Source organism: Carassius auratus, chromosome 34, assembly GCF_003368295.1.
Source record: "Carassius auratus strain Wakin chromosome 34, ASM336829v1, whole genome shotgun sequence".
Taxonomy (NCBI): domain Eukaryota; kingdom Metazoa; phylum Chordata; class Actinopteri; order Cypriniformes; family Cyprinidae; genus Carassius; species Carassius auratus.
The window spans coordinates 24,329,918-24,402,006 of record NC_039276.1 but is presented as its reverse complement, the minus strand read 5'-3'; the positions used below and the strand labels follow the sequence as shown (position 1 = coordinate 24,402,006).

Below are 72,089 nucleotides of genomic sequence, written 5' to 3'. Positions count from 1 at the left end.
TACACTAAAATTCAAAATTTGTATATTTATTTTACAAAGAAGAAGATATGTAAACTTTTATTTAACAGAGATGCATTAAATTGATCAAAAGTGACAGTAAAGGCATTTATGATGTAACTGAGGATTTATTTTTCAAATAAATGTGGTTCTTTTGAACTAGCTTTTCATCTTTTTAAACGAATTTTCAATTTAAAGTATTGAATAGTACTGACCAAATTTAGACACATGAAAGTTTTATTTCTGTCACACTTTTTTTTTCATAATGATAATCATGGATTATCATACTTTGGTCAGCTGGAGGATAGATTGTAATTCCACTTGTCTAAAAAAAATGGAGGGGACACAGGCTTGACACTTGTGCTGAAAGTAGAATTTCAGCAGTTGCTCTTAGCAGGCAGCAGCTAATAGCACAGAACGAAAAGAGGGGATCCAGAAGTTCACATTTGAATGCAATCAAAGTGTTTTTTCTGAGAATGATGACTCAAACTCGCTCCACTGCCTCTCCCACTTAAGAAATCCATCATATTAAGTTTTATCAGTGACACTTCATTTGCCGAAGTCATAAAATCAAAGATGTGTGTTAACCATTGATCATTACCATCAATCAATGGCTTTTATTAATTAAAACGGGACATGAACTGGCCCTCTGTGGGTCAGAGAAGGAATTGCTGCTTTGAGACACAAAAGCAGCAGGCTATTTTAGCAGGTGTCACTGAAATAGATGATCTCACTAAATAGGGACTTCATTAGCACTCTACCAAGAAAGCAGGGGGAGGTGCACGGTGTAAACTTAATCTTAAATGGAATGGATGTGTTTTAAGTGTCCACACCTTGCCAATCTGTCTGAATCACTGGAGGCTGGATAACCTTTGGTCCTGTTAAAGCTTAATGATGTGTCTGCTGCAGCACAGAGTGCCCACCTCCCGATAATTAGCACATGTACAAGAAAAAAGAACTGCTTCGGTTTCGAACTGAAATGGATTTGAAATCATTGCTGAGTTATTGTGCAATAAGTGCATGGAGAGAGGACAACTGTTCATAGTCATGCAGAACATTGCAAACTGAAATTCACCTTATCTGAAGCACGGGTATAGCCGTGGGTACTATGATAACTTTTCACTGATAGAATTGAAAGTGTAAAAAAAAAAATGAAAGTAACAGTTACTAGGTTACAAGTCAGATCTCATTAGTAATTGTTTATTTATTTATTTTTTAATACACTGAAACTCATTAATCTTTTTGAATCTTTTATAAATAAATAAAAACTGAAAAAAACATCTGTAGAAAACCATCTGTTTGTGCTGTGCTTCATCTCATGCATTAGCATTGTTGCTAGTAGCACTGTAACATTTCATAGATATAATTTTGGAATCGGTTACAGTGAGGCAAAGTATAACTGACATGCCCATATTGCAGAAGAGCGGAAAGGTACCTAAAAATTAGGAGTTAAAGTTAATCTGTTGAATGCAGAGTATTTCACGCTATCAACATGTTGATTAGCATAGGCTCCCTGGGGAGAATACTGGTAGATTCTTTCTCACACCTAAAACTCAAGGTGTTTCTGGCGTTGAAATGTGTGTAGAAGCCCCACTAAGTTTTCTCAAGTTCTCTACTGCAACGAGCATAATTAGATTGATTCGTTTGGCTACTCAGACGAAATTGAGCACCTCGCCTTCAGCCGGCAGTAGCCAGTGGTTCCGCACCTGAAATGACGTTCTTTTGAAGTACAGTGAGAATGAGACCCATTAAAATGCATTTAACCTCGCCTGGAATTCTCAAAAGATCCTTTCCTCCTCTTTCCCGGGCCTCCCAGATCCACCGAGGTTGATGTACACCGCTCAGAGGAAGGTGGGTGGTCTTATGCTCACTTAATCACTCCATTCACAAATCACACAAACTCATATTGCGGTGTGCAAAATGTTCATGCTTGGAGTCTACTACAAAATTGCCACTTGGCTAGAAATGAAAAACGACCTGGTGTCTCCGAGGTGATTTATATGGCACTGATGGCTCCACGTGCAGCAGCGAGAGTGTGGGGGAGGATCCACCAGCTGCTGATAGATCACGTGACCGGCCCTCATTTCTGTCTCTAAGAGATGGCACCTGATAAATTACTGTTATGCAATTTTATACCACACACTGGGAGAGTGACTGCCCTTCACATGAATTTAAAGTGCTTCACCTCCTCTACTGAGTTGAACTGAAGTGAAAAGGAGCACATTGCAGTCAATTTTCATGAACTGCCTTCAGAATTGTAGCGCAGCGGCATGCCTGTCATGTGGTGGTGTGTGAGACTGAAAATAATACGTGTTCTTGTGGATGGATGTTCAAAACTAGAACAGTTCCTCCACGGCTCAGACAAACTCATGCAGCATTTATTTGGAAAGGATTGTCTACTGCACTGTTGTGATTGCTCTGTCTGCTAGATTAGGACGAAGAGCTTTCCTGTATTACAGCAGATACAATATTTATCTCACCACCAGTGACCTCCTGTTTATTTATACAGCCATCGAACAAGTGAACAGCTGCTGTTGTGGCAAGTTCTGTCATTGTTCGTAACTTGGGGGTAGCTTGGTTTTAAAAAGTAGTTGGCGACAGTTGTGAGGTGGGACAGATGTTGTGACATCACAACAGTTTAGCTCATGAATATTCATTAGATCATGCACAATTTAATAGTTAAGGGTTATATCTTAGTGTTTGAATAAACAAAAAGTATATGTGATATAATGATTTTGAGATCTGTAGTAGGTCTATGGTCTTGTAGCAGAGAATTTTCTTTTTCAGGTCAAAACTGTATTGTAAACAATGATGTTTTATTTATGATACAATGTACAGGCAGGCAGGCAGACAGAAAGACAGACAGACAGACAGACAGATAGACAGACAGACAGATAGACAGACAGACAGACAGACAGACAGACAGACAGACAGACAGACAGACAGACAGACAGACAGACAGATAGATAGATAGATAGATAGATAGATAGATAGATAGATAGATAGATAGATAGATAGATAGATTTATTATTCATAAATATATCAGTGTTATTTCTAAAAAAATTACTAACTTTAACATATAGAAACTTACTGTAAAATGTTACCAAAATTTCAGTAGCACATTCAGTTATTATTTTTATTATTCTTTTACGCTTTTTTCTGATGTAAAGTTACAGAGTGATTTAAGGAAGCAATTGTTCTTGCTGACTTAATTTTATTTTTATTATTCTTAAAAATATATTTAAATATTCATGAAATCTTTCTGCAGCTGTGTGAGATTGTGGTCTAGTGGTAATGTTTTTGCCTTGAGAAAGAGGAGATATGAGTTCTAATTAACCCTAGAGTTATCAACACTGCAGTACATTGGTATGTTGGGAGCGGGGACACATTTTTTTGCATTTTGTTTTGTGGTTTCTTTGTAACAAATTGAGAGCTGGAGAAGCGAGCTATTTCCACTGCTTTAGATGCATCCCTGCTGCAAGCTATTTCATAAAGCGGTGGGGACAAAATCGGCAGTGGCAAAAAGTATGATGCCTTTGGTTACTGCAGGGAGAGAGACGGGCTCGAATCTGCATGAGCCTGGGCTAGATGGGATCAATAAAAGAGCAATGAGCATTCATAGTACACTGGCTTTCTCAACAGTTTTTCAGATTTTCCTGAAGGAAATGTCATTTGGGAGACAGTACATTGATGCCAGGTTATTGAATGGCGAAGAAAGTAAAAATAGATCATTTTAATGAAAAAGAAGATGGAGACAATGCAAGGCACAGACATTAAGTATTTCATCAGGCTGTTTTATATCTGCAGGGAGTGTAGTGGATCAGACTGCTTTACAGTCTGCATGACATCTTAACTGTGATCATACAGTAGGGTATCTGGCTCTTTACCCCCTGGGAACCAGCTGGTAGAAGAGCATGTTCTCTGTTGTCTAGTGAAACTAGTGATCTGGCGAACATCACTCTTGCTGAGTCAAGATAATAGGTTAATGGAGCAAAATAATTCATGCACTTCAGATTACGACTCAATCCGTTTGTACTTGAGGAAAGGCCTGATGCTGTTATGTTTGTGTGCTTTAATATTGGATCTTGCTGGAAGAATTATTCACATTTTTACTTGGTTTATCAATATCTCAGAATGTGTAAAACACTTCACTTGGCACGAGTGAACAGATTGGTGTTGTAGCTCATCTTTGTTGTGAGGCATAGATCGGTGAGATCTATAAGGCCCAGTGCATTTCAAATCAACTAGCGTGCTGATTTAACCCTGGTGGTCTCTGGGTAAAATGCCCTATTGTTTGGAACTCAAATAACAAGACGGCAAGAAAAGCAGTTGAAAATCAATATAAAACAAAAACGGCCTCTTAGAAGCCTGAAAGTATGTCCAGGAGCTACCTCACTTCCAGTTCACTCTGCTACAGCATTGCCTGTCTGTTCTCACTTGTTATTTGCTCTGACTATCTTTCTTTCCCCCCTCCCTCAGTCCTGAGGGCCCAGGGGCCCAAGTGGTCCAATCTTGATTTGGAATGCACTCTTATTTGTAAAGATTCCTGACAGCTTCACGCGTCTTGCCAGCAAAGTGCTAGAAATGAAGCGCGCTGATGATGTACAAAGACAGTCTTTCACGGGCCCTCAGTCTTTGTTTCCGTCACTCGTTCTCTCTCCCTATCTCTCCTGACACTTTTGCATGCACTCAGTCTTACCTGTCAGCTCACAGCATAAAAGTTGTTCTCATCACTGTAGTCGGCCACACCGAAGATGCAGCATCTGCACTCTTGGTGAAGGAACGCTGATTGATGTTCCACAGTAGCACCATCATTTCCTATTTAGCTCTATACCTGCCTCTGTGTAACCCCTGCATATATTACACACACTGCACTGGAGCAGCATATCTGACTTTTCACTATATGGGTTTTTCGCTGTATGTAACCACACATGATTATATAGATTTTCTCGAAAAGTTTCCCTTTTAAATATCAATGGAGTTTTCTCCTGGGGCTCCGGGTCCTCCGAATGACACAAAAACACAGTGATATAACTTGGAATGTTGGATGTGTTAAAGCCTAACTAATGCTCTATAGGCATACTTTTTTTCTTTTGCTTTGACATTATATTTCAAGTTTTACCCTTATTTTACCAGAAGAGCTGCGGATATGTACACTAACTTTTTTAAAACAGTTTTACTTAGCAAGGACACGTTAAATTGAAAAGTGAAAGTAAAAAAAAAAAAAAAATCAAATTCTAATAAATGAAGTACTTTTGAACTGTATATTCATCAAAGAATCTTGATAAAATTGTTAATGGTTTTGACAAAAATGCTAATCAGCACAACTGTTTTCAACATTAAAAATAAAATGAACTGTTTCTTGAACAACAAATACTCATATTAGAATGATCTCTGAAGGACACTGAAGACTGGAGTAATGATGCTGAAAATTGTTGGCATTACAGAAAGAAATGCTGTGTTTTTTAATCATATAAATGCAGCTCTGGTGAGCAAAAGAGACTTTTAAAAAAGCGTTAAATAAAATTGTACTGATCCCAAAAATGGTGGTGCACTTTAAAAGGCATTTTGTCCACCTCATGTGCTGGAAGACTAACGAGTTCTAGTAGTATGAAAGGACTTTTCTAGTCAGCCTTTGCTGTATTTAAGATTAGTGTTTTTTGCTGGGATTCCTGTTCGATGTGGATTAGGAGCTACAAGTATCCTGTTTATGAAGGGATTTGAAGAATTAGGGATGAAACAGAATGGTATACATGCAATGCAAATGTGCCCATTTCCCTCTCTAGCACGAATACATATGTAAATGAATTCAGTTTTGTAGAAACCACTTGTTATAACTATTTGCATGATAAAAATTTTGCTTGTGATACTTGCCACATTTCAAAAGAAGGTTAAAAAAGGGTTTTACAGTACTGCTTTTAAAAAGCAGCTGTTATTCAGTTGTCTTCTCATAAAGGTTTCATTTGCAGTAAGACGTACCACAACAATGCGCAGCCACAAATGGAGATTATTGATTCAGTCAATTGCCATAAAATTACATCCATTTCCTGCCTATTCAGCAGTCAGCAGCATAGAGTGTGGTGAATGAAATATCCACACAAGCGCATTACTGAGCCAAAATCCGAGAGGAAAAAAGAGCACATCAGGCCATCAAGAAGAGAATAATCTAATATCTGCCTGCAATTGAAAACTCCTCCATTCAGCGAAATGTCCCTGTTTAAATTTGAGGCCTGACTAGATAGATTAACAGAGCATATTATTGTGGTAATTTGTGTGGCGAATAAAAGCTTTACCTAGAGCTATTATCAAGACAAATAGGAAGGCGGATGCATTTTGCTGGAGAGGAATTGAGTCCAGCTTTGTTGATGGCCGATGATATTTTCTCTATGTAAATATGTATTATGGAGAGGTATGTAGGCCTACTCTGTGTCATTTCAACAGCATGGTGACTGGAGTGTGTAATTACTTTGTTTTAAGATAGGAGCTACATAAGTGTATCAAGCTATTATTTTTCATTATCCCTTCCTTTATTATTCTGTTTTTATGATGGTTAACCACGGGCACAATATTTTAGTGCTTGAAGGCGAGGGAGACGAGGAATATGTTCACTCTAGCATTATCACCATAAAGCTCCATTTGCTTTCATGAGATCCAGCGTGACAACACGGGGCCGGACGCAGGTCGTTATAATTGTATGATACATAGATGACTACACTCAAGCTGAGAATTGCCAGCAACAGCAAAGCTGGAGAGCATGACACCCACTAGAATGAGATCATTAAATGAGATGTATTCTGGGAGAGGAACCATCTGTCTAGTGCACACTGGCTGGCTGTTTCTTCCTCCATTAACAGGGATGGGTCAGTGCCACCTCACAAGTCTGCGGCCAATGATTGTGTGGCCTGGGCGTGCCTTTGGCACAGCTGAATTACTTGTAGATGTTCAGTTTGAGATTGTTGTTTCTTTTCATACTTCCAAATACTTCCAAAATGTCCCACAATTTATTGTCTTCTTTTAAAGAGAAGATATTCTATGCTTTCTCCCCCTTTTTTCTGTGAAGTGAATTTTGTAATAATAGTCAAGGTACTAAATAGTTATATTTTAGTGCTTACCACATAACCATTTTTCCCTCTGATTAAACACTATTTTATTTTATTTTATTTTATTTTATTTTTTTGCTGTTGTACCTTTAAAGGGTTAGTTTACCCCAAAATTATGTTAGTTTACTCGCCTAAGTCATTCCAAACTTGTATGACTTTTTATTTTATATTTTACATTTGTATGGAAAAAAAAATGTTTATCAGTTGAGTTCAGTTTTTTTTTTTTGACCCACTTTATATTAAGTGTCCTTACCTACTATGTACTTACATGTTAATTAATAATTTAGTACAATGTACTTATTGTGTACATACATGTTTTTACATTGTACTTATATTTGAAAAAAAAAAACTACATGTAATTACATCTGTATTTAATTTCTGTAATTACATTTATAATTACAATGTTGACCCAAACTTTACACCTTAACCCACCCTTAAATTTACCCATACCTCCAACCCTCTCCCTAACCTTACCCCATCCCACCTCAATAGCAGCAAAAGTGTTTTACAATACAATATGAACAGAATAAGTACATTGTAATTATTTTTTTATGTAAGTACATAGTAGTTAAGGCCACCTAATATAAAGTTGGACCTTTTTTTTCTTTTTTCTTTTTTTTAATCTGTGTACTCCTAATAGCAATGTACCAAGCATTTAACAAACCATGCCACAAACAGTGCCAAACCATGATTACTGAACCATGAAAATTCAGATATTTTTTTTTTTTTTTGTGTGTGTGTAGTAAATGAAACCAAGAAACCTTCTTTTGGCAAGCGTTTCTTTGCCCATGTCTAGACTGGAGATGGATTCTCACAATCAAACATTTTCATTGTTGCTAGATGAATTGTAAGATGAAACTCTTTGACCACGGAATATCATGTTCAGTCTGGCAGAAGAAACGTGGGTCCTTGAGTTAATGTGGGACACTAGGCATTGATCAGTCTGTCTGAGCCAGGGACTGCAGCCCAAGCACTGCCTATCACTTTAGGTATTGGTTGCATCAGGGAGAGATAGTAAGTATCTTCCTGTTTTCTTCCAGGTTGTCTTGCATTGATTTCTTTTTTCTCTCCTCCTCTTGATTTTTACGTGGGATTGAAGGCTGATGCCTCCTTTCTGTGTTTGAATGTGATATCTCATGCTCTCTGAGTACAAAGGGCTTAAGAGGGGGATGCTCTCCAGTAGGATCAGGGTCATCTTTAAACAGTCACCTTCACTGCAGCATTTGGCTGTATTGTTTATATCCGCACATACCCTCCATACACGACCACTGGCATTGATCTGCTGTCAATACCAAAGAAGGCACTCAGTCCTGAACACACTGCCATCTGATTCCCGTTGTGTTTCTCTCTCCATCTCACCCATTACTGCACCATCAGTCTCCTGTGACCTCTGCTTATGTCACTGACTTTTTTAATCATCTACTGAGCCCAAATCCTAGATGCTGTATTGAAAACCATGAGAAGAGCTGCATGTGCACTTAATGAAATGACATTTTAAGTGGATAATCCACAAAATCATATTCCAGTTGCAAAACTGTAACCCCTCTGTGGATATTTGTATAATCAATCTTCCTGAGCTTGAAGTGGGAAAATATTATTTACATTCTTTATACAATTATTTATAGTTGATTTTGAAAGCGACAACATTGTAAACCAAGAAGTTATTTCTACTTTCAACAACACCTTGTAAATGCAACCAACAAATGCACTGAACAGCGCTGTCATCGGAAATCACCCTTTACAGATGAAAGGACAGTATGATAAAGATATCGCATTCCTCAGTGGTCATTCAAACATGGTCATTCATATTGTAAATATGAGATTGAGCTAAAGAATGAATGCTGTATCAGCTGCATCACACTCACTCAGTACATCTTTCTACATGATACACTGCTTTTAATACACTAATAGAATAAATTTCAATGGAGCCACTCAACATTCCTTTGTTACTAGTTTTAAAGTGATGTTATTGAATCAGCAATGGAGGATTGTGCTAAGCTGTGATTTGAATCTGTGGCAGAAGGAAGTAGTTCTGCAAAAAAGGATTTTTAAAAACACTCTATTGTTGTTTCTTATGTATTTACATACTTGTGCCGTTGAATTCTTAACCAGGATCTTTCAGTATACAACAATGTGCAAATCCAGCATAGAACTGGGCCTTGTGTATAAGACATCAAGGGCCATGCAAATCATACATTTCATACATATATTTTTTGAAACAGTGGCAATGTTTGACATGAGAATCCAACTCTTTAAAAGTGTAAAGAGTTTAATCACAGTTTTCAGTTCGGTTTGGTTCTGATCAGTTTGTATTATTTATTTATTTTTACAATTTAAAATGCACTTTTTAAAACAAATTAACAACAAAAAACGCTTTATACACCTCTGTACAATGGAAAAAGATGTGGATTATTATATGTCTACTTAAAATTTATTTTGAGAGAATTATTGAGTGTTATAATCACATAATGTCTTTTTCATTTTTACTGGAAGCTGAAGGGCACCCTTGTGCAGAAACTCCACATATACATCACAGAAGTAATAGAACTGATGATGCTACAGTATGCACCTACTTTAGAGTTAAATCTCTGGCTTGTGTGACTAACAGTCTTTGTCTAGTAGGAGCAAGAGGGCAGACTGTCTTGTCAAGCAAGAACAGAGCAGAGTGCTGACAGTTTCTGAGACCTGGCAGTATCTAAGAATAAATACCGGTTCTGAACAAAGTAGCCCAGAATTGCTGGTATTATGTTCCTGTGAGTACCGTCCCACTTCATGCATCGGCTCTTCATCAGTAGCAAAGTATATGTTTTTGTTGGATAATTTATCATGCATACTGTATGCCCCAAGTCCCCCATCAGAGTAGCAGTACCAATTGAGATAATTTAGTGATGATGACTTCATTAAAGTGATGTTAATTGTCATATGAACAGATACAATGACAATTATGAAATGGATTTGATGTGCCACGCTCGCAAGTGGGTATTTTTCCAGATCTCTTGGGATGTCAGGTAATTGCTGCTTTACTTAGCTGCCTGGTGTAATCGGTGCCACAGCTCACAGTTTATTCATAAAGGGTTGATTTGCTGATGAGCTTAGTGAGTGCAGCTATTTTTGTACTGACACAGGTCTCCACAATCACCATTTGGTATGTTAGAACTAGTCAGCTGGACAAACCATTTCCGTATTTTTAGCATGTTTTCCTGTACAACTATCTAATCAGAATATAAGGTGTTACAGCGTTGAATAATCAGCCTTGTTTAGATATTTATGTTTACTGAAAAACACAATAAAAAAGCCTAGATAATAGATTGTTGTTTTTTTTTTTTTGCAGTTTATGGATCCACAGCTTCACCGTATTTATTTCCTTCTGATGAACAGAAGTGAAAGATCATAATATAAATGCTATTTGAAATGGGTTGTGAAATTATATGTGCCACTGTAGTGCACACAGTTGATCATCTTGCATATTGAATTCTTCAAGTGCTTTTACTCTCCAGTCAATTCGTTTTATTGACTCGCACATATGTGCTATATTCAAAGCTTGTGGTGTTTCATTTAAAAGCAGACACACAGAGATTCAAGAGATATGCAGTTAAAGCTCTTTCATCTTTAATATAGATATTTTCTCACTTACTATCACTTGATACAATACATTCCTCTCTGTCAAATCCTGTTCTGGGATTCGAATACCACGCCAATCTAACTTAGTGTGCTGCTTGGGTTAATACACGACAACTATAGCCTATTCACAAAGCTCCTTTATTTGCATATTTACAGAATTTCTGCACTCTTGATAACAGACTCTTTGTTAGCTGTCAGGACTATAGAAAGATTATTATTAGATTATGTAAAGATGCTTTTTAACCAATGCAATTTACAGTACACTTGATAGGGAGCAGAGCCGCTGGTGTAATATGGGGTTAAGTGCATTGCTCACAGGCACAATGGTTATACAGAAACTCAACCATTCCATAGATCTCATATCACTTTCTATTCAGTTTCTATTTAATCTGCGTTTCCAGCTCTGATCTTTAACACACTTCATTCCCATTCATTAAAGAGATTTCTATTGTCATTACCCTATAGCACTGACCCAGGATATTGTACACTTAGCAAGCCGATATAAGGTTGTTTTTTATTTCTTGTAGGGTGCATAATATATCTGTACCATACTGATTATCGATCCTGTATTTACCCCCTTTTTTTACACTTAGATTACGTTTGCTGTTGTTGAACACTGACTTCAAGGAACAAGTCATGCAAAAGTGAAAATTCAGTCATCTTTTACATATAGTAAAGGTAAAAAAATTATTCTGCAGTAGATGAGTATATTATGACAGATTTTTGAGTGAAGAGAATCCTTAATAACATTACACTGTAAAAATGTATATGATCAGTGAATCATGGCAGCTTATATTTTTACATTAACCGATCAAAATAAGTTAAGCAATTTCAGCTTTTTTTTTTAAAATTCATTTCTATTTTTTAAGTCATTTTAATATAATTAAAGTTGAAATGACTTAAAGTTGAAATGACACAACCTAGTTGATTATACTTAAATTTAAGGCTGAACTTAAGACTTTAACTTTATCACTTTGAAATAAGTGATTTATTTTATTAATTTCCTAACAGTATCAGATGTAATCTTTAACAAATCTCAAAATCAGTAATGTTATGATGTCTAAATTCACCTGGAGCCTTTAAAATAGTTTGTCAAAATTAGTTTTTTTCATTTAGGACTAAGTGGTATCAAATTTTGACATTTGGTATTTGTTGGTTTTCAAGCATAGTTAATTATTGGTTTATAAATCACCGAAGCACTGAAATATAAAGCACATTATTGGTTTATAAATCACTAAAGCACTGAATTAGGGCAATTTAGGGGAAGTCATGGCCTAATGGTTAGAGAGTTGGACTCCCAATCGAAGGGTTGTGAGTTCGAGTCCTGGGCTGGCAGGAATTGTGGGTGGGGGGAGTGCATGTACAGTTCTCTCTCCACCTTCAATACATGACTTAGGTGCCCTTGAGCAAGGCACTGAACCCCCAACTGCTCCCCGGGCGCCGCAGCATAAATGGCTGCCACTGCTCTGGGTGTGTGTTCACAGTGTGTGTGTGTGTTCACTGCTCTGTGTGTGTGCACTTCGTTGGGTTAAATGCAGAGCATGAATTCTGAGTATGGGTCACCATACTTGGCTGAATGTCATGTCACGTCACTTTCATTATTTATTTATTGAAACAGGTGCCAATCCTTTGAATGGATACTATAACAGTCTTGTTGGCAATGGATGAATACTAACCATGATTATATATAGGCTACATTAAGTAGATCTTACGATCTGAAAGGCATTTACAGACAGCACAGGTCCTCTGCTCCAACAGCAGACACACAGGAGCCCAGCAATTACAGCAAAGAGCACTTTCACAACAAAAAGTATGTTTGGACATCAAAACTAAACACAACTCTCCAATCAACTGATTGGAGATTATCCATTATAATCTAAGAAGAAAGACATAGCACCTTGAGAAGGACATTGCAGTAAAATGAAGTTAAATCTGTCAGCAGTGTATATGTCACTGATGGATCCTTGCAAATCCTCTTAGTGTTTGTTGAAAGCTCTTTAGTGGACTGATTTTAGCTGTTTTGCCCAGGGGATGTTATTGCAATGTACATTTCTGTGGTCAGTATGTTTGTTTTTGGGAGGTGCAAATATTCCATCACACACAGCTGTGCATGAACACCTCCAAAAGCTCCAGCTGGGAGGATCAGCACTCCCTTCAGTGGTAGATGGATGAGATGAACTAAGATAGGGCAGAGCTCCGGGGGAGATGCTATCATATAGTCCCTGTTGTTGCAGAAACAATAAAAATCCCAGCTGCCTCAGAGGAAAAGGACGCTTTTAAGCCTGGACTCATGGTAAGAAGCCTGACTAACAGCGAGTAAACTGTTAAAGGCTAAATCCCAGTGGATATGAGCAGGTTCACTTACGAGTACAGATGTTATTAATTGGCAACATTTGAAAGGAGTTGAGTCTTTGAGTAAGTTTGACTTGCACTGTGATGGTACATTTCAGATTTGTTATGGTTTGTTAAAATAGAAACATTTGACTTATTTCACTCTGCCATGGATAATTTAGATTAGAAACATGCTACTAAATCCACCAAATAATGTGACAATGTTCCGTAAACAGAACGCATAATAGTCTTTTAGATTTGTGTTGGGTTACTTACATTTGTTTCATTACAAAAATCCCTCTTAAAATGATTTCTGGGAGTATTCACTGAATCCTGCGCATGTAATGAATGATTTGGTGCGATTTAAATTTAAACCACTTGAAAGGATTTAGGTTTTTTTTCTAGAAGAACATGGCAGCTGGCATGTTTCCTGTGAAGGCTTTGCTCATGGTGTATGGATATTCAACAATGACAGAATAGTGCTTGCAGAACAAAACCCATCCCTAGAGGACAAGGAGGTGTTGAGGTGTCTCCACACCAGTTTCACCTCTATAATTACTGACAAAACCTCAGAGGACTTGGAAATGGAAATAGATGGAAAAGGTGATTAAAAATACAAGCAATTTAAATACACCTAGACATCTTCATAGGCGACCTTGCTTGCCTGATTGAGGGAGGAATAAGGGAAAATAAGGGAAAAGTAATTACATTTATAATTACACTGTTGACCCTTACTTTACACCTTAACCCACCCTTAAACTTACCCATACCTCCAACCCTATCCCTAACCTTACCCCTATCCCACCTCAATAGCAGCAAAAGTGTTTTACAATACAATATGAACACAATAAGTACATTGTACTTATCTTTTTATTTAAGTACATAGTAGTTAAGGCCAGCTAATATAAAGTGAGATCAACTTTTTATTTTATTTGTAATATCTATATATTTATTATAGTATAATTTAAATATACTTAAACTTAAGGTAAGAGCTTAATTAAAAATTTATTCTAAAAAGCATTTTTATTATAATTTAAATATACTTTACTTTTTTTTTTTTTGCGAGACATTCATTAAAACTTATTGATTTGAAAGACTGTTTGCCTGTGTGTTGCCATGAATGTGAAATGGCTTTTAGACAATCAATATTGTTGATTAATTTTTTGGTGTCTCCCCAGCTCACTTTATTATGCTTCTGCGTCACAATTGATTTGTTTTTCTTGTTCAAGTAGCAAACCATTAATCTGTTACCCTGACATACAAACTCTGAATATTGATAGATATTATATATCTGCTTTCCCCCCCTTCTGATGAACATTCTTGCAGTGATGAATTTGATATTTTAAAACAACTTATAAATCACTTTCATTCACCTTATCAAAACTGCATCACCCTTTCACTGTAATTTATGTGCAGAACTGGCCTGTGTTCATTTTATTTTTTTCTTTCTAAAAAAAATTCTGAGCTCATCAGTGTCACTGCCTGTTAAGAGGATGGCTCTGCTTCCTCTAGATTCAGAAGTGAGGCTGATTCAGATTGAGGTGATGTATTTTTAACATACATGTTTGCTCTCCTCAGAGACTCTGAATGGAGGCACAATATGTATGCTAATGCAGCTTGTCTACTATAAAAGGGATAATATCACTTTGAATATAAAAGAGATGGCAAGAAGACGAAGAGGAAAAAAGGAATTCCACTGCAGGAATTCTGTTTGTACGGTATTTACTTATGCATTTTCCAGTTTATTTATGTCTTTCAACCACTGTTGTTATACATTCATAGTGTAATCTATATCTGAATCACAGAAATCTATTATTATGTAATTTGTTATATAGTGTGTTTGACACCAGTATTGGGAGTAACCAAATAAAGTGCCAGTGATACTTACTGTAACTGCATATTTAGTAACATGCCAGTAGCTCAGCTGTTTTGAAAATATGACATTCCCAGTAACAAGCTTTGTTTCTTTTTTTTTCAAGCAATGCTACATTAAAGTTACAAAATGCAAAATCACTGCTTTTGTTACATTGTTTTGTTTACACAGCTTTACAGTCGAGTGGACTGAAATAAATAAATCAAATGAACTGTTTTAAAATGCACACTATCTCTATCTTTCATATCTGCTGTCAGTTCTGATGTGTTTGGATATACTGGACCTTCCATTTCCATTGGGAAGAATTAACAAGAAGCAATATCAGACAGTCTATCTTTCACTTTTAAAAAGTAAAGTCATTTAACAACATCACAGCACACATTTAAATATTTCGATTTGCGTAATGCGTAATTTGCGTAAACAATACTTTTTCACATACTCTCAAATAGCAGGCAGTATGCTAGTAATTCTGAAGGTGGCAGTTGACATCACCCATGTCAGTAGAGGGCTTCTTGCATGCAAATCAACTTGTGTTGAAAAGAATAGAAATGTAGAGACCGCTTCAATATCAGGGAGTGTGTGAAACTACTCATTCTTTATGCTATCATGCCTGAATCACTCCATCGCCAGAAAAGATCCCCAGTGCTGTGAAGTGTCATTTACAGATTTCTAGCATGCAGGAGGGGTATGCGCTTTGTACAGCCACTACAGAGTATTTTTAGAATCCACCTTTGTAGTTGCCGTGGAAGCTGGGCTAATAAACTGCTCGTCTCTGAGGCCCATCAACTTTTTTTTGCTCAAAAGTGAAGCAAGAGCGGCTTTGGTTTTGCTAGATTAGCACCCATAGGAATATAAGCCCCTGATATCAAGTCAGGCAGAGACGACTGTGTCCAGATCGATAATTTTCTAAAGGGTAAAGTGATTACTGTGTGGTTATTGAATTTTAGGTACAACTGCAACACAGAAGTCCATTTACACTCCGACTGTAAAACTGGGTTAGAAATGACAATTTTCCAAAATGACTTTACCTCAGATGCGGACCCATTCATTTAACTAATTCATTTGTTTCAGTGATTTTCGCTTTAGCTACCGTCACAGATATTTTCACAACTCTTAATATGGCTATGGACGTACGTGGCATCAAAGCCGTTTCCCTTTGAACTCTGTTTCTCAGGGTATCATCAAAGGTTCAGCTGACCTTCCATAAGCGGCTCTATTAAGAGAACATCAGAGTGGTTTTACAGGCTGTCTCGACCCATTATGTCAGGCTTGCATGATAGCATTAGGGCAACAACATGACAGACATGTTCAAATAAACTTAAATACGTCAGATTGTGACACGAGTTAAACAAGTTTCAAATGTTCCCTTGTGCTACAAATTAACGACTTAATTAATTTGGGAGCAGGCTACGGTTCAGAACGTCACAGCCTGATGTCCATATGGCACACTGAGAGGAAACCTTCAGTTCTTATCTGCCACATGGTATAAAACACATTCTGCAATCCAAATGTGCCAGAAAATAAGTTATAGCTTTGCTTTTCAAAGTCATTATTGCATAATTCATTTCAACTAATAGTACACCTATAAAGCAGCTACAGTTTTTTTTTAGTTGCTCTTGCACTAAGATCTTTATACCCCAGCACCTTGAGAGACTTTCTGCAAATATGTCTGAGATTAAGTGGGGCAGAATCTTCCAGCTGGTCAGACCCTCTGACATTGTCTGTTCTTCTGTCAGCTGGGTGAAGTCTGAGTAGTTTTCCCTAAGCAGCAGTCGGCTCATTGCTCCATATGTACTCTTGAGCTCAGAGCTTTAAATCTGTTGGAGCTGTGTTTTTGTTGCCAAAAAGTTCCCTTGTTTAACAAAGCTCTCTGTGTGTTATCCTTTCAGATTCACTTCTCTCCCTTTGCCAACATGAGCAACTGTAGCGAAACAACATGGCGTAGCTGCTGTTCAGTTTGAAGGGAGAACATACCCCACGGTTACACAGTTTTAGCTCATTTTTAGTCTAGAATTAAAATGTCGCATAGTTGCATATGCTCTACATTGCACTCTGTACACTGCAAACCATAAATATTACAGAAGTATATGCACGGGGATGTGCTTGAAACCTGCACACAGTAGTGGTGTTTCATTCATGAATAAATACTACTGTACTTTTATACTACTACAATGCATGCATTCTACTTTTGTTACATCGCAACATTATGAGTTACTTTAGTTAAGAATTAAACAGTTAAGTGAATGATTCTGTGATTTGATGCAAAATTGCGGCATTAAAATAACTTCATAAATTACATATCGCCACCTACTGGTATACTGGTTTAATCTGCAGAAAGGATTAGTGAATGCATCAGAACTAATCATTTTAGTGAACTGATTCAGGAGAACTGATTTATCAAGGAATGTAAATCACAACTCCACTGGAATACAACACTTATTTTATGTGCATTAGCTTTATTTAAAAATGTACGCAGGGTTTGTAATAAAAATCTTTTAGTGAATTATAAACAGCATTATGGTTGCAAGCTATAAATAGAATATAAGGACACTGTATTTAGAATGTAAGTTTAATCCACATTCACAATCCACATTCCATTCAGGTCTATTGGAATCCAGAATATGAACCTCTCAGCAGAAATCCTGTTCTTCTAACAGCACTTCAGTTGAAAGTTTTCTGTCATGCTGGCAAAAACTTTCCTACTACGTCTGAACCACGCAGGGAAAGATGACAGCAGATCTGTTTAATTGCTATGTTTACAATTTCTGGAACTGCTGTGCTAACACATAAGAGAAATGAAAGTTATTGCATGCATGGCTGCATATTATAGAAGAATAATGGGGTTTTGTAATTTTCTGGTTTATGAAATGTCATGCATGTTGGGTGGGAGGCAGCGCCGAGGCAATCGCACAGGTAGCAATCAGTCAAAGCTAATTTTGTGTTTGTGCACTCAGCTCATTGTTCAGATCTGAATGCCATTATTATAAAGAACAAAGCCTGTCCTTTCCAACAACTGCGCTTTATCATCAGACCATGAAACAGCACTGTAGTTACAAGATTTGCCACTGTAGCTGTGTCTTTGTTGAGGAGTAACTGAGAGAAATGACTTTGGGTTGGGTCTGTATGTGTAGTAGATGTTAAAAAACAAAAAAGACAACACCTTTTACTGCCTTTTCTTGATAATGAACAGGCACGTCCTGCTTTCCAAGATACAGTCATCTTAAGTCTGCTGATTGCAGAATATATCAACATTGTTTTCTGAAAAGAATGGAACCACCCACACGTAAGTTATTTCTAAAGCCTTTACTGGTTTTGCATTGTCTTGAACTGCAGAGGTTGGTGGGCAGCTCAATGAGTATTGACAGAAAGACAGATGGAAACAGGGGGCCAATCTGCCTTATGTGCATGCCCTTAACTGAATACCACTGTATGCTGCATGACCACACTGATGTCACCAATGAAGTGGGGCTTTTCACTTGCAACAAATCTCCCTGACATCTGACAGCTCATACTATAGCAGTTCCGAGGAAAACTTTCTTCCTCCTCTTCCCTACTGTTGCAGTTATTACCCAATGATATGTCTCTACATAGAATTAGATGATACTTTAAGGTAAAGCGGTTCATGCAACATTGTTTCCATTAGTTTACTAATAACAGTCTTCTTGTGTTTGCAGTTATCGGCTGGTTAAGGGGAAGAGATGCTTCTTTATCGGAAATGCATTTGATGTTTTCTCTCAGCGAAATGGTCCACCACACTCATTATAAACCAAATGATTCAGTGGTCAATAAATGCATTTAGATAAATAATGAATGATGATTTGTTTAAGCAATTTAAAGCCCATCTCAAAATCATCCATCTTTTGCAAATCTGTAAAGTTTTCTTTTTTTGTTTTTACGGATGCAGGTATTGCTGAATTGAATTAAAAACGGAATGCTTTTACTTTGCTGGAAATATAATCAGTTCTTGTACAGCATGAGTTTGTGTGTGAGATCAATTTTGAGTTTTTTGTGTGTAAGATCAATTGTTTTATTTGTAAACCTTTTGACCCAGTTGTCTGCTGTCCACATGTAGAAATAAAAATATATATGTTTGAATTTATATATATGTATGTATGTGTGTATATATATATATATATATATATATATATATATATATATATATATATATATATATATATATATATATATATATATATAATAGTTTAGTAAAAAAACAATTAGTGGCATTCTAAAGTATTTAATTTGTGGTCAAAATTCCAACAAAACCGCCAACATGATATCTGCAGTGTTTCATAATCTGCAAGTTATCTAGGACCAATTTCTTTAATGATATCTAGACTCCCTCTTTATGAACAAATCATTTTGCAGAATAGGCTCAAACACTTATGAAATGAATAACAGCATTTGTTCTCCCATTTGAAATCAGCCCCTGATGGTTCATTTTAATTGGCAGTTGGTCACATTGCTTTCCAAGATATCTGTCTTCCATTCCGCTCAATTATGCTGCAGTCTCAAACATGCCAAGACGTCTTCCTGTGGCCACTGCGGTAGTTTTCATTAGTATAATCCATGAACAACATATTTCCTATCATTTTAATTTGTAGAATTATTGCAAAGTTACCAGTTACAATGTCTCTTAACATATTGAAAGACACATTTGTACACATTTGTACATGTGCGCACCCACTCGTCTTGCCCCTTACATCTGACTCTCTTACTGTATGCAATTTAGAATTGATTCAGAAACTGTGTTGCTTGGTTACGAGGCATTATTGCTCTTCTAAAATTGGGGGTGGGAAGGGAACTCTCTCTCTGGCATGTTTCATGCAGCCACATGCTCTGTAGAAGCTGGTACGGTTCTCTCTTTCTTTCTTTTTCTGTTTAGAGCTGCAGTCAGTGTAGTCCTTAGGTATGCAATGCATCCAGAGATCTCTGACACAGGATTCCCAATACTCAAGCTCCACTCTGTTTTGAAGCTTGTTTTTTCAGTCTTCATTAAAATAAAATGAGTTAAAAATTCCTGTTTGATCTTTCTTCGGTTAGCATCTTTTTACATTTTCTTCATAAAGAAGTCATGAATCTTCAGTTCTGTCATTTCAGCATGTAAATAACTATTATAGTAGTTGCTTTATGGATTTCTACACTTCCTCATTAGGAAAAACCCAAAATGCATGTAAACTGCACCACCTGGGACTGTTGATTTGCAGGTATCTGTGTCCGTAGAACATATAAATCTTTTTTTTTTAAGCTCTCGAACACATTAACCTGATAAAAGATGGATGATAATGGATGTAACACATACCGAAGCCTCTATCTCAGCACCTCAGCCTTCCTTTACCTGCTCCTGACTGCTGCCTCAGCTCCTTCCTAAGAAAGAACATGCTCACGAGCGAGAGGGAGAGAGAGAGCACTAATGAGGGAGAGAGAGGGGGTGTGTGAGAAAAAGATGCTGAATCCTGGTTGGCTAGAGAGAGTAGAGGCTGACTCAGTGGATATGGAAGAGCAGCATGTGACAGATGCAATTCTCATCCCAGTCCTCACCATCAGACCAGAGGCTTGTTCACCATTGGCCCCGTTCATTGGAGCGGCAACGCACGGCACACTTTAACACCATGCTCTCCTTTGCCAGACCCAGTGGAGCTTTCTCACTAGCGCGTATCAGTTGCACAACGAGCAGGAGACTCAGCCCAGACACACTTCAGCCCAGCGCAGAGAGCCGAGACTGAGGAAGACGAAAAAGAGCAGCTCTGCCTTACTGTCTTTCCCGTTGTACGGAAAAGGAGAGAGCTGGATAACGCATTGCTGGAGGCTACTACAAAAAGCAGAGGCACGTCAGAAAAATCCCACAAAGTGACTGTAACAGACTGATGTTCGAGGATCCGAGAGGATGAGGGAACACGCTCTCTCCGTTCCTGACTGAGGGAAAAAAGTGAGCTTGTGCCTTTCATCTGAAAGAGAGAAACAAAAGAAAAGGCTTGTTGGGTGGACTTGTTTCACTCTCTCTTGGCTGGACTCTGTGCATGGAAGCTTCGGGTCCCCCATGGCGTGTTACTATATTGTCATCAGCTCCACACATCTCAGCAATGGACACTTTCGAAACATCAAGGGAGTTTTCCGAGGTCCCCTCAGCAAGAACGGCAACAAAAACTTGGTAACTACCCTGTCTTCCTTACTGATGTGTGTTTGCTCATGTGCCTAGGAAGTGTTTGCATCAGATTTGAAGCTAGAAAATGTTGCTTCTTGAAAAAAACTAAGTAACAAAGTACTGTGAAAAAACTTCACGTCAAACAGACGAGTATAATTAATTAATATTATGATAACTATAGTAAAACCAATCTGTAAAAAGGGCTAACCTGCAGTTGTTATATTTCAGTTAAATCATGTATTTAGGTTGATAGAGTGATGTTAAATGGTTTTGACTTGAATAAGACCATTTAATTTAGATGTTACCATTTTTTTCATTTTAGATGAAATTGTATTTTTAATGATGGGTTATAAGGAAGTTATAAGAAATCGCCTTGTAACATGAACATCAAAGTGAAACTGGCAAAGCAATAATCCCTCTGGAAAAGTGTTGCAAAATGACTTCACGTTCAGTACTTCCTGTTTATGAGGAAAGTTGCTGATGGAGAAAGTGAGTTCGGCTCTGACCATAACTAAATACCTAACAGATGGATAGGGATCAAATTAATCTCTACTCACAGTCACAGCCTGGGATTTAGTCTAACCGTACTTTTCAGGTTTTACCCTTGAAATAATCCTCCTGATTTTGCTCTCACAAACTGCCTCTATTTCCGCACTAACTCTGCTGTAAATCCGCCATATCTAGGGCAGCTCAAAGGGGAATTTTAAAACAAAATCAGCGTTAGTAAAATATTATTTTTCATAATTACTCTGTGAGCAGTTTGAAGATTGTTTTTCAATTCTTTGGCGAGTTAAGCAGGATTATAAATACAAAGTAATACGATGAATGATTCAGCTGTACAGTGTAATTTAATTAAAGTGCTCTGCTCCTGAATGGAAGCATCTTTCAAAGCTTTTAAATGTGTAAGTGAAATTTCATACTCTCTTTCACTGCTTCCTTCTCAAGCTTGCCCGTGTCATCTCTGTCAGTTGGGGGAACAGAGATGTCTTGACAGCAGCCTCCTCCTTTCAAAAGAATCAAAAATGATTGGAGATGAAATATTGAAGCTCTTGGCTTGGGATCAAGCGCCAAGGCTGCTCATCTGCCTCCCCCTCCAGCTGAAAGGTTAATACTTAGGGAACGTTTGGGTGGCTTAACTGTGAATGCAGCAACAGATTGTTTTGTCGAGCACGGACGAAAAGTAGGTTTCAGTGGCCGTTGTCAGCTTGATCTCAATTATCAGATTTGACACATCTCCCACTCTGTTGCAGGGAGAATCTGGTGTCAGTGAATGTAAAATTACAGCTGAGCATTGTGTACATCACTGCCACCACTGTAACAGTAAAGTTTGTTCATTACTCCCGCCGCTGTATAAAGCAGCTGTAAGTCTCATATACTCTTGCACACACACTCTCAGATGTAAGGGAATGAAAGGCAGCCTAAGAAAGCTGTGCTTATCCCAGCGCTGGTGCAGTGCCATCTGGCTCCTTTTCCTGGTGCAGTGATATTTTAGTCCAGAAGAAAAGCTTTGTGCTGTAAAACATTTGTTCAGCGTGGCTCAGATGCAGAGGAAAGGAGAGGGGGAAGGATAATAACAATGTAACTGTGAAAGTGAGAGTGCTCCCATAGTCACTCTTATAATATGATGGACTTTTCTGCTATGAAATACATTGCCACTCGGTGAAATCTATCTTTGTAATTAGAGGGACTTGCTCTCTTGGGTTTCTCCAACCCGATCTCACGGCAATTCATACATTTTTCACAAGGGGGCTTATTCGTACGAATTCGTACGACCACACTCATACAAATTCATACGATTGTTGCCAAATCGTACGTATTTTACGAGTTGCACAATTTGTATGAATTTGTACGAATGACCTAAACCTAACCCCGCCCCTAAACCTAACCGTCACTGGGGTCATATAAAATCGTACGAGTGAGGTCGTACAAATTCGTACGAATAAGTCACCTCGTAAAATACGTACAAATTGGTCGTGAGATAGTGTTGGCTTCTCACCACATCAGAAGGCTTGGTTTAAGTGAAAGCGTCGACCTGTTGATAATGCTCAGAGGAAAATGAAAACAAGACAAGTTGTGCATAGCTTGCGTATTTAATGACTCATAACAGCGACTTTGACACAGAGTACATTGTACTTGCGATAGTTGTGGAGAAGAGATTAGACCATTGCATAAAACAGAACATTTAACAATGCCTGGAAACTTACCGTTAAACAAATTATAAATTAAATGACAATTTTGTTAAAACTTTTTTTATTATTATTATTAATATTATTATTAATAACATTATATTTTGTTTCATTTTACATCACTTTTTGGAATTTGTTAAATTATAGAAGAGCAGAAAAGGAATCTTTATATCATATACTGTATCCTGTCTATAGTTCCTTAAATTAGAAGACTCCAACAATACCCTCTTTTATGCCTTTTATTTTCTTATGGTTAGGTTTGTTGCTTTGCTTTGTTTTGTTTAGTTTAGTTTATTTTCCAGGTGGAATAAGGCAGAAAAAAACATCATACTATGCTGCTAAACTGAACGAGTAGCTAGTTGAAGCTGTCCCGTGTCAGTGGACTCTTACAAAGTCAGACACTGAGTGGAATATTGCCCCTTTCATGAATATGCATATAAATGGGGTTATTTCAACGCTGGTATTGATTTCCTCACAGTCGCTGCTAAGTCAGCCCATATCCCCGCTGAGCTGTGATGTGAGCATCCCTTTCTACTCAGTGATGCCCCATTCAGACACTGCTGTGCTCTGGGAAAGGATCCTTACAATGAACATCTATACAGTATGTATGGCCATAATGCCTCTATTGGCAGATGCATGGCAGTGTGAACAGGTGTTATAATCAGCTCTTGTGCTGATTGCACAGGGGTTGTGGGCGATTGTGTAGATTGGATGTTGCTAACGTCATTTGCATAATTGTCCAGCACAAAAAGCACAAAATTCTGTGAAGTCCTAATCACCATCGCCTGTGTGCAAAGGCTGAGGCAGCAGCAAACTAGTTAATCGCAGAGAGCGAGCGAGAGAGAAAGAGATTAAAACAGTGGGAGGAAAGGGATTGAAAAAGGGCAAAATGTTATTATGTTCCTCTTACCCTTTGTCTTTCCCTGCTGGGAAAACTGCTCTGACAATTTGCATTGTGGGTACACAATGCGTATGTGTGTGCAGACGTGCTCTGAGTTCCTTCCTAATTGAGAATTACAGCAGAAATCCGGCTCTAGAAGTGACCAGGCCCCCATGCACAAGCTCTGCTGCGCGATAATTAATGTAGTGGCGCAGACGATTAGCCTCTGCAACCTTTTACCACATTTTACTGCGTGGCCCCATCCAGGTGCGAGGGAGAAATGAGCGTTTAGATATCACACCATGCAGCATGCATTATTTACAGACAGGTAGAACCCAGGGCTTGTCATCACTGCTGAACGCAGACAGATGTAGTTAACTTTACACACGCCCGAGACAAATGTGTGGCACACTCATTCGGCTGATTAAAATTCACTCCATTCATGGCCTTCTGTTACTCATAAACGCCAGGTTCATTTAAATACCCTGAACGTGGCGTTTTGCCTGCTAGTGCTGCATCAATTTCATTTCACAGTGCTGTTAACTTTATAACAATGGAATCGTTCTCTCTGAAGCTCGCAGACGCTGTGTTTGTTTCTTTGTGAGTGTGTGTCTGTGTGTGTTTGGGAGGTATTCTCTGTGACAAATCAAATATCTTGCCCTGGTTGTGTTGTTCTCTTCCTCTCTGCACAAAAGAGGCACGGCGCAGATTCCAGGGGCCCTTATAAAAGTGCTAATCCCATGTTTTCTACTGATGGTGAACCTATTTTCACACTGATTCACAGAAAATACCCTATTGAATAAACTGTGTACTTAGAAGGCACAAAGGCACAGTGGGGTTTGACTGTAGGCTTGCTGCTGAGCAATAATAGCACAATTACACTGTAGCATGGCAGCTTTACCCTTTCTCCTTCCTGGATACGTTTCACCTGAAGTTCAGAGATGAAACGTTCTTGGCCATCCTATGCCATCAACCCATTGTTGTTCTCTTACCCTCATAAATATTTAAGTCATTGGTCACAAGGATCTATAATTTACCTGATGTTTCAGTGCAGAATAACGGTGAGACCGATCTACTGCTCTGATGTGCCAGTCTTTATATAATCGCTTGAACTTTGCAAGGCTTTTTTTGTACATGTCGGGAGGGTTTTGCACTCGTAAGCAGTGGAGTAAAAATACCCTTCCAGCCCTGAGCTGTGGCCTTGCTCAGCTGAAGGGCAGCATATAGAGAAGCTTCCTAACAGCGTCTCTGCCTCTTAATGGACGGATACTGCTGTACCATAGACTGTGACATATCCACTCACACCCTGAAAGCACACAATAGTTCACCCAGAAGTGTTCAGTATTTACTATACTCACCTGAATGTTGATGCAAGCCTGGACAGTATGCTGTTATTTTTTTCAGTAGAACGCAAAATGTATGTAGTTTTTCATAATATATAGACATTTCATAGTGACCACTAGCTTTAAAAAGCATAGGAAGATTTTGAAGGTTTAACTTTTTAACGTTTATGCATTTGGCAGACACTTTTATACTTTTACATGCATTGTACATATACTGCCATATACGAAATGGTACTTTCTAAATACTTTTTTATGCTAAATACTTTTTAATAAATTAATCAAATGTGATATTACAGACATAATACTAAAAAATTATTTATTTAGCAAAGAAAAATGCATCACGGTTTCCACAAAAATGTTAATCAGTTCTGTGGTCATATTAGGAAGGTTTCTGAAGGATTATGTGACACTGATGACTGAGTAATGGCTGCTAAAAATTCAGCTTTGATATCATAGGAATAAATTCCAGTTTAAAATATATTTCACTAGAAAACCGTTATTTTAAATTTCATTTTGAGTTCTTCTTTCAAAGTCTTATTGCTATATAATCTAGTCTTCTGCTACATGATAGCTTTATGTCAGCAGTTGACTAAAATGTAAGTCAGTATTAATTGATTCATTTATTATCATCGCAGCATCTCTGGTTTTATTTAATTATATTTGGGCATATGATCAATGCTGTTTGTCGTTAAGGATATGAAAATGTTTTTTTTTTTTTTTTTTTTTTTTTAATAATGTCATGATGACGTTGAATATAAGCAAAAATACTTATTTTCTGTTAAAATTAAATTAAATTAAATTAAATTAAATTAAATTAAATTAAATTAAATTAAATTAAATTAAATTAAATTAAATTAAATTAAATTAAATTAAATTAAATATGTTTGGAATGGTATGAGGTTGAGTAAATGATGACAATTTTCAAATTTATGTAAATTGTCCCTTTAACACTTTATGTGTTTGTAAGTTTATGATAAATAATAGTAATGCAGAGTAACATATGCAGTACAATGGATGCAGTAGGTATGGGAAAGCACAGGTGCAGGGCTGGAAAGAGATCCCTGTGTTTGTGCCAGTAATTGAACGAGTCCCCATCGTTGTACCACAATATGACTGCTGAGAGCCTTTTAATGTTCCCCATTCCTTTGAGTGATATTAGAATGCAGAGCATCCCAGCTGCCTCGTCTTACTTGATAGAAGTGAAGTGCTTCTTTTTCTCTATTTCAAAAACAAGCCAAAACAAAATCCACAGCAGACCAAGCAAGCTTGTAAAAACTGAATAACCCAGCGTCAGACCCTCACTGCTGCCCACCTCCTGCTTTACCGGAGCCGATTGCAGAGAGACGACCGCCGTTAGGCAGAGTTTGCGATTGAGCACAGATGGAGAAGCAGGGAAAGAGGTGCAGAGAGGGGCTGTGTGGAGTCTTCCAGGTGACCACAGTATTTCTGATGAGTTCTGAGTTAAGTGTGTATGAGTTAACTTTATCTCCTACCTCTCTCTATCTCTCCCTTCCTCTGTCTAGTATTCAGATACTTCAGCAAGCAATGATATTATTAGAGTGCTGCATACTAGACCTTTTGTCTTTGACTCAAGTCAATTAACTTCTGCTCTCCTCTCATACTGCTCTTTCATTCTCTCACTCTACCTTAACACATTTTTTATCTTCCTTCTAAATCCAACCTGATCTAATTACTATTCATAAGTATTCATACTTAGAGTGTTTTCTAGCGGACATAAATTTTTTTGTACATTTGGAGCAACACTAAAATGTGTCCTATTCAGGTATTGACAGCATCTCATAGTTTGTGGAAATTATAAGTTAATTTGAATATATATATATTTTTTTATAAATGAGATGTCTACAAATGCAAACGAAAAAATTAAATACTAAACATTTAACACAATTTTCGTATTGTCTCCCATTCCTAATATGGCATTTAATGTTTAATTCCAACCGATTTCTAACCACTGTGCCTGCACTTAATGTGACATGTTAAGATGGTAATGTTATACTGTAACATTAAACGCTGTTCCAAATGTGCTTCAGATTTTTAGCTTTGAGCTTGAATTGAGCTTTTATTATAATTATTATAAATACATTTGCCATTATTATGCAAAATTTCTTGCACAGAAAAGTGAAAATTCCAGCTTAATACAGTTTTTTTTTTCATCTGTATCTGTCCCCTTGCAAAAGCTAGGACATAACTATTTTATAACTGTATGGAATTTTTATGTTTAAAATAAATCGATACACTGATATTGTACATTTCTATGTATATCCAACGAGTAAATAAACATAGACTACCATTTACAAATCAGAAATTGGTACGATTTTTTTTTTTTTTTTTTATAAGAAATATCTTGTGCTTGCATTTAGTCTGCATATATTTAATAAAAAAAAGAAAAATAATAATTTCCTATTTGAATACATATATTTTTTAAATGCTGAATTTTCAGTATCATTACTCCAGTCTTCAGTGTCTCTTGCTCCTTCAGAAATCATTCTAATATGTTGATTTGATGCTTAAGAAACATTTCTAATTATCATTGTGGAAAACTTAATGCTGCTGCTTAATATTTTTGTGTGAAAACTGAACAGGATTCAAGATGTTGAAGTTGAAAACAACAGTAATAATTTGAAAAATTAACCTTTTGTAACAATGTAAATGTTTTTACTGGAAAATGGCTTGGGTCGCCATTAAAGGCAGCGTATAAGTAAACAGGGAATGAGATCACCCTTTTAATAAATCACACATAGGCTCCTTCTGTCAAAAACTACCTAATTAAAGAGAAAGAGAGTACAAGGGCTGTGATGTTTCAGGCAGGTATATCCGAAATTGTAGACACCACAATAATAAAAAAAAGCACGTACCAAAGTGTCTGCAGCAGATAATGCCACAGATGATCCAAATGGTCTAAAAACTGAATGATTCAGTGCCATGAATTTAATAATCCGTGGTAAAATCCAGAAACTAGATGTTATCCAGTACAGACCATCTGAGACAGACAGAAAATCTGAGTGGGTCCTGTCCATGCTGCTGAATCATAAATGTCCCAGAGATGCCAGAGTGATGGTTCTCTAGTTACAATTTACAGTAAATATAGCAGGGACACATTTATAGCACATTTCATTGTCAGCAAGCAGCGTGGTGTGCTGTTGTTATAAATTTAAGTGAATAAAACTTTTATCTTAAACTTGCAGTACACTGCATTTTTTTTTTTTTTTTCAAATATTGTGCAGTTTCTGATCAAATACAATCTGCATTATTGTAGGCCAAAGGGTGCTATGTTAGTATCCTTTTATTATTCTTTTTGTACAAATTATTCTAAAATTATACTGAAACTTGAATACAAAGTTTAAAATAAATAAATAAAACTATAATAATGCTGATGCTTCTGCCTGGAAAGTATGCAGGTGTTTCTAAGAGTGCATTTCCTGTCTAACAATGGAACATTTTCTTCCTCTCCTCCAAAGAGTTAAAAACGGTTTAAAGTCTCTATTTGTGGTTGTTAATTATTCAAGTGTCTTCACCTTCGTCTCTTGGCAAAAAGGAGTCAGGTGGCAGTGGCTGTGCTGTCTCCTGCCAGCCGCCTCTTACTCTGCATCATTTAGATCCGGCAGGTGGAGTCAGGGTCAGACACTGCCACTTGAGCTTCATATCAGACTGATTTATGTTTAAATCTACAAAATAACTGAAGGAAATAGATCCATCAGAACTACCCAATCACCGTAAACATTTACTACAACAGTTCATATTTTACTGGCTACAGTATAGAAACCTTTTTTTTCCCCCTGATTGATACATTCATTTAGCCATTGAATATTGAACTGCAACGTGTGTGCATGACTCTTATTGTGTACTTATGTCTGTGCATTGTTTTCTCATTTCTCTTGTGTGCATTTGTGCTGGTCAGTGTGTTTGTGTGTTTTAAACACATTTAAAATATCTCGCCATGCTTTGCTGGAAGACTGAGCTCTGCACATGAGCAGTTTCTAATGATAAGAATGTGAACTCATTGATGGCGTTCTACTGTGTGCTTAAAGATCATGACATCATGATGAGACATCAGAGAAAAAAAAAAAACTCCCAGAAATTCAGCCTTGGCCTGTCCAATTTGGGCAATGTTATTTTCTACTGAAGCTTCCCCGTCACATTACACAGTGTTCCAAATTATTATGCAAGTGACATATCAATAGGATTTCGGTACAACAATGAGTCAGATTTTTGTTTGTGGTGTTTTTCACATCATTACAGGTAACTGGTATCAATCTCAGACTGGTTTGGTCAATAGTTTGCCAGGTCTTTTTAGGTAAATGGAAACCCTACTTAAAGACACACACACACACACACACACACACACACACACACATATATATATATATATATATATATATATATATATATATATATATATATATATATATATATATATATATAAACTTTTTTCTGTACTTTTGAGAAATGTTATATTTACTTAGTATTAAAAAAGTATTAATAAAAGGAATCAAATGATCTTACCGACCCCAAACCTCTGAATGATAGTGCACCTTATTAAGTTATAAAAATTAATAATGTTTGCAATCTTTTCATGGTTAGATCATTTAGGATCTCTTCCGCTGATCAAGTCTTCTCATTCCGCAGAAACTACTGTATGATCTGGACTTCTGAGTAGAGAAAACCTTCAGCCTTTCATGTGGTAGCCATGGTGATTATTGACATTTAAATCCCTGTTTCAAAGCTTTAATAAACACCAAAGCAGATAACAAAACGATCCTTTTTGAAGTTCGGTTCAGAAAACCGGTTGAATTGGGACCTTAGGATATAAACGTCATTGTTGGCTGTCAGCCGTTTAAAGTCTGTGGTGTCTCACTTCATATACTGCACGTGCCCACGATCACAGCAATTTCACGGCATTGTGCCCCCGCGCTCTGGTGCGAAACCGCTTGTCTTGCGGTGTGCATGGTGGGATGAAAATTTAACAAACAAATAGACACACAGTGCCAAATAAGAGAGTGTTGTGACAAGGTTTCAGCCATAAACTCCATAGCATTCTAAATCTGATTGAAAAGAATAGCTGTTATTGTGTACAGGCCTGTTTTTTTTATCATGTCACAAAGGCTGAGAGACAGTCTGAAAGATAAAGTTTTAATATGTGCATATTTCACACCGCAGAGGCACACATTGCATCAGGCACAGTTGAAAGGTCTCTCTGATTTGGGACGCTGAAGTACTGCAGAATCTCATTTAGCCTCTGAGGCTGACCAAAGGACATGGTGCAGTCTATGGTGTGCATTCTATCCCATAATCCCGCTCTCCCTCCTGATGGCATTCTACATGTAGGACAGTCCCCTCTGAATGACCCCTGTACCCTCTCCTTTCTAATGACATCAACAATCTCACTCTAAACTTCTTCTCATGCATGTTTATTGTAGACGACGCTATCAACACCGATCCTGTAATCAATATCATACAGACTCTCTATTCCGATCCCCGAGTGAGGCTTTGAATCTGAAGACAGATGTATCTGAGAGACAATAAATAAGATTGAAGAGCTGTATTTGTGAATGAGATAATCACTGTGCTAGAAGAGACTGCTGACAACAACAAACCCTTGCATATTTCAGATCTGACCATTAATTCAGTATCTCATGTTGACATACATTATTCCCCTAAAGCAAATTGCACGTCTGACTGAAAAACAGGTCCCTTAAAAGTGCCCGTTTGATGCATTAGCGCGAGAGGCTTCTTTATTTTGCGTAACACCCTCATTTAGTTCTTTCTTAAGCTTTACACAAAGGATTCTGAAGATCGTGTAGAGCTTCAAATTCTCTAAACCTGCTGGTGATTTGTAAGGCTCGTACCTCCATACCTTCATTAGAATTCTCCCATAGAAAAAGCATTGATTTTTTTTTGGTCGGGCAGCCCAGCAGAGCCTCAGAATTTATCTTCCTCTGCCTCTTATTTAATCTCTGCTTGAAACAACAGCAGCGGTAATGGCAGTGGAAGGATCCCTGGAATGTGCATGGTCAGCGTGAAGAGAGATAGAGTTGGTGCTAGCTGTGTAAATTAAAGCAGCAGAGCTCAAAGAGACAGCTTTATGGAGCAGGTTCTGTGCATGTGTGTGTGTGTGTGTGTGTGTGTGTTTGTGTGTTTCGATATCTATGTGTGGTGCTGCAGTTTAGAGCATAAATGTCATTTCAAGCACTTATCCTCTTTACTAAAATGATTCCACCTGTGTGAAAACATTATCTCCCTCATAATTTCCCATTTCCTCTTCTATTCCGGATGAATAGTGAATTTGACCCTGTTTCTATACCTGCAGCCTCTTTCACCTTAATACATATTCAGAACTGATTTAAATGCATTTTTAGGTCCTGCAACTTTCAGTATCCAGCTCATGAATTGACTGCATTACCGCAGCGCTGGGTTTGCAAGATCAGACCACCTTGAGTTTGCTTTAATAGGATAGTTCATCATTTAGTCACCCTCACATTATTTACTTTGCTCTCTGGAACATGAAAGAAGTTATTTCAAAACATTTCTCAGCTGTTTTTGTCCTTTTAATAAAAGTCAAAAGGGTTCAAAAGCTCCATAAAGGACATAAAGGTTGCATGAAATGAATCTACTCTACTCCAAATCCTCTGACGTATACTTGGCATACTGCCAGGAAAACTTTGTATACTTGTATAGACTTTGTATACTGTCAGGAAAAATGTACTTGTGCAAAAATTTTACCTTTAGAGCTACAACAAGTTGTCACTGGGGCCCTTAAAGGGACAACTTTACACCTCAGCTACCCCTTAAATATTGCATAGTAGTACCATAGATGAATTAAGTGAAAGTTCAAACTATGAGCCTGTTAAGAATAAATACAGTATTTGGGGTAGGGGCTAAATGAAGGAAGGGTTTTTTTTGTGTGTGTGTGTGTATGGTGAACAGATCTTCATTCAAACTCTGATTAAAAAATATATATATATATATATATATATATATATATATATATATATATATATATATATATATATATATATATATATATATATATATATATATATATATATATATCAACACATGAATTAACACAAATATGGCATTGGCATTTGATTTTGAGGGGATTCCATTTCTGTTCATTACACATTGAGCTTGCTGCTTCTGAAGATTTGGAATATACCGTATCAGTCAAGTTATGGATTAAATTCCCTCTACTGTCCTTTTTGAACCCACTGACTTTCATTGTATAGACAAAATCAGTTATTCAAAAATATCTTTATTTGTAGTTTTGCAGGAGAAGGTAGTCAACATGAGGGTGAGCAAATGATTAAAGAGTTTACATAATTGGGTGAACTATCCTTTTAATAATTTTCTAAACTGATTTAAAATGCACTCTTGATTCTTATTGTCCTGCTCATAAATGGAGTGCTTAACCGCAGTGCTGGGTTTGAAAGTGCAGACCACCTTGAGATGTGTTGGGATACTTTCAATACTTTGTGTTGGGATACTTGTTTCCATGCTGCAGTGTTTATCTTTGTAGTGGCTATGCTCAAAAGCTCCGCTACGCTTGTAGAGTAGTGGACTAAAATTACAGAAGGGGAGGGAGCCGGCTAGGACCCAGGGGAAGGGTCGGGTTCAGCTCAAGGCCTGGGCAGGTGCCAGGAGTTGGCTCAAGTTATCGCAGTAACAGCAGAGAGCTCAGACTCGCAGAAGACAGGAGCATTTCTGCGACCCCAAAGTCTTTCTTCCCAGTTCTCCTTCAATTCCAAACCCCGCTTCATTAAAACAATCCTATTGGGAGGCAGGAGAATGTATGTTCCCAGCAGTATGTTGGCTGTCATTGTCTACATAATGAGTGGCTTTGCAGGGCATCTTTGTGTGTTTTGTAAAGTCTTTGCTGGAGGCTGTATCTTTGTTGGACTACCCACGCAGCTAGCCGCCCTCTCCACCCACTCCCCTCCTCTCATCTGCCAGAGTGCCCACATATCAGGTCACTTTCTTGTTTAATGAAATTCATTAGCCAGAGCGTCTTAAAAGCTGGAAGACTAATTAAGCTTCCTTTTGAAATGCATGACAGAGGGAACATGCATTGGGATTCTACATCGCTGCCAGAGGCATGATTCCCTGCTCTATGCAAGTCAACAATGGACCCTGCTGAGACAAAAGGGTCATTTTTGAAAACAAGAGGAAACAAAACATTGTTTTATATATATTATTAAACAAACAATTATTGACTATGAAGCTTTGAAGGGATTTTCACCTCTTCATTGTGGTCCAGAGGTATTGTGTCATCCATTGTGCTTGCACAATACTTTTGTAAATATTGGCGCGTTTGCCTGAACACTCTGCTCCTGTGGTCTTGCTTTAAATGGCACACTGACTACAGCTGTCACCACAAAGTGGGGCGATGCTCGCCCTCATATTGCTCACTATACAGCCTCGATTGTTTGCCTCAAAATAACCTGAGCACAAGTTGCTGCAGTTTAATGGAGGTGTGCAATCTTTCAGTATCTTGCTGTGAGGTGTACAAGCTCTTCGATTGGCCAAATTTATCTCAGGTTCAGGGGCACTTAAGGGCCCTATTTGTGAGGTTCAGATAGCATCTCTTCACCACTGTAGAGGTGTATCTGCAGTGTACATTTATAAGCCTGGTATCTCTGTGTGTTGAATAATTAATGTGTGGTCAGTGTTTCTCTAGCACTTACAGCCGTACCCTGTAAAAACTGATTTGATTTGCCATTCTGGATTGTTCCAATCACAGCCTCAGAGAGCCAATCACGCACTGACTCTGACATATGCGATGTGGAGCTAATGTTAGAACCATTCTGGCGCCTGTCCAGGTAGTGCTTGGTTATTGTATCGGGGCTGAGTGCGCTCGTCGCTAATGCAATTCATCTTTGAAGAGCAGTAGTAATAAACAGAGGCATTGAGGCTATGAACTGACTTAAAACCCACGCACATAAAAATAGAGCTGGGGTAATAAAGGGGACTGTTGAACAGGTTGTGGTATTATGAGACTGTGTGCTCCTGAATTGCAATCGACCAACTGAAATTTTGGAAAAAAAGTAAAAAAAAAAAAAAACATTTCACCATAATCTTGAAATGCATACAGTATGTGGTGCACTTAATTAATTGTGTAAATGTGTGTGTATATGTGTGTGTGAAAGAGAAAATTGAATATTAAAGTAATGCATTAAAGATAATATACACAATACATTTATGTGTCCCTCCTTTTCTTTGAATAAAGCAAAAATCTGTATTATAGTGAGGCACTTACAATGGAAGTGAATGAGCCCAATCTGAAAATGTTACTCTCTGTAGACACACTTATACTTAATAACTGTTTCTTTGTGAAGTTATCTTCCATTTTACAAACTTTATTTGTTGCCATGACGACATGACTCCTAATACAACCATGTTATAGCTCAAATAATACACAAGATTTAATAGAATAATTAATGTTAGTGTTTAATTAAATTATAAGCTTCGCTTTTAAATCCGTTCATTTCTATTTTAATTGTCTGACTGTAACCTCAATTTTGCATTTTTTAATCATGAGTTTTTGTGTTATTATTTTCAGATTAATATATTTTCTGTTCATAAATGCTGCCACAAATGCTGTCCAGCTGAGCTGAGCTCAACTTGCACTGAACCAGACATTTCTTAATGCTAATCGTTTACATATATGCCCCCATTTTACCATTTTCCATCTTTATCTATATATGTGATTATATATACAGATTTATATTGAGTAAGAATTGAAATGGCAAGCTGTCATTCAGCAGATGCTTTTGTAACAGTGACAGTCTTCCTGGAGCAACAAAGGTGTTAGATACACACATATGCGTATATTTATTAATCTTGCTGGAGGGTTAATATAAACCTGTCTCTGTTTTTAGATTTTTATTAATATATATATATATATATATATATATATATATATATATAATCATGTGGACTATTGGCTGCCCCCATAATGTTAGTGATTTCAGGTTTTCCTGCCCTTGTGGGGACATTTGGTCCCAAAAGCAAAGACAAAACCTGACCCCAATCTAAATTATCATTAACATTTATGTTCATTGACAAAACAAACAGAGGAGTTATAATTAATATGCATGTAATTATACAATTCCTGTGGATTGTACTTATGAATTATAGGGAGGATGAGTAATTAGCTATGCTAAAGGGTTAAGGTGTTGAATCCAGGATCAAACATCCCATAATTGACTTATCAGTCCTCAACCTGTCAAATAATCTGTTTGCCATCAAATGGGTTCTCTGTCAGTCTCTCTCCTGCTTTTTCATGATACGATCACACCCTGTGCACATCGGCAGTTCGGAGACATTTCTCTCACGTTGCTGATGCCAGATAGATATCCACCAGAGCAGTGCCCTCTAACTTAATGTCTTTCTCCTCTCAGATGTCATAGGCTAATCAAAGCCCTTATTTCCATCAGATCGGGCCTATTGAATTTGTTTCCACGTCCAGGGGTGCAGCACATGAACCTGAGTCAGCCTCCGCCACACGCTCAGCTAATTAATGCAGAACGTGTTTGTCCCTGACAGCGTGATCTATTATTGATCAAAGCGCTTATTACTGTTGATTTTGGGTCTTGTGACATTTGCAACCACAGTTATTTTTCTCTGCTGAAATTGGTGGCATTTGTGCTCTGATTTAAAAGGGAAAGACACGTGGCTGATGACTGATTAAGAGGGCTACTCAATAACAAGCATCTGATTCTCTCAGTAGCGAATTCTAAGTGGAGAACAGTGCAAAACCTTTATACCAATGCATTTTGCAGGCTAGTTTACTTATAAATGACATGTCTGTCATTATTTACCCTCATGCTGTTCCAAACCCATATGAAAAATATGCTGCCCATTCTTTTCAATATAATGAAAGTACATTAAAGTCGGCATGAAATCAAATACAGCCTATATATTTCCTAAATGCATCAGTAATAAACGAATCACTTGTGCAGGGGTGTTTTTTTTTTTTTCTTCTTTTTTTTTTTTGCATTCACAATTTAGAATCAAAATGTCAACCAACCTGTTGTTAACTGGCTGTAACATCAGATGCATGTTCATATATGGAAGGAAAAATGTGTCACTCTTTCCATTTCATCACAATTTTAAGGAACCCACATTTATGATGCTTAAAGTCTTCTGAAGCCAAACAATCACTTTATGCATAGTCATTATTGACTGAAATCTGAACATCTACCTGCTCTCCTTTTACTTCTCCTTTAAGAAAGACGTAGCCAATGATCATTCATTTGTCAGATCTATTCAGTGAGTTGATTAATCCAATTCACAAAACTGGTATGAATGGTTAATTCACTGATACAATGATGATCTCACTGACTCAATGTTCTGATCAAAGCAGTGAATAACCACTGGAGTGAAAGATTATCACAAAATAATGGTGTTAATTTCAGCCTTCATATAGCACTCAAATCGTCTGCAGAGCTTTAATGCTACTTTTATGGTGTTTTATCCATCTCTTGTACCGGTACAAACCCCTATTCATTGTTAATGCACACGAAAAAGAACAACAAGTACATCATTCACAATTTCTATTTTTGCATTTCACACGAGGAAAAAAATAATAATTTGGGTTTGGAGCAACATGAGGATGAGTAAATTATGACAATTTTCAATTTTTCTGAGCTACATCTTTAACTAATTGGATTACTAATTCAATATCTCTACACAAGTATCTCGCATCACTCTTTTGAGGTTATTTCCAGGCAGACATTTTTGTGGGCTTCTTGTTTGCTGCCAACCCTTCGATCAGGCATGTAGTGAAATAAAATTGCAGAGTGCAATATCTGCAGCTGTTGTTCAGCTAGTGTCAGCTGAAGGTCTGATATGGAAGAGAAATGGCTTTCCCAAGATCCAGCATGAAGCCTGCAACCTATCAATTCACTCCTTTCATTTCACATCCACTGTCCTGTATCTAAATAATGTGTATTATATACTTCCTCATACGTGAGGGGGAACGCAATCCTCCTCCATTTGATAGATTCTCCTGGGTACAATACTAGCCCCTCTTCTACTGTCTGGTAGTACAGAGTGAAAAAGACACAATTTACTGATTAAACTGGACTCGTAAGAGCTAGAAGCCTGTGCAGGCACCTTGGGAATTTAAGATCCACTGAATAAGTGTGAATAATTTGCAGGCAGCCAGAAGAAGAGACAGGGTTCTGTTCAAAAGACAAATGGCTATGTAAGAGGAAGGCTACAATGAGTATTGATTTCTTTTGTGATGGGAATTCATTTTGTCACAACTAGCACCAGATTGGCATATTATCTCCATGCTGGCTGGCTTTCCATTAAAAATCACCTTGTTTGACCTTTGCTCCATTGTTCATCCTCACTAGTGGTTGCCTTTTCTGTCAGGTCTAACAAATCTGATGGAGGTCAAGACTGAATTACTTGCTAGATCAAGGTACATCCATTCATTTACTCATTCAATTCTCATTACTTTATAAATGAGAGATGTTGTTCATGCTGAAATGTGACCCTATGTCAACTCAGCAGAGGGATGACAGATTTCTATAGGCTCAACAGCACTTGGTGGTACGGTGCAGCTCCAGAAGGCAGGAGACACCCTCAGCGTGTGGCTCAGTCGTGGTGCTTTATCATCTCATTTCAGCTGCGTCCCAGCATGCCTCACTGTGTGCATGAAGCAGGCAGTCAGCATATAAGTATCTCAAAAATAATTGCACTAAAATAATCTAAATATAGTATATTTGATTGGCCTAATGTGATCGGACTAATTTTGCAGGCTGAATGAATTATGTGATATGAAATTCAGATTTGAATGACAAAATGCAGGGTTTTTCATGCATTCTGTACACAGAAAGACAGAACATTTGCATAATTGGCCAAATGTTTTTTTGGTCATTGACAATTTGGAAAACTAAAGTTGTTTTGTGAATTACAAAATGTTTTTTTTTTTTGTGCATTTCATTTCATGATTCAACATTAAATTCCTTTTGTCCATGAAATGCACATTCTGTGAATCAGGTATTTTGTCTACATATTCTGTGTTCTAGATAACCTCTTTTGTAAACCAAATGCATGTCATCCACAGAAGGAGCGTTTTGTAAATTAAATGCTTTTTGTGACATTTAAAAATTGTGCAGTTGGTGGACGAACATACATGCTAGGTGCATTTAGTTCAGTTTTCATTTTAGTGTTTTTTTTTTTTTGTGTGTGTTAAGTGCTACTGTAGCTTTACAATTCCAGTGACAAAATGTAACTTTTGACTTGACTGTGAAAAATGCATTAAAGTAAGATGAAGTACTGTTTCTCATAATTAATTCAGTAATTTGAAGTTATCATTCTAATTTGGCCAATGAAATCATGATATTGCATAATGTGATTGAGTCACATAGGCTGTGATTTAATTGAATAAATATAAAATATGTACTGTGTTTCAGAGTGAAGCATGGCACTGTGTTCTTTTACGTGGTAGCAGCCCTTCATCTTTGCAGTATTTCTCACATTTAATTTTCAGTATTTATTTAATAATAATAATAATTAGTAGTAGTAGTAGTAGTAGTGTTATTATTATTATTTTATTATATTTTATAGTCATGATGATGTGCAATCTTTTTCTTTATTTCTTTTTTTCTTTTTGATTGTGCAGTCCTACAAACAAGCAACTTTATTGTAAATTGAATTAATTGCAACTTGATCCCAAACAACCCACCGCCCCGCACCCCCCGCAACTTGATTCTTGTTGAGCAAGCTGTGGAGAGTTCACAACGCAGTGAATTAGAGTGTCTCTATCTCAAAGAAAGGGCTTTGGGGAACATCCCACTCCAACGTCACACACTAGCAGCCCTGGACAGATTAGATATGGCAACCCTACCAAAACTTGCTTTTATCCAATTATCTCTAGTCTGTTGTTTTGCTGCTATCTGGGCCAACAACAGCCACTCTCTGCTCTCCCGTTCAATCAGCTGTCTCTTTATCTGTGGCTCGGAATCTGTTACATTCCATGCATTGCTGGATCTTTGTAGTGTGTCTCAATAGAGACAGGGCAGAGCAACTATGACCATATTAAATATGCCAAAGCTGAAGTATTCGCTCTGATCCTCTCTGCCACATCACAAGACATAAGTACACTCCCTCTCTCTGCTATGGCAACCTCGCATTCAGAGTTCTTTTGATTGCTATCCTTTATAGAATGACGGCGCTTGTAATGCATTCCCTGCTGACTTGCAACGGAGCAGAGTAGGTTAGTTACGAAGGCATTAGTATATTTTTAGTGCTCAGTCCTCCAGCATTTAATCTTTCCTCACTCTTGTGAATGTGCTTCATGCTGTTTGAGGCTCATAATGGAGTGTATTCCTTTTTTTGTTGCTGCATAGGGATATCTGTTGCAAGACATGTATGGGTTGCTTCGCACGGCCGTTTGCATATGTGTGTGCATGTCTCTGTGTCTTGGGTGTGGCTAGTCATTTTTTATGCCTTCATGTCATGTATTCCAATGGGTTTGTTACAGAGACCCTTAACTGGGGGAAGGAGGTGGGGTTTTTGTAGATGGAGGAAAATATGGTTCCAGATGAGCAGAGTTGGAGTGCAGAGGGATTGAGAGAGAGAAATGCAGACACTCAGGGATGAAGACAAGAAGTCATTATCAGTCAGCGTGGAAACAAGCTAAGAGGAACAACTAAATCACACTAACCCACCCGCGCAAGCTAAGGATAATCCTATAAGAATATTAAACAACTAAACAGACAAATGAATAAACAGGTATTTTGGAAATGCATTCGAAAGAATCCACAGATGTAGTTTTTATGTCCCAAATCTATTCCTCTTTTAGTTAAAGGAATAGTTCACCCAAAAATATAATTTACCCCATGATTTACTCACTATAAAGGCATCACAGGTAAATTTGACTTTCTTCTTTATTATTTTTCAATTGTCCAACACTTGACTCTTTAACGCTTCAAGAGCATTTTTATGATGGATGTACACACTTTATTGGACTTCTTTTGGACTATTGAAAAATAACACCAATTCACTGCCATTATAAAGCTTGGAAGAGCCAGGACATTGTTGCATATAACTCCTATAGGATTTATCTAAAAGAAGAAAGCCATACACCTAGGATGACTTGAAGGTGAGTAAATCGTGCTGTATTTTTCTTTTTTGTGTGTTAACTATCCCTTTAAAGTTACTTGGAAGTTAGAAATATGCATTTAGTAGAAAAATGTAGGCACGATTTGTATTCTTAAGAATTTCTAATCTGTTTTTGCTATTAATGCAATTATTTATTGAACATGTGTGTCTTTTATCATGTTTCACGTTGTGCCTAACAGCAATTTTTTTTTTACCTTGGAACTGTAAAAACACTAGAATGTAAGGCCTCTTGGCTCTTACTGTTTTAAATTTTAAATAATTGTTACAGCAGTGACACAGCAGCACAATCAAATCGCTCCACCATCTAATTAAGTCGTCTGACACCATTATAGCTTCAAACCCATGAAAAGAGGTTTGCTCACCAGCATTCTGTGATGTATGGCACTGAGAGATTCCAGATTACATTCAAATGAGGTTAAACTGTAATGCTCCCCTGAGAGGTCTTACAGATATGCTGCTTGTGACATCACAAAATGACCAAGGCTTATTTTTAATATTTAGGCCTACGAATATTAAATACTTTATGCATAGAAATACTTAGATAAATAGACTTCAGGTTTGTAGTAGTGTATTTGCTCATTTACAAGTGAAATTAAAATGTAAACAGTCATAAAAAAATAAATAAAAAAAATAATACGTTTATGAGAAAAACATACTAGTGGCAAAATAATTTCTTGCACATTTTGCAACACGTACAAAGAGAAATTTCCAGTAAGTGGCGTTAAAAGCATGTCCAGTTTTAGTTGAAACAGATAAACATGAATCTGGCAACATTTGATTCACTTGGTTTGTTGTATGTACCACAGCACTTCGAAAACAAAATGTCCAGTGAGTGGTATTAAAGGGTTAATGCTCTCATGTCTGAAAATAATGTGCATCAGTTGTAGGACTGCATTTGTTTTCAAATTAGTTTGGTCATTTCCTACATGTAGTGAGCCATTGACAAGTGATAGATATGGATCTGTGTCCTGGAGAGAACATATTTGTCACCATTGCCTTCCGCTTGCTTTCCTGATAACAACCGCAACCACTCAGCAAAACATTAAAAACATATCCTGGTTCACTCATTATAACACACGAATAAACTGAAATGAAAACTCCCGCTCGACAAATGGAGACATTTCCTTTGTATAAATAAGAGTTATCGTCATGGGGGAAAAAAAGTGTTGGAGGCGAACCATAATATATACATAAAATAATATGACTGTTTATGAATTGTGACATGGTGTAGATTGACTGGTCCCCAGATGGCTTTTTAATTAGTACGTCCTGCTCATTGACACTTTGTGTTTTTAGATGTCTGATCTCACTGCTGCTTTATTATGCAATGTGGCCTTAGCAAAATGTTAAGTATTGGGGGTGGGGGGCATAATATTGTTCCAGACCCAGACCTGAAGCAGAATTAGATAAGCTACACACATACACACACACACACACAATTTGACAGAGTGCAGGAGAGGATGGTCAAAAAAGAAAAAAAAAAAAACAGATTCAAATGGCTTGGAGCGTCTTGTAAAAACCCAATCTTGATATGGCCTCAGCTCACACGAGAGCAGCGCTGCTCAATGATGTAAGCATCAGAGAGGATAAAAAAAAAAATCCATAAAGAAAAATAAGATGCGATTAAGAGAGAATGCTGCTGTTCTAGCCTCTATAGCACATGACTCAGGGGAGTAGATGGGTAATTCCTTTACACTTAGATCTCAAAACCACTTCTTTTACTCGGTATAACAACAACTCCCCCACAAAACGAAATCTCTGTTCCAAAATGCTATCAAAACTGTTGACAGCAGCAACCCAAACAGAGAAGTCCATTGCTGTGTGTAACTCAATGAATAGTCTGTAAAACTGCAATTGCACTGACCTTTCGGTTCTGGCCTGTGGTTTTGTTTTCTGTGTTTGGGATTGCAGTACTGCCATTGGTTAATTTTTCAGCTCGAGATTGCAGACTCTATTTCAAAGTGGCTGCATAAAAAAACCCTCCTTTGATCACTCTGGCTATAAACTATATGGAACTATAAACTACTGTATATTCATTCTCTAGCATATTTTCCATGTAGTGCCTTATTAATATTTAAGCATTAACCAAGAAAGTATTTTTATATAAAGGGTGGTTTGAAAGCAAACGCTCCCTGGCTCAAGCAGAAAGCCCAGTTTACATCTGACACTCTGAATTTATTCTCATGCTTTTGAGACGACCAGTGAGAAATTCATGTTGAATATCATTTGATTCTAAATCTGAACATGCTGTTTCACAGTTGCCGTCAGATCCGTCAAGACCCTCGATTCTAGTAACGTTTCAGCAACAGATGAATAATTAGCTGCTTACATACTGTACCTTTTCACTCCGTCAGACTGTGTACATCATATAAATAAATTCATTGTCATGGTGCCCAGCGTGAAGTGGAACGAACATCTCACCAGTGTCCAATGCCAGTTTTTCCACATGCACTGACAGAAAAGCACATTTTCACTGAATGCTTGCATGTCACTTGAAATGAACTTGCAAAAATAACTGGTTGGACAAACAGACAGTCCTACCCTCAACTAAATGCCATTGGTCGAGCTGTGCATATTCTGTCATCATTTACTCACACTCATGTTGTTTCAAACAAATCAAACAAATTCCTTACAATTCAGTGTGTTTTGGCTCTCATTGTATAGACAAAAACACTGAGACATTTTTCAAAATATCTTCTTTTGTATTCTGTAGAAGAAAGAAAGTCATTCAGATTTGGAATGAGAGGGTGAGTAAATCGTGACAGATGTTTTCTGTGAGCTATCCATTTGTGACCAAAACATTACACAATTTATTGTTAAGAATGAGAAGTAAAATGAGAATTCCTCAAGTACCACTTGATATGCTTGAAATGCCACAATACTTGCCTTTTATATCAATATCAGATACAATTTATTCCTCACTGCAGTTGAATTTAGTTTAACATTAACAGCAGGAAGCATCTGCTACAATGATAAATCACAAGAATCAATGGCTTTCATGAAGTACAAAACCGTTCCTGTACAGGCATGACAAGAAACAACGACGATTGATGTAAAATGAACTTGACATGAGACTGAATAACAGTGAGTATATAAAAGTGTGTCAGATTTGATAGAACAAGATAAAAACGTTCAGAACAGCTATTACGTGCCAGCACACCTGCTTTATTTTTGTGACTATATTGCTATGCACACACTGCTCTCTTTAACTGTGGTGGTGTTTCTCATAAATCCACTTACGATTCTTTCAGCTTCTCACAGCTGTATGAAATTGAGTTTCATTCTCCTAAACCCTCTAAAACAGTTCATTGCCTACACTCCCAGCTCAACCCATTTCTGAGGTCAGTAAAGTTCAAATTAAAAGGAGATTTTGAGAGCTTTCTTTTTTCCCACTGAAACAGCAGAGATGCCTGTATCAGTACCTGTGATTGTTGCAGTCAAAACAGAGTTGACATTTCAAAATGACTGAAACCGATGCAGGCAAAAGGGCCAACACTTTTATGTGCAAAGCCATAGTGTTTTAGACATTTCACAGTCAGTTGTGTTGTGTGCCTTAACTTTGGGCTTAAAGGCTGCTATTGCACTAAGGTCTCCTAACCTTAACACATGTATCCATCATTTGACTTAAAGGGATAGTTCACCCAATGATTATGTCATCTTCTAAGCCTCAATGAGTTTCTTATTTAGCGAAATGCAAAATAATATTTTGAAGAATATTTTAACCATAGGACTCCACCATTTATTACATGAAAACCTAAGCGGTGATATGAATTAGTGTGACTGTCAAATCACAAAGGCTTTAATGAGATAAATACAGTGGGGCTCAAAAGTTTGGGCACCCCTTGCAGAATCTGTGAAAATGCGAGTAATTTTCAAAAAATAAGAGAGATCATACTAAATGCATGTTATTTTTTATTTAGTACTGTCCTGAGTAAGATACTGTACATAAAATATATTAACATTTAGTCCACAAGACAAAAAAAATGCTGAAATTATTAAAATAACTTAGGGACTCAACCAGAACTATTTAAAAAGATTCAAAAATTCACTGATGCTCCAGAAAGAAACAAGATGCATTAAGAGCTGGGGGGTGAAAACTTTTGAACACGATGAAGATGGCCAAATCTGTCTTATTTTGTTGAAATATAATTTTTTTTTTCCATTTAGTTCTGCCCTTTGTAAGCAACAGAAGATACTTGTATGTTTCCCGGTACACAAATTAAGTACAATTCACCTTGATCTTCAAATTCCAAAAGTTTTCACCCCCCCAGCTCTTAATGCATCTTGTTTCCTTCTGGAACATCAGTGAATGTTTGAATCTTTTTAAATAGTTGTGTTCGAGTCCCTCAAATGTCCTCAGTGTGATGAGGTGTATCTCAGAATCATACAGTCAATGCTGGAATGGGTTCAAATATGCAAAGATGCTGGAAAACTGAAGAATCTGCAGGACCTTAAAGATTTTTCTGAAGAACGCTGCTCAGTTTAACTGTTCAGAACAAACGAGGGACTCATGCACAACCATCACAAAACAGAAAGACAGTCGAGGATCATCAGGTAACAGAACAGAGTACTAAGAACCAAGGGTTCCCAAACTTTTGAATGGGGTTATTTTAATAATTTCAGCAATTTTTTTTTGTCTTGTGGACTAAATGTTAATATCTTTTATGTACAATATCTTACTCAGGACAGTACTAAATAAAAAATAACATGCATTTAGTATGATCTCTCTTATTTTTTGAAAATTACTCATATTTTCACAGATTCTGCAAGGGGTGCCCAAACTTTAGAGCCCCACTGTATATGTGTTGGGTTTTTCAGAATGAAGTGCAGCAGTGTCATTATCCAGTGTTTTATGTCTTTTTCCATGGGCTGCAACTGTTGTTTAGTTCGGATTGAGTCAGTGTTGTCAGTGTGAGCAGCATGTGTTATCAGTGATGTACAGATGTACCCCATGTCCTTAGAGACCTCCGGCCCAGATGCTTCATCTTCTTCCCCTGACCTCCTGCATGCAGCTGCCTGATCATGGACTCTTCCAGTGAACATTGCCCCCACTGCTGCTAATAATCCACGACAGGATCCCAAACAACAGATCGTGCACAGCTAGCGCCCAGGCCACAATGTTTATAGCTCCTGACACCTGACTCCCATTGTCCTTGGGACTTATCAGTCAGCGACTATTCTCTTTGTTGTTGTTCGTATAACAATGAGACTCCTGTATCAACCCGTCCCCCGCTACCAAAAAAAAAAAAAAAAAAACATCTCAGATTCCTCTGTGATTAAAAGTCTGCAACCTTAATCAAATTCCCCCCAGCAGTGCTATTTCATTAACTTGATAGAGCTGAATGAGAGGAGTCCGGGTGCTGTGTGTGTAAACTAGGCTGTGAGCGCTCAATCATCATTCAGTCGTGAAATGTGAACATCTCTGTTCACGTGAGAGTGATCACCACTAGATCTACTAGTGGTGTCGTTTATATGTTAGAATTTTAACAAATTTCCAGTGATGGCTTCTCATTCCCAATGATAAATAATTTGTCAGCGTGGCCCAAGATGAAGAAATTATCCAGTGTACCTTTAAATTGTGCTTGAGCTTACTGAGTAGATTCCTCATTGCAGAGGTTTTTTTCCCCACTTTGTCTACTTGTAAATAAGTGCAACAAAGAAGATTGGATGATTTCATTTTTGTTGTTTTCAAGTAAAATATCAGCAAGATAGACAGAACTAAACTTGATGCAAAAAACTTATAGTGTTTGATTTCTTTCCGAAAGCTCAAAAACAAATTTTAAGATAATTATTTTCACTAGCAATTATCTATGCGCATCTGTTTTCCAGTGGCAAATCTTGACATCTTTGGCGTTGCATTATGTTGCCGTAGCTGAGGGTTGGGATGTGGAGCTCAAGCAGGCTTTAGATGAGAGAAGACACACAGAAGACACATTATCACATCTCTGATCACATCTACACACAGTTCAAAAATACCACTCCAAACGCTCTCTTTGCCGCTTTACCTGAATGCAGGTCTTGTGTGGAAAGACGGGGTTCTTTTTCTGTTTCCATGGTTGCTTGTCTTAAACCCGGTTTTGATAAAGCAAACGCTTCCCCAAGAGATGGAGACAGCGAGGATTAAAAGAATGAAAAGGAGCACGAAATTTCTCTCTGAATCCGAACTGCGGATGACAGTGGGTGCCGTAACCATTGTTCCATATGACACTTATTTGATTTACTATCGAGAATTATTCCATCTTCTACGATTTCCATCAAACTGTGCGAAAAGAAAGGCACGCACTTGTTTAATTACCTCTCACTTGCAAACAAAGGCAGATAGCTTGCAATCAGTTATGGTAAAAAGAGAATACACAGGCTTTTGTCAGATTGAGATTTTCCTTGAAGTGTTGAAACACGTGTTCATTCTCAAGTTGCCTGTGAAAGCTGCAGAGAGGAAAATGAGGCTTCCAGCACGGCTAATTGATTCATATGACAATCAGAATAATTCACGTCTGGTTGATTTCTTTCAGAGGTTAGCGTGGCCCTTCGCTAAGATTTGAATGTAGATGATCTACATTGCCCTGGCAAGGGAAATGCAACAGAGGAGCACATGCTGTTACTAACGTGGATTTTGGCTAGCTGTAATAATTATTTGGGTGAGATAATAGTTTCCAGTGCCATTTGAATTATTTATTTATTTATTTATTTATTTATTTTTTCAGTAATTTTGCCCTCAATTATACTCCTGAAGTATAATTTACTTTTTTATAGGACCTTGGTGGGGACTGTCTTTGAGAGAATCTGCCTCGCAGCTGAAAGGCAAGCCAGCCATAATTACTGTACAGCTCTACACTTGCTTACTGATGGGGACAGCTTTTTTATGTAAAGAACAGCAAAATCATCTTTGCTGAAACCATATTTGAAACCGTTTAAAAGATAAATAACCATAAAGAAAATAAATCCTGTGAAAAATATTATAATAACTGATCAAAACAATGAATAATAATAATAATTAGAATTTATTTCAAAATTAATAATATTTTTTCTTTTATTTCCCAATATAAAATTGTCTAAAGATAATATAATTATTATTTTTATTATTATTATTATTATTATTTAAATTGCATTGAACAGTGACTATGATTATTCATTTATCAATATTATGTCATCAGTAACTAGTAATAAATAATATGGACATGGTGTTTTTTATGTTTTTATTTGTCCTTTTTTGTGGTATCTTTGTGGTTCACAAAACAGTTGTAGAATATATTAACCTTTTACATTTTAGCCTTTTTGTTATTCTGTGTACTCTTGCCAGCTACAGAGATAAAATCTCAGTCTTCATGGGGACTACAAAGGTTATGAGTTACCATATAATGCCATCACAGCTAAATCACACCTGTCAAGGCTATGTCACAGTAATTGTTTGCAGAGGCTATCTGAGACACATTCATTACTGGATCACTGATCATTCATCACTGAATAAATCAAACTCTTCTATGGGTAATCCATGTGCTCTGACAGCATGTAATGCAATGCCAATGGCAAAATCTGTTCCACATCTATTCTAAAAAAAAAAAAAAAATATATATATATATATATATATATATATATATATATATATATATATATATATATATATATATATATATATATATATATATATATATATATATATATATATATATATTTATCTTTTAAGATGTCCACTTTTGCTGTAAATATTTATGAATTAATCAAACAGATATTCCTGTGCACATTGCAAAGTGGAGTTAGAATATGAGAACTTTAGTTTATCATGAATCATTAATCGCTAATTTTTTTTATTAGTCATTTTTTCTAATGACCAGTCATGACCTGCATATACTGTATATTTCATACACTGATAATAATAATAATAATAATAATAATAATAATAATAATAACAACAGCAACAACAACAACAACAACAATAATAATAATAATAATATTAATATTATGATAACACCAAAATAACTTTTTTTTTTTCAAGTCAAACATATTTCTCAACATCACTGAACCATCCTAACAGTTACCTACAGTATTTACACTGCTTTATCATACTGTAGGTTGTTAGGAAACTCAGGACTGGACTTTTATACTGTATATAATCTACTTTACAAGCAAGTGTCAGCTATACAAGATTGTTATCAACAAACCCCTCCAATCCATCATCAGTCCTTGCATCCGGGTCCACATCATTTCCTGTGTCTGTGTGTACGCATGCAAACCCTCTTCAGATATTAAATGTGATTCAGAGATAATGATGACAACAGAAAAGTAAGCTCCCATTGATCTCAGCCAACTGATCTTCAAGTTGTTTTGTGTAGTCCTTCTCAGTCCTGCGCTCTTCTGCACCTAGAGCCCTGTTATTATAATCCTGCATACAGCTCTAAAGAGATCTCTGGGGGAAGAGAGTAGAAGTAGGTCATTAGAATTATTTTACCCCACCCCCACCCCCCCACCACCACCATGTTTGTTCTTTTTGGTTTCTGCTCCAGTTCTTCTGGGTCGTGAGGGAAAGAAATTGGGCCTCAGGATATTCAAATGGTAATCACATATCATGTCATCAAAGCCAAAACATTCATTTTGTGTTTTGAAGTTTATTTGTGCCTGTTGTTTGTGCTGTTGCCAGTACTCTCGATTTGACCAACACTTGACTTTTGAATCTAATGGTGTTCCCCATGCTACAGGGAGGATAGATCTGGAGAAAGCTATCCTTTAGCATTGCTGTTCATTTCAATGGCACTTGCCCGGGCAGCATAAGACACCCCTGAAGTACATTATCATTCAAATGTTTGGGGTTGAAAAGATTTGTAAAATTTTTTTTGAAAGAAGTCTTTTATACTCACCAAGGTTGCATGCATTATAGTAAAAGAGTAAAACTGTTAAATATTATTGCAATAATAATAATAATAATAATAATAATAATAAACTGATGGATACGAAATGTTTGAATAGTAGTGTAAGTGATTTGAAATCTGCCATCATGAGCGCTCGGTTTTGTTGCCATAGGTTGTTTTGATCCAATTCAACTCCATCATAAATGCCATGATTGGCAGCATAAAAATATACATAGTCTCAAACCCTTCACTATCCTAAGATTTGTTGTGAAAAGCAACAGACAGGAAAAGATTGTCATTTCCAAAGTCATTTCCATTTCCAAAATCCATTTCACGCTTTTAAGAGCCCTTCATAAAGAAATCAGGCACTAGTACCCAACACCCCCCCACCACACACACACACACATACACACACACACACACACACACACACAAAAAAGTAATAAAAAAAAATAAAGGATGGATACTTCAGAATGGCCATCTATAGATAATATTCTTCCTGTCAGACATTATAGTCACTCAAGTCTACAGTCCGTTTTTTTAATTTATTTTTTTAATTTTTTTTATATTCTGAATAGTTTAATTTTCTTTCTATTCTCTTTCTGGACCTGAAGCTCAGTCTTGCTTCCAGAGTTAACAGACTGAAAGCATTTTCTGAGGACCCTTAAGACCTTTGTGTTTTCCCCTTGGCCTATATGTCATACGTGTGACGTATGTGTCTCCCGGCCCGTTTCTATGTGTCACACTGTGATTAAATGGTTGTTTCAGTGGCTGGGTCATGAGGCCTTTCAACATTATTAAGACAAAAGTGGCTGGCAGGAGCCGGCTGGCGCAATTGGAAGGATTAATTACAGCCTGTCTCATTTCAGCAGAGTCTCTCTTATTATTATCGATTGAGGTGGCGGAGATGAGACTTCGAAGATGTTGCTCATTTGAAGAACGCTGATGCATAGGTAGCACTAGTAGCTATCAAACTGAGGCTACCCATTCATTACAGAGCGGCTGCGGAGCCCAAGCTCAGATTAAACCCAGTCACGTTGTGCTTTAGTGTGGCTCGCATGAATATATGCTACACTAAAAACCATAGCGTGATTTGTGGGATGAAAGGTGGTTGCTTGGCCTCATATGCTCAGATCGTCATCGGCCCGTCACAGAGTGAGAATCGCGGCAGACTCAAAGCTCTCAGGAAAGACATCAAATCGTTCCAATGATTAAAATACTTATTGAAGTAGAGGGAGTTAACAGAAAGTCATATTATGGCTTAGATGTGGTTCAAATACACCTGCAATCACATGCAGTGAAAACCTCACCTGATGTGATTGAAAACAAGATTTATTTTTTATAAATCAATAGTTTTATTTAATACGTTCAGCAAGGATTCATTAAATAGAATAAAAATAAATTGACAGTACAGACATTTGTAATGTTACAAAAGAGTATGTGTGCTGTCCATTTGAACTTCCTATTCATCTATGAAAAGTATATGTGTCAAAAAAAAATCATGCTTTCCACAAAAATATGATGCAACTGTTTTCAACATTGCTAATAGTAGAAAAAAATTATTTGAGCAGCAAATCAGAATATTAAAATGATTTCTGAAGGATCATGTGCCACTGAAGACTGGAGTAACGGTTGCTGAAAATTCAGCTTTGCATGACATGAATGGAATAAATTTTAAAATTATGCTATTTTACAGTATTGCTGTATTTTTGATCAAATTAATGTAGCCTTGTGAAGCAGAACAGTCTTCAAAAATATAATCAAAACATGAACATTTTTTACCAACTCCGAACCTTTAAGTGGTTGTGTATTTGAAAGCAGCATATATACATAAATAATATTTAATTTTGTTATAGTACACCAGAGCCTCCTTTACCGAATGTGAAAAAGGAGTGTAACGTGACAGTCAGTTCCAAAACACAGCCAATGACAGTCCTCTGTATGCATGCAATGAGTCTCTACTCGTGTTTGACGTTTGAGATGATGAGCGGTACTTGAGGCCAGCGATATTTCGCACAGGGAGTTGCCAAAGAAAAACTCCAAAGCTCTTGGCCAACTCACAAACTGCGGTGAATGGGAATGCTAGTTTCTCCAGATATCATAAACCCCCTTGACTGAAACTAACCAATAGTGATTCAGAAAATAAGCAGAGTTTGATTGTGACAGCTTGACATTCAAAGTGTGAAATTCAAACCAACATGTAGTGGGAAAAAAAACACTAATGTAATGGCTTTATTTACAAGCTTGCAGCTTGAAAGCTGCAGAAACACTCAGACCTGTAAGTCCTGCACTTCACACTTCCAGCACACCATCATGCCAATGAGGGAATTAGCAAATTAGTCATCTTTCATCGTCACTGTCATCTGTGGGTTGCTTTTAATCATGTTTGTTCCAGCTCACATTCAATTGCAGTTTATACAAGCGTGCCACTGAATGAAAATGTGCTACAAACTCACAATGCATGTTTTCTGTGATTGTACAACATGATAATTACTCATGTTGATTTTAAGATGAGTGCTATTTCCTTTTTGTTCTGCAGCTAAACATTTGGTTTAATTTTCATTTCATATTGCATTTCAGCTTGAGTGTCAAGCAATAATAATGACAATACCTGCATGTAATTATTTATCAAAATATATGCTTAAGATGAAAATGCATGCTTGAAATGATTATGTATGCATGAGATGACTTCGATTTCCCGGGCATACTGTAAATCAATATTCAGCTTACAAAGGATCAATAAAAGTATTTGAATCATGTCTTTGAGCATGTTTTCTATTTTTGACAGGTTGCATTAATGCTCAGTCTTCTTTCCTCAGAAAAAAACTTTCACAGCACCTGACTACAGCTGCTTAGTTTTCTTTTCTTTTTTGAGACATTTGGGAAAGGCTTATCAAGCTCAGCTTCATCAAGCAGAAAAACGTCCCTCTAATTGCTGCATGCTCCCTGTGATTTATCCAAGCTCCCATGTCGTGTCTCCAAAAAGCCACAAAAAAAAAAAAAAACATTCGCTGTTCCCTTCATAACCTCAGTTGATTGCAGATGATAATTATCACATCTCTCCCTCCATCACAATGGGAGGGCAACGTTAGGAAAATTAGCAGCTGTCAAATGGAGGCACATCTCCTCTGACTGCTTGTCAGCGTAATCCCACACCCTTTATCTTTGTTTTTTGTCTCTTTCTTACTTTTTACCTTGTCAATGCAATTTCCCTGTAGGAATTGCAGCTGCAAGTCAAGGGCATTTGATTGTAGTCTTTACAAAAGAATTCTTCTTTTTACTCCCTGCCCCTAATCCACAGGCACAAAGCAGATGGAAACCACCGTTTGACTCAGCCCTGCGTGTAAGTGTGTGTGTGTGATCTCCCTCTCCTCTCTTGTCTTAATTCAACTACATCCTCTCCCAGTGCCAGCTGGTGAGCTAGCGCTTATAGAAGCAAAATTGCAATGCAGATCATTTTGGTAAAAAACCTTGCATGAGACATTTATGAGAGATCCCTGATGTATAAACCTAGTGTGTGGGCTGAATTTCTCATCTAGCACCTAAATCGGCCTTGTCCCAGTCAACTTATCGTTTACTCAGGTCTTCAGGGATCCTTCTCTCTCCAGGCTTTGTGTCTACAGTCTACACAGCCTCCAATTAAAATCCACTCTCTACCACTACTAGAAGCAAAAAAAATTGCTTGACATGTGTTTGGAAATTGATTGAAAACCAAACTAAAATATGTTTTTTTAAATGCAGTACATGAAAAATGAACTAATGCACAGGGTTGTACAATATGGACTATTGCGCTCAATGAATACAGTGTGCACAGAATGTGATGAAAGGATTTTATTTTGCTGGAACAAATCAAAACATTGTTTTTCAATTATGAAAACTGTAAAAATATATATAAATATATTATAGTTGTCCAGTAGGAACATCTAAACTCTCTTAAAACAAGATGCATTTTTAATAGTTTATTTTCCCTACACCATTAGCATTTAGCTCTAAGTCTTGTTAGATTTGTGATTACGACAAGGAAACTGTCACAGTGTCTGGTCTGTGCATCCCTGGGTGTCCACTAAGCCCCTTTCACACTGCCGTTCCGGCAAATACACGGGTAAAGTGTTCTGGCAATTGTTCCCGGGTTGCTAGATTTTGCACTTTCACACTGCCAGTGATGACCCGGTATATGTGCGTGCTTTCACACATAACCCTTGAAGATCCCGTAATGACACATGACATCAGGGCGTGACGTGTAATGTACGAGTCGACAACGCTAGGCACGTTATACTTTCACTGAAGCAAGCGAACGATCTCAGAGTCAGCATGGAAAGCGAGGAACTAACTGATCTCTGCTTCATTACAGTTTGCACATATTTTTTCTACCTTCAAAACAGCCAGTAAAAGAGTTACGCGATAACGTGCATCATCACTTCGACACGGCATTAGACCTGGCTTTTGTTCACACAGCGTTAGTCCTGGGTTGAACCCGGCAATGTTACTAGGCCCCTGACCCGGGATCAGTCCCGGAATCAATCCCGGGACGTGTTTGCTTTCAGAAGGCGACCTGGCAATGTTCCGGCAATATGCCGGGTCCGACGTGCAGTGTAAAAGGTGACTCACTTCCCCATATAGTCACCCCACTGCAGGTACTACATTTCCCCCAAGTCTTTGTCCTATTCATCACTGTTAATTGCACACCTGTTAATTGCACTCAGTTGTTCTCACTTTCATCGTTTTCACCTGTCCACATACTGTTTGTTTCTATCAGTTTCATGGAGTCCTTGGTTTATGTCAACCATGCTTTTCGTGTTCCCTAGTGTTTGTCATGTTTCTTGTTTTGGACTGCTTTTGTGGATATTGACGTCTTGCCTGTCTGGATTACGATTATTGGATTCTCCAAATAAAACACTTGCAAATTGGATCTCTCTGTTATGTGTACGTTTGTGACAGAAACTGTTTGCCAAAAGATAAGAAAAAAAAATATTAAATGAAAACCTTAATTTGTCTGGTAAAATCATCTTTTGAGCTCAGTATCTGTCTTTAATCTTGAAAAAGTTCAAGAAAAGTTTTAAGAAATTATTGACAGTTTTATTTATTTTTGATAGTTAATCTAATTCTAAAGCTACATCTTAATCTTTCTAATAAAAACAGGAAGAAACATACATACAAAAGTGAAAATAGCACCCTATGTTTGTTTACACATCCACAAAATAATGAGCTTGCAGGTTATGAATATGAATGATATTCAGTGCCATATGTACTGCTATACAGTGTGTGATACTGTACATCCCCTCAGCAATGTTTATTCAGCAGAACGTTAATGCCTGGCTGATATGAAGTGCTTCCCATGACAAAACACAGCTGAAGGCTTTTTCGAAACATGAAGATGATGTACTCTTTTTGCCTTCAACAGAATAAATGCATTGCAAGTTAGTCAAGTTACAATATACAAAGTTCAAGAATCTCTTGCAATTTACTTAAGCCTGGGGAAACAGTCACTTGCTTTACCATCAATTTAAAATGCAACCCAATGTTTCAGCTGACTTTCTAGCTTCTTACATGTATGTATACACACACACACACACACACACACACACACACACACTGTATCATTAAAATCCAATTAAAACCACAACCCACAAATGACAAATCATAAATGCATGTTGATCAAATTTTTATACTGGCATTCAACCAGATTTTTTTTTGTGCGGTTATGTCATTGTCCTAGGAGCAGTGCATCAATATCCTGTGGTTGGTGGAGGATTGTGTTATCTCAAATCTTATCAAATGTGCTTTTCCCTAAACACCCGCAATGCTTTTTGTTAATCCTCATACAATTATGTGTCATAATCAGGTGGTCGTTGGAAGAGCACATTACAGCAGGCGAGAGCTAGAGACAAATGCAGGGGCTCCCATCATGCCCTCTAGAGGAGACTCTTCAGTCAATAATGGAGATAGATTCTGTGTGTGTCAGCAATTTAGAAACAACAGCCATCAGGAATCCCACCAGAAGGGATACAATTAATCACAACAGTCGAGATGTAAGTGTCTGCTCGGAGAGATCTCGCTCTTCTGCAGTCTTCAGTGTAAAATGCCACTGCATTATTGAGCCTGTTGGGTTATTACGCTGCTTCAAAGTCAGTGTGCAGTGAGTTGTGGCCTCATCTCGCATTGCCGTGAAGTGTGGCTTGAACCTTGCATTGTCTTGTCTATAAACTGTAGAAGTGGTAGTGAGTCGTGTGCTATTAGAGGAGTGTGCATTGAAAACAGTACAGTCAATGCTCCATCAAAACTGATCCGCTCGAAGAAGAGTAAAATTACTCTTAAATTAGTGGGAATGGGTGGAAACAAGCGGATCATGTCAAAATACATTTATGCTACAGTTCCACCAGCCAGTCGGTGTTGTGGTTTTCGACTGTTTGCTGTAGCTTCAAGTAGAACACAGTGTGTACGCAGTGTTTATTTTAATTATAATTTTAATTTGAAAAGACATGAATGAGAAAATTTGCTAATCAAGAACTGAATCGTTCTGGGCACTCTGATAATTGACACTGTTTGAACACACAGAACAATGTAATTAGACGCATTAAGAAAATGCAGTGTCATATTTAAAGGAGCCATATGCAGTCATATACAATAGAGTCATATACAATATACAATAGCCATCTTATACAATAAAATTTCTTTCCCACTTACAGTATAATGCTAGTCATGGTTTTGCACACCCAATCATAATTGAGTTTTAAAATTATAAGACTTAAAATTGCTGAACTTACTCTGCTCACATAATAATAATAATAATAATAATAATAATAATAATAATAATAATAATAATAATAATAATAATGTTTTAGTAATTATAATTATAAAATTTAATATTTTATGAACATGTAGTTTATTATTATAATTATTATTACCTTATAATAATAGGATTGTCTTGTTGCACCCATAGTCAAAATTATGTTTTAAAATTATTAGACTGTTAAAATTATTTACTGAATCTGCTGACAGTATTTTTATTTGACATAATCGTGACAAATCACTTGAGGTCAGATTGAATAATTTTTGGTGTTTCTTAGTTTGAAGCAGCTCTCATCTGTGTAATTTGTGACAAAGCCATCACTGCTGGTTATTAAAGAAGAAGTGTAAAGTCTTCACTAGAATAGGATGAAAATATGCATGAGATTTATAACAGATTTGCCGGTGAGCAATATGAGTGAATATTTTCTATTTTCTAATAAATTATGCGAGAATCTGTAAAAAATTAAAATATCCCAGATGAAACTGAATTTTATATTTTCTTGACTAGATATTGTTCTAAGGCTTCTGGTAATGCGCATTAATTAATCAGCATGTTGTTTTTAATTAATGTTATTTGAGACAGGGTTTAATTTACTGTTTAATTCATGAATCACTTGATTTGATTTTGTGAAGGACCATCTTCCTTTTCTCTATTTGCCCCAAAATAAACTCTCTCTCAACCCTCTGCTCAGAAATTGCCCCTTTTCTACTCCACATAAAAGACATCTCCAATAACCCAGGTGTGCTATAAAAAGAGCAATCACAATCTCTCTTATCACCACTCATGTCAATGATATTTTGTCTTTATGTTTCAATAAATTTCTGATGTGAGGTGTCTTTGTGGTTCCCATCCTTGTGGTTGACCTTGTTAGGCAGTCCCATAAATGCATAAAGAGCCACTTGATCTTCAACGCATCGTGTTCTCATGCTTGATCTTCAGTAAAAAAGAGAAACCATGTTAAATATCGCTTCAGATTTTCTAGATGCATTGTGATGCTTCAGAAGTGTGCTATTTATATGAACAGCCCCAGTGTGTCAACCCAATGCAGGATTTGTTTTAAGTCAGGCAGTAATCCACTGTATGTAAATACCCTTGTCCTGTGATGTTCTAATGGAATGCCAGATTGAAGAAGTCTACTGCTACAAATATTAAACAAAAGGCAAATGTTTAGTTTGCAAAATGTTTCTAAATGTGGCCCACATTAATTATTCCTGGATTAGATTTGTTTTGAGACTGCGTTTAAAAGATTGGGGATAATCTTTATTCCCCTATCCAAACCTAGGCTGCTAGAATCATGAGCTGCGACTGGAGTTTAATTTTTGGGCTTATGGCATCGGAGGTGGCAAATGTACCACTAAAAGGTTTGTTTACACCGATTTTATAATGCACAGAGTCTGCAATCACTTACACAGTAATCACAATAGTGTTTAATGTGCTGGAAAGACTCGATTGATTGTTGATTGTTGATTTTTGTGCATAGCCTATACAGAAAACAACAGAAGGATAGACTGGTGCTGTGAGACTGAAGTGCCAGTGCAAAAGCATACTTATAATGCAAGCAGCTGGTGTTTTAATGTAATTCTCTGTTATTAGTTTAGTCACACACACACACAAAAAAAAAAATAATAATTTTACCCACTCAATGTGTTTGATTTATTTACTGTTCACAAGGTGTTGCTATGCAGATTCTAGAGTGTTCTGTGGTAGGTTGCTTTTTATCTTTTTAAAGGGATAGATCACCCAAAAATGAAAATTACTCCTTGAAGCATCATAGGTGTAATCTCTAGCTTCTGCTAACTGTTGTATGTGTTTGTAAAGAAAAATGTTGGCGGATTTCAATATAAGCCAAGAGGAGACTTTGCTAAACAAAGGAAACTTTAATTCCTTTGCTCCTGTAAATAAAAATCTTGCTTCTCGTGAAACTAGCATATTCTCACCGGGCCTTACACTAAGCCTACTCCAACCACCGGAATGCATCTCTTTTGAGCGCCTATGACAGTTAGCAGAAGCTAGAGATTACAGTTTACAAAGTTTTCAATATGGATATTTTTCCTACAAAAACACATCAATTCACTTCAGGAGGCCTTTATTAACCCACTGGAGCAGTGTGGAATACTATTTTAATGATGGATGGATGTGCTTTATTGAGCTTCTTTTGGACTGTTGAAAATTGACACCCATTTACTGCCATTATAAACTATAACTATAAATATAAAGCTGATAGGATTTATCTGAAAGAAGAAAGTCATATACTGTACACCTATAGGATGACCTGAGGGTGAGTAAATCATGTTTTTTTTTTTTTCTTTTTTTTTTTTTTTTTGGGTGAACTATTTCTTTAAATCAGTTACTTAAAAGGTAGATTGGTGTAATTTGAATCTGCAAAAAACAATAAAACATTTAATAATAAATAAATAAAAAAAATAAAAAAACACTAATTACTCCTTGGCTAACTTTTAGCTTGTCAAATAATTCTTAAGACATGGTCTTAACATGCAGGCTAAGATTATGGACCTGGCCCCTGGGTGATCGCTAGACTGTTTGCGTGGACTTTGAACCCATCCTCTAATTTTTATGATATCCTGGTGACTGGGTATGTCTCTGATCCTGTCTTCAGTGTAAGTTTAAAGTATTTTTTCCCTTTTTTATTGTCTGCCAGGCAAAAATGGTAGTCAGATTACTTGTAAAAGTAATAGCACACCTCTTATCAACCCTCTGCATTATTTCAGGCATATATTATGTTCGTAAAAACAGCGAGAGGTGCATTATGTTTTTTTATTTATTTTTTATTTAAGACTAAGTGTTGTTCTTAGTGTGAAACAGTAATAATGATGTTTGCCTTATATATACATTGTAAGGGAAACAGGTCAATTTAGCTCAAAGGGAATCATTTAAGAATTTGAACAGAATCACTGTTTCACGGCTGATCAATGAGACGCCCTGCGATTTACTGAACAAGCTGTTTAACATAAAATCTGCGCTGGATATTAATATCCAAACTATAGTGAAACACTGTCAATTAGCACAGTAACAAGATCGTCAGTTTAAGACATTAACTTGTAAGCACAAAACACAAGATACTTCTCTTTTCAATATAAATAAGGCTTTATTAGATAAATCTAAGACATATAAACTAATCTAACACATAAACGCACGCACTCACACATTCACACAAGTTGCAGGAAGATCGAAAGTTAGGAAAATATGAGTTTAAGAGAATGGAAATATGGAATCCAAAGTTCACAGCAATACGTTAAATTGCATAAACATGAACAACCATCAATCACGTAATTAGCCCTAGCATTGAGTTCCTCAATGAGGTTAAAATTATATTAGATACACCAGTAAAGGTGACAGTCTGGAGGTAAAGTTACTTGCATCTCCTGTGAAGAAGGAGCTTCGGTGAAAGGGCTATCCCTAGGTCGTTGATTGGCTGGAAGTTCAGTCTCTGAAGTGACGTCTTGGGAAGCCTGTGGTTGTTGGGCATTGGCTGAAAGTGCAGAGTCGTGTGGGCTGGTTGAAGTTGAACGGACGTTACAAAACTTAACTCAGAACACAAAACTCTCAAACGGAAAAGAAAAGAAATAAAGTTTGAGAGACTATGTTGTGTTCCTTCTCATCGTGGCATAGTAGCAGCAGGCAGGCACGCTGAGAACAATGATGACTAACCGCATGGCTAGATGCTACAAGCTAAAGCTAGGTAGCAAAGCTACAAGCTAAAAGCTAAGAGCAGGCATGACTAATAGCATGACTGATAGCACGAGCAAGGCTGGAACTAAAAGCCAATATGGCTAATAGCAGCAGCTAGGGACTAAAAGCCCAGATTTCATGGTGTCCAAAGTATTTAAACTTCCCTGTTGGCCACACCTCAAATGCGTTGCATTTCAATTACGAACAACAAATTTGACAATCTCTTCTTCAAATTGAAATTGTAAATAATTGCTCTAGTGGTGTTCATGTTGAAAGCTGTTGTGTGAACAAGTTGGTTGGTCATCTTGCTTGGTTCTTGTGGCACAAGAACTGATTTATGACTTCCTGAGGAATTCGGCTCTCGTGTTTCAATGCATACAGCTTTGATAGACTCTTTAATTTGTCTGGTTCGACAAATTTCTGTTACAATATATATATATATATATATATATATATATATATATATATATATATATATATATATATATATATATCCTCTGATTTTTCCTACGTTCACATGCCCTTAAGAATAACCTCATTCTATTTTGAAATATTGAAAGTAACAAAGAGGTATGAGGGATTTCTCAGCTTGACACAAAGTTGTTGTTAAGTGGCTGCTTTCCCCCATGCAGTGATTAGATCTATCTCCTGTGTAAATGAGTTCACAGCTTCACACCACATCATTTTTTTATGTATGTGTGTGTGTGTGTGTGTGTGTTTCTTTCCACATATTAGCTCTGTTGTTTCATTTTGCTCCCAAACACTTTCAAGTAGAAAAGTTGCTAAAGACATAAATAAATAAAAAACTCCTTAGCCATTTTCTTGAGATGCAGGGGGCTGCTAATAAGTCTATAAAAACATCGGCCTGCTTTGCACCAGCAAAGATGCTCACAGGACGATTTTCCCAAAACCATTTCCTGATACGGAGTCTAACCATTCAGTGAAATTGAGCAAAAGAAAATAAGGGTCACTTTTCCTAGCACATCGAGCTAATCAAGCGATTCTTTTTTCATTACCTGTAAGCTAGCCTCTTATTAAATACAATTACACAGCAATTGTTTCATGCTGCCTCACAGTGGGTGTGAGGGAGAGGGATGTTATTATTTTTTGCATATCACAGACGTGTGATTAGCAGCAGCGTATTCTCACCTAAGATGAGTGAGGGACAGACTATCAGATCATTTGAACGGGCCGGACTTTCCTGTCTCTCAGTCTAATGGGTTTGATGCAGTTGTGAAAAGCTCACAATCATGTCAGTAATAACACCAGACATATGTTTGTTGGCTTTGACTGATGATGACAATCCTATATCATTTATTGGCCATCTCATTCTGGTTGACAAGTTTGATAGTTGACTTAATCATCCTTGGCTGATTTACTACTCCTCCACTGCATGCTGTTCTTCACAGAAGCGGCAGGCTCACGTTTGACTCTACGATGGGTTTTATGGTAAACTGATTCCAATTCAAATGCAAGTGCTTTTCCTTTTCCCTGCGGCCATTTGAATTGGAGACCTTTTGTGTCTTTTTGTCTTGGTTTTTAAATCTGCACGTTTCCATACATCCAGAGCTTTAAAGAAATTAGATTTGAAATACACTCTGCCCCTGGTGAAAGTAAGTATTCCCATCTAAGATTTGTTGTAAATCAATATTTAATAAAGAGTATTAAAGAAAAGGAAGAAAATGAGGATGGCATCATGGGAGCCAAGTTTGGTTTTATTGAGCATCATTTTCAAAGCAGAGAACCACAAATATTCTCCCTCACAAATTATAAATATATATCAACATGACAGCAACATGTGTACTGTATACATAAATTTATCTACCAATATTTGTGTTCATATTTGAGTTTATTTGACCACATCTAGCAAATAAAAGGTTTATTGTGGGGCAAGAGTCTTTCTGTACTAACAGGAAACATAGACATTTCTTCTCACTAATGGTTAAATGTGTACAATTGAAAAATAATTGAAATTCTCATTAATTTGTTTGTCAGAATGTTGTTGTGTCTAAATGCACTAAAAACATGTACTATGTCCCAAGTCAAGGAACTCACGAAGGACATTACATGACAGAGTATCACTCTAAATTATCTGATTTCATCAAACGTTTTTTTTAAATAAGTTGGAAGCTTTATTTCCTAATGGAAATATGCTGTTTCCTTTTGCTCCAGGATTATGCTGGGAAGGAGAAAACCTTGGCCAAAGCCCTGGAGGACCTCAGGGCCAACTTCTACTGTCAGCTGTGTGACAAACAGTATTACAAGCATCAAGAGTTTGACAACCACATCAACTCCTATGACCACGCTCACAAGCAGGTAATGGGCCTGTTGTCTGCCCCTTGAGGCTTCCACTGACGCAATGCATAGCAATAATAGTGTGTTTTAGATGATGGCAAAAAATGGATTGTGTAGCACACATGTACAGCACAAGACAAATGGTTTCCACTTTGACACAGAGTTAGTGGAGTGGTGGTGATATTATAGACTTTTAATTTAGAAGTCCATAGATCAAAGGCAGGCAGGACAATCGGAAGTCCTAGTTCTTTGATGTTGTTTGTTCCTGTTTTTTTTTTTTGTTTTTTTTTTATCCCCTTTTCACAGGACAGCATTAAATCTGTTTCCCAGGAGCATGCTGTATAAACAAGTTAGAGTGCTAGTTTTGTTGACCTGTTCTTGAGCACAGCAAATTCATTAAGCCATAAAGCCAAAATCCATGAACTTTTGCTGAAAATAGCTTAATTCGAGTGCATTTGGTAAGTAACCAGATCCATTTAGGCATTTGAATATTTTACATATTTGTGTATTGTAAGGTGCTAGTTAGCAAACAGATTATAAGAGAACATTAGTCAAAAGTTAACTGGTCAAAAACTTTAGACACAGTTCTTTATTGCATCTATGACAGACAGACAGTTTCTTTAATTCTATTTCACACTCAGTATATGTTGATTTAAGAATCGCCAGCATCTAAAAATAGCAGTGTAACCTTTAATAGCAAGTTAAAGCTTTAAATCCACCACTTGTCCTGCTGTTTGATATAGGCCCTGACCCCTGTGCTCTGACTCACTCAGAAACTAAATGCACTGAGTCTGTGGGCCCTGCTGTGCTGTCAATAACAAATCTCACTGAACTATTGACTGAACACCATCTAGAAACCCTCCACCCATGACCTTACTATTGAGCAGCAACAGGAGTGAAATGAACGCATTATGAAGGGAAAAAGCCATCTCCCCTCACGCTCTAATGTGGGTGCTACACATGCTAGTTTGTGTCATTCACATGGCCTCCTAGCTGCACAGTTCAAACTATTCTACAGCATGGGCACCCGTTACCATTCAGCTTCTCAACGAATGGGGTTGATGGATGAATAGCACAATTTCCAAGCAACCCTCAGGACCTGGCAGAGCATGTCTGCTGAGAATATAATAGTATTGGAGACTCATGGCCCTACAGGAAGCCCAGAGCAACAGAAAAGCCTGGTGTTCCTGTCAGTGTGTGAATCATCACTGCCAAGCCTTCACTGTCAGCCTCTGACTGGTCTCAGTGTTATTTTTAATTAAGAATACATGTCCAGTCAAAAAATTACTGTGTTCAAAATTTCATTCATTCTCAAGGAGGCTGTCAGTCATGTCTGCCCACACTGTACATGAAAGGATTTCACTGGGCATTTGCTCTCTCACATCAGTGCTGCATCCTACTATAAATGATGTAACTACATCCAGTCATGTGAAATACAGGCTACATGCATTAACAGCTCATTCTAGAGCTTCTCTTGCCGAATACATTAACAATCAATGAAGAACAGCTCCAAGAAATGCACCTGAGAGTCAAATAAATATAGCCCATGCCAACCTGTTTGCTATTTTCTGCAAGGCATGCTAACAGTGAACCAGCACAGTGCATCAGGCCTGAGTTTGCCCATACTGTTCCAGCAGAGTGCGACAAGACAGGCGCTGAAGGATAGAGAGCAGGTGCACAAAGAGACCCTATCCTGATGGGATCAAACTAGTTACCCTGATGTGCCCACTCCACACTGAGCAGCGCTTTAACATGACAAAATTGTATCTGATTTGACTGCTTTGTGTTCCCCTGACTATGAGCCCCATGGTAAATGCAATCACTGAAGCCTTCTCAAATAGGAGAGGCTACAGCGCCACTGAACTGTGTGTAACTGTGCAACCTGAGTGGAATGCATAATGTTGGGCCAGATGACTCTTGGCTGCCTGGAGAAACCATCACTGTTTTTACTTTCAACTTTCGCTAACACTAAATCTGCCTAGCCAAAGTACAACACATAGTTCATTGTGCTATAAAGATGCTTTTCAGAAGAGCTCGTCTTCTGTCTTAAAGCTAAGCATCAAGTATTAATGGATAATCGAATGAAAGCTTTCAGGATTAATTGGATGTGATTCTAGAGTTGGATGTTGCTTGGAGATGTCTGGTACTTTAAAAAGGAGTGTAGTCTTTAAACATCCATAAATATCATATCCTTGAATAATTAATGGAAGTTAATTTATATTATCTAACTGGCTTAATGTAAGTGGATGCTGTATGCCCCAGTAATCCTAATCGATACATCTCACTACCTGAGATGCATTTACGACCCTTGCATCAGACTGTTATGGCGGCTTCCATCAATCCTGCATTCAAAGCACAAAGCCTATCAGACCAGGAAACAAATGCATATTAGCATTACTGAGTTTTATCTAAAATAAATAGAACAATTTAATGGAGTTTAGCAACCTCATTCTCAGCTTCTTTTCATTTGCACAGACAATGGATTTGATGAAGAATAACAATGGTGGTAAACACCTTAATTACCTTTCTTCTCTCTTGGAGAGATTTTTTTTTATCCCTCAATGTGTGATACATAGCGTTACCCAGTCTACATAATGAAAGGTAGTTAAGCATGAAAAAATAGACATACTGAGATTGGTGAATGAATGAGATATTATTTGTCCCCTCTCAGAGACTGAAGGAACTGAAGCAGAGAGAGTTTGCCCGCAATGTGGCCTCCAAATCTAGGAAGGATGAAAGGAAACAGGAGAGAGCTCTCAGACGCCTACATGAGCTGGCTGAACAACGCAGAGAGGTGCAATGGTGAGGGAAGTTTTGTTAAATTGTTATTTATATACTTATATACAGTGTGCCAGTGTATTCATATATATTATAGAATGGGGTTTAAATGTCCGAAAATCCGTTTTTTTTCCCCATCTGAAATGTTCTTGAAACAAGGAAATAATGATAATTCTATTTAAAGATTTTAAATCAAGATTAAAAGAATGCTGCAAGATTAACTGCACAATTTTCAAGTCACTAATCAAATTTTGTCACATTGATCATGTTCAGTCCTTTGTATAAAAATCAGATGTCCTTGCTCACATTTAAGAATGCAAGTGGTTATTATATTCTCAAGTATTCTTAGATACCATGGTGCAATCATCAGGTTTCCCCCTTTTCTGGTTGGTTAAACGTGTAAATAAACCTAGCACATGCATTTGATTTAAAAAAAAAAAATGTTGGAGCCATTTTATATTAATTTACCTTAACTACTATGTACTTACATTATTTAAACCAATCATTTGATATAATTCACTAATTGTGTACATACGTGTTTTTACATTGTATTTATATATTTATTAATTAGTTTCTGTAATTACCTCTATAATTACACTGCTGTCCATACCTCTACCCTTTAAACATAATCTTTTTTCTGGTACAGTGCCCCAGGAAGTGGTCCCATGTTCAAATCTACCACAGTGGCAGTGGAAGGTTCTTTCATGGAGTCCTGCAGTAATGAGGCCCAAGAAGAGAACCAAAGCTGTGCAGCTCAAGATCCAGCGGGTCAGATCCATTCTAGCATTTGTGGCTTAGCTAGTAAGCAGTCATCATGGCCATACAATGGGAGGGCCAGAAAGCAAACTTTCAGACGTAAAATTGCATTTTCCTTTTCCTTTCCAAAGAAAGCATCTGTTAAGCTTGAGTCATCAGCAGCAGTTTTCTGTGAGAGCATGGAGGAGGGATCGATGGAGCGGAGCCATAGACAAAGACTCAGAGCACCCCCTGTTGAGCCTGACCTCCCTAGCTCCCCCACGGAGGAAAAAGTACAAAATTGTGAGGAGCCAGTTTACAGCACTGGCACACAGCAGGGAAAGCACTTCCAACTTAGTGACAATGCTGTAAGTCAGGGGTCATCAGATATGCCTGTGGTGAAGGAGAGCCCCTCATCAATGGCCTCAGATTTGTGTGCTTTGCTCGTTTACTCAGAGGATGTGCCCAGTCCCACCGTCTCCCTCTTAAACACTTCCCCTTTTTGTTTAAACAGGGATGATATTGTTCTTGACTCTGAGGACTCTGTTGAGAGTCTGAAAAGCAACATTGCTGAATGTAAACCTGAGACCTCTGAGGATGTGACAGTCAAGGAGAGTGGCATTTTAGAGGAGGGGCACTCCACCTTCACTGAGTCTTCAGAAAAGATGGATGTGTCACCTAAGAATGATTCTCTTCAACAACAAGAGCAAGTGGAGGATGCAATTGCAAAGACACCTTACCATTTCACAAAACCCAGCCAACCTTTTCTCTCTGTCCTAAGCAGGGATGGTTACACCATCTTCCAGTGGCCCTCAGAGATGGTGACCTTCACAAGGACAGAGCCATCCCTGTCTTTCAGTTGCAACCCCCTCCATTTTGACTTCAAGGGGTCACAGATTAGAAGGTCTGCTGACACTCAGGAGATGACTGAGCCCAGAACTGATGAGGAATTATCTATCTGCTCAGGTTTCAAATCCTGTCACTCTGACAAGCACATTGAGGAATCCACAGCCGATCCCAGAAACAGTCCCAGCCAAGGACCTGAGGGCAAGGTCAGAAAGTGTCATCAGTATTCAAGTGACACAGATAGTTGTGTCAGGCTGAAAACAAATGACAGATGTAGACATTCCAAAGATTGGATCCACACAAATAAGAGGGCAGATGAGAAATTGCGGGCCAGGGATCGACGTCATTACAGGACTCACTGCAAAAGGAAGCGGAAGAGGCGGAAGAGGAGGAGAGACAGACACTGCAAAACAGAGAGCAATATGGTGAAATCTAAGAAATTCTACAGAGGACCTGAGTGTATGGAAGGACTTGATAGCCAATTTAGAGGCACCACTTCACAGCAAGTGCATCCATTAGAGAAGTCAAAGCAATCAGCTCAAAATCAGGCTGAGGACAGCAGCACATCTCCTGTAGTTGAGGAAGGGGTGAGAGCCAGGATGCAAGATGCACCAGCCGACATAAATGGCTCAGTGGGCTGCATCATTCTCTCTGATGAGTTCTGTGCCGATGGTGAAAAGGTGCTTGGGAACAGCCGGGAAAAGCCTGATAATCCATCTGCAGGGGAGGTAACGACCACAGGACAGTGTTCCCACAGCCAGGATTTATATCATTCTCAGAGATCCAGTGCAGCCGAAGGGTGCCGAGAGGAGACACCTAAATTACCAGAGACTAACAGAGATGGACCATGTGAAGGGCAAACTTTGAAAAGAAGACACACAGATTCTGTAAGTGAGCAAGATGAGTCTTGCGACCCACTTCAATCACAGGGAGAGATTTCTTATGGGTGCACAGATTTTACCTGTTGTGAGCATGGGATGAGGAGGAAGAGACAGAGGGTGTCACGTGTTCAAGATCAAACCCCAAGCTTTGCAAATGAATGCTCCATTGTTACGAACAGTGTTCTGGCAGAGGACAAGGCTGTAGAGGAGTCGAGCATGAAATGCCTTGTTTTAAACGGCACGTGTGACAGCTCGAATGGGTCAGACCAAATCTCATGCAGTATTGATAATGGAGACAGCAGTGTGGTTGATCCACAGACATTTACTTCCATTAGCAGTGCCCTGGGTCATACTGTGGAGGAGAGCAATGAGTGGCAGCGGAGCTCCTCCTCTCAAAACAATGCTTCATGCACCAAGGGCAGTCTAACTCTACTGAAGACAGATTCAAAGCTCTCGAATGAGCCAACAAAGGAGAATAGTAACATCCACAGTAGTGAGTCTAAAGCAGCACAAACCCCCTTAAAGAGCTGTAACAAGTATTCGGTGGCTGCTCAGGCCTGCCTGCTCAATGTGAAAGAGTTAGCCCTGCAGAGGACTGAAAAAGCCACTCACGACAAATCATGTCAGCACAGCCTTCAGATCCCACCCCAGAGATCTCACCTAGGCGTTCAGGTTGAGGAGAAGTTAAGTAGAGAGTGCTTCCACACCACCAGCTTATTCCAACCTTCTCCATCTTTCCAGGCCCCCTCAGGCAGCATGGAGAGACACTGCCTCTTGCAGATCCAGAGCCATGGACAGGTGCTACACCAGCAAGTGTTCCCTACCAAGCTCAAATCTGTCCTGCCCAGGGCACATCTGCCTATGTCATCTGCTGTCCTCCATCCAGTTCACCTGCCGTCCTCAATGCCTACTGGCTCCTTCACAATACGTCACACCATACTACAGCACCATGCTGCTTTTATGCCCCCTCAACCCCCTATCTACCCCCAGCTAGTGTCTGTTTCTCGACTCCCCCTGGGGCCAGATATCTGTCCGCACACGGCACCTCCAATTGTGACACCACCCATGATGGTGCCCCCTGGTATTCACCCAATGACTGTGACATTTCACAGCCTGCCACGCCCTGCAGTGTTTTCATCCTTGTTGCCCCCTCATTCTGCTGTCATTCCCCTGCAGCCTCTCTTCTAGCTCTAAAGGCATTTCTGTGTGTAACACAATGCATTTTATACTGCAAAAGCGAGATAAATATCTGCAACGTTGCTCCCTTAGTTCGAATTTTGAGATAGGAAGTAGTCCTTGGGTAACATACAAAAGATTATTTTATTTATTTTTTGGCTTGGAAGGGATGCTGTTTCTTTTGTTGTCAGTAGAGATTCTTGCAGAAAATAACTGCACAAGAATTTTATTAAGCTGTATAACTCACCTACCTGATTCATTCTGATACATTTTATTAGAATTTGTTGTTGAGAAGATTTTAACAGATTTTAATTACCCGTTAAAGACAATAGTTTTATTGGATCAAGAGCAGAAAGGTCATGGTCGTTCGATGTGCACATCTCTGTAGAAAGAAATTATAATATATATATATATAGTTAAGGCCACCTAATATAAAGTGGGACCATATATATATATATATATATATATATATATATATATATATATATATATATATTAGGGGTGTAAAGATACGCGTATTCGTATTGAACCGTTCGGTACAAGGCTTTCGGTTCGGTACGCGGTACGCATTATGTACCGAACGGTTCGTTGGACTAATTATTTATATTAATATTATTATAGGCTCGTTGCAAAATGGCCAATGCGTTTAACAGACCAGAAATAGAAGATCCTCCAATAACCAACAGGTCTGGTGTTTGGGTGCACTTTACCAATCGATCGGGGCATCCAAACAAGCACGGAAATCAAAATGGACTAATACTGTACTGTGTAGGAATTTCCTGAGCAGTACGATACAATTAACAGGCCTGCACGTTAGATAGAAGAACTGTTATAAATAGAACGTATGCACGGGCAGTTTTGAAAACTCCACCTACTTTGCTCTTGGCATAGTACAGCGCAAATCGCGTTGTATCTGAAGGGCAACGCTGAGACAAGGGTCCAGCCCCGCGCATACCGCGTCCTGTGTGAAAGACCCTTTTTAGCCATTTTGCAATGAGCCTTCAGCGCGTACTGAGTGAGCGAGCGCCTGTGGAAAACGCAGGTTTTAAGAACATGCGTAATTGAGCCCCGTTGCAATATTCCTTCACGAGCCCATTTCAGCCAGACCGTAATTCCTGCTTTGTTCCAAAAAACATAAGCCCTATAGGGAACCAATTGAGTAAAAACACATTCAATATAAAGAGTTATAGAGTTCCATATAAATTTTTTTTATAAGGAGCTGTTTTTGTTTTATACAGTATGCTGCTAAGAAAACACCATAGAAGATGGGTAAAGAATAGCTCCATCATTGTTCAATGTAAAAAAAAAAAAAAAAAAAAAAAAAAAAAAACATACTTTGTTAGTTTTAATAAATATTTTTTTTAAAAAAATCAAGGAAATTTATCTGCCATTTTTTTCTTTTTGCTGTATGTAAAACGTACCGAACAGTACCGAACCGAACCGTGACACCAGTGAACCGTATCGAACCGAACCGTGAATTTTGTGAACCGTTACACCCCTAATATATATATATGTGTGTGTGTGTGTGTGTGTGTGTGTGTGTGTGTGCGTGTGTGCGTGTGGGTTGTGTGTGTACACACAAAATAACAATAGAATATATGATGGTTGATATTTGCAAACTGTCGTGGTGGGAAGTCCTAAAGGGTCTTAGTAAACCTTCATTGGATTTATATAATACAGACATTCATCGTGTGACAGATGAATCACCCTGGCACTCCTGTATGATAGTAATTACTTTAAATATAATGTTGCTGTGCCTGTTAAAGGCTAGCGGAATGCAGCAAAATAGTGCTATGCACCATGTGCTACGACAGCACTCTGTTGAACACATCCATAGTGCTCATTTATATGAGTAGTTTTTATGCAAATCAAAAAAGCCCATAGCATGTAATAGGTGATATTGGCAAATTATATTTCTTATTTTGCTAATTATGGGCATTTTCAACTTCAGTACAGTGAATAAACAAACACAGAATGACCGTAAAGCTTGGACTACCCCTTAAGAGGTTAAGGGGGTAGTCCTTACTCAGAAAATGTGTCACGTGTGGTTTGACATGTACTTCCAATTGTAGATCCTACAAGCTGTTGCCTATATTGTTCGAAAAGAAGCACATCAATTTCCAAGTTCAGATTCATATGTGGGTGTTTCCTTATCCTTCATAACCTTCTTGGATTAAGAGAATATAGGCTAGATCTATCTGAAAACATCTGTACATGGAGTCCCTCGCCCTTTAGCAGTTATTAGGGAATTGTATTTTTCATAACCACCCCAACCCCCTGTCAGAATGGTTTGAATTTGATTGATTTATACCCAAGACATACACGATGCCATGAGTGAGGACAAATTAACTATTTCAAAATAAGTATTTATAACTAAGGCAATTCTCCTTATACGTTCATTAATATTATTGGTTAGATTTGCATATTACACATGGAGGAAACATTACAAGCCATGTTAATAAAATGCTGGTAATGTGATTAATTCTAACAAATATTTAACTGAAAATTATTGAAATCCTGCTATGGGGTAACTCCAAAACAGAAGTTCGGTTTTGTTAGCAAAGGATTGAATTTCCTCTGCTTGCATCAGATGAAAGAGGCTAAACTCAAGAGAAGGATTCATTTACTTATTTAAAATACTAACTGCTAAGGTACTTGATTCCAGAAGTAAGTCGGTCCCACTTTATATTAGGTGGCCTTAACTACTATGTACTTACATAAAAAAATAAGTACAATGTACTTATTGTGTTCATATTGTATTGTAAAACACTTTTGCTGCTATTGAGGTGGGATAGGGGTAAGGTTAGGGAGAGGGTTGGAGGTATGGGTAAGTTTAAGGGTGGGTTAAGGTGTAAAGTATGGGTCAACAGAAATTAAATACAGATGTAACTACATGTAGTTTTTTTTTTTAAATATAAGTACAATGTAAAAACATGTATGTACACAATAAGTACATTGTACTAAATGATTAATTAAAATGTTCATAGTAGTACATAGTAGTTAAGGCCACTTAATGTATAGTGGGTCCAGTAAGTCTAGTTAGTTAGAGAATAAAATATATAATTCTGTATTTTTCAATTTTCACAATCCTTTCATTTTCAAAGGATAAGTGATAATTAATGACTCAGCTTTATTGATTTTGCAAATAGCCATATGTGAAGTAGACTTACTTAATTCTGGCTAATTATGCTATACATACAGTATGCTTTTCAAAATTAAATTAATAAATGAAAAGCTAAAAAGCTTCACAATAACATTGCAAAGATTCAAAAAGTCTAAAGTCTTTTTGACATTGCAAAGTCTAAAGCAGCACAAACCCCCTTAAAGATCTGTACATTTTATAAGGATTTGTTGTTGAGAAGATTTTAACAAGAACTGATGTGAACAAGAATTGGAAATCAAGGGCTCCGGAAAAAAAACAATAAC

The 72,089-nt window shown here is 37.5% G+C and overlaps 1 protein-coding gene across 1 annotated transcript; it reads left to right on the top strand.

Annotated features, from left to right (window-relative positions):
- Positions 1-20,412: 20,412 nt before the first annotated feature.
- LOC113053595 (zinc finger protein 804A-like) lies at positions 20,413-69,095 on the top strand. The gene is made up of 4 exons (XM_026218728.1): positions 20,413-21,073; positions 62,125-62,268; positions 64,919-65,049; positions 65,672-69,095. Exons 1-4 carry the CDS (start codon positions 20,963-20,965, stop codon positions 68,673-68,675), a joined length of 3,390 nt encoding a protein of 1,129 aa, XP_026074513.1. The 5' UTR covers positions 20,413-20,962; the 3' UTR covers positions 68,676-69,095.
- Positions 69,096-72,089: the final 2,994 nt, after the last annotated feature.

Bases quoted from the DNA above. Each gene is read 5' to 3' on its own strand.
- LOC113053595 (XM_026218728.1), top strand. From the start codon at position 20,963: ATGGCGTGTTACTATATTGTCATCAGCTCCACACATCTCAGCAATGGA. The intron at 21,074-62,124 runs GTAACTACCCTG...CTTTTGCTCCAG, and splicing joins AGAACGGCAACAAAAACTTG to GATTATGCTGGGAAGGAGAA. The intron at 62,269-64,918 runs GTAATGGGCCTG...GTCCCCTCTCAG, and splicing joins ATGACCACGCTCACAAGCAG to AGACTGAAGGAACTGAAGCA.